Below are 72,089 nucleotides of genomic sequence, written 5' to 3'. Positions count from 1 at the left end.
AAAAATTTTTCGGCGCCTAACATAATCGTCTCAAAAGCGCATATGTTCCCGTTTACAGTTTAGAAGTTTTACAGGTTAATCGTAACATTGATTCGGGGCAGCTCCGTTGCTGTCACTGCCAGTGCAAAGCGTGCAGCGCGCGTGACGGCAGTGCGCCGTCGACGTCACAGATGTCAGCGGCCCCGAAGGCCACGCCCCCGTTGAAAAGTTGACGAAACGTAATAGCGCGTCCCAGCCATACAGGGCACATTAATGGTGATTGTGGCAGGATCCCCCTAGGGATTGGCCAACCAAAGATTGGCCGAAGAGAATTTTTAGGGGCGAAGCTCCTCTTGCTCGGGCTCTGTCCCGGCCATACACGGCACAATAATAATCATTGCGGCAGGATCCCCCTTGGGATTGACCAACCAAAGATTGGCCGAAGAGAATTTTTAGGGGCGAAGCTCCTCTTGCTAGGGCTCTGTCCCGGCCGGACACGGCACATTAATGATGATTGTGGCAGGATCCCCCTTGGGATTGGCCAACCAAAGATTGGCCGAAGAGAATTTTTAGGGGCGAAGCTCCTCTTGCTCGGGCTCTGTCCCGGCCATACACGGCAAAATAATAATCATTGCGGCAGGATCCCCCTTGGGATTGACCAACCAAAGATTGGCCGAAGAGAATTTTTAGGGGCGAAGCTCCTCTTGCTCGGGCTCTGTCCCGGCAATACACGGCACATTAATAATAATTGTGGCAGGATCCCCCTTGGGATTGGCCAACCAGAGATTGGCCGAAGAGAATTTTTAGGGGCGAAGCTCCTCTTGCTCAGGCTCTGTCCCGGCCGGACACGGCACATTAATGATGATTGTTGCAGGATCCCCCTAGTGATTGGACAACCAAAGATTGGTCGAAGGGAATTTTAGGGTCGAAGCCCCTCTTGGTCGGGCCCTGTCCCGGCCGTACACGGCACATTAATGATGATTGTGGCAGGATCCCCATAGGAATTGGCCAATCAAAAAATGGCCGAAGGGAATTTTTAGGGGCGAAGCTCCTCTTGCTCGGACCCTGTCCCGGCCGTACACGGCACAATAAGGATGATTGTGGCAGGAACCCCCTAGGGATTGGACAACCAAAGATTGGCCGAAGGGAATTTTTAAGAGCGAAGCTCCTCTTGGTCAGGCGCTGTCCCGGCCGTACACGGCACATTAATTATCATTGTGGCAGGATCCCCCTTGGGATTGACCAACCAAATATTGGCCGAAGAGAATTTTTAGGGGCGAGGCTCCTCTTGCTCGGGCTCTGTCCCGTCCATACACGGCACATAATAATGATTGTGGCAGGATCCCCCGAGGGATTGGCCAACCAAAGATTGGCCGAAGGGAATTTTAGGGACGAAGCGCCTCTTGCTCGGGCCCTGTCCCGGCTGTAAACGGTATATAAATGATGATTGTGGCAGGATCCCCCAGGGATTGGCCAACCAAAGATTGTTCGAAGGGAATTTTTAGGGTCGAGGCTCCTCTTCCTCGGGCTCTGTCCCGGCCGTACACGGCACATTAATAATGATTGTGGCAGGATCCCCCTTGGGATTGACCAACCAGAGATTGCCCGAAGAGAATTTTTAGGGGCGAGGCTCCTCTTGCTCGGGCTCTGTCCCGGCAATACACGGCACATTAATGATGATTGTGGCACGATCCCCCTTGGGATTGGTCAACGAAAGATTGGCCGAAGAGAATTTTTAGGGGCGAGGCTCCTCTTGCTGGGGCTCTGTCCCGGCTATACACGGCACATTAATAATGATTGTGGCAGGATCCCCCTTGGGATTGACGAACCAAAGATTGGCCGAAGAGAATTTTAGGGTCGAAGCCCCTCTTGGTCGGGCCCTGTCCCGGCCGTACAGGGCACATTATGATAATTGTGGCAGGATCCCCATAGGGGTTGGCCAATCAAAGATTGGCCAAAGGGAATTTTTAGGGTCGAAGCTCCTCTAGCTCGGGCCCTGTCCCGGCCATACACGGCACATTAATAATGATTGTGGCAGGATCCCCCTTGGGATTGACCAACCAACGATTGGCCGAAGAGAATTTTTAGCGGCGAAGCTCCTCTTCCTCGGGCCCTGTCCCGGTCGTACACGGCACATTACTGATGGTTGTGGCAGGATCCCCCTAGGGATTGGACAACCAAAGATTGGCCGAAGGGAATGTAGGGTCTTTAGGCTTCTAGACCTGTGTTTAACAAATTGTGAGAAAGAGGATACCATGGCTGGAGTGGTTACTAGTGACATAAGTGACCATTTACCTTTGTTTTGCTTTATTCCAAGAGTGATCGAGCACAAAACTCGTGCTTTATGTGCACCTAGAATCTACAGGGAGATGAATAAGGGTAATGTGAAATATTTCCGCCAGCTTGTGTCGTCCATAGATTGGAGCAGCCTTTCCACAACATCAAATCCCAATGCTTTTTACGACTTGTTTATTAATAAGATCATTGAGGCCTATAATAGTGCATTTCCTTTTATTACTCTGACTAAAGCCAGAAAAGCTAGAAAATCGTGGATTACACTTGAATTCTTAAAAAGAATAAAAGAACGCAATAAGTTGTTTGATAAATTTGTAAAATCCCGGGATTTATTGGTCCTGATGGATTACAAGAAAGTTAGAAATAAATTAACAACGGACATAAAGAGAGCGCGCCTTCAGTACTACTCAAACAAATTTGCGAGCATTCAGTTTGATCCCTCAAAAACTTGGACGGTTATAAAAAATTTGCTTCGGAAATCAAAGGTTTCAGTGCCATCTGAACTAAAAATAGGAGAAGATACCTTCAGTGGTAAAGCCCTAGCTAATCTGTTTAACCAACGCTTCCTGTCTTTTGGGGTGTCCAATTCACGTAGCTCGGATCCAAGGTCTTATCTAACTCAAAACGTGTGCAGCTCAATGTTCCTCTATCCTGCTACTATAACTGAAATTACCAATGTGGTAAATAGTCTAAAAATAATTGTTCTTCTGGCTTTGATGGAATTAAGGCCGCACCAATCAAAGCTGTGATAGACCTGATTGGTGAAGTCTTGTGTCACCTAGCAAATTTAATTATGTCTACAGGAATCTTCCCCGATAACATGAAAATAGCAAAAGTTATTCTTTTACATAAAGGTGGTGCGATTGATGAAATTAATAATTACCGGCCAATTTCAGTGCTACCCATTTTCTCCAAGGTCATGGAGAAAGTTATAAATTCTAGACTATCAAGTTACCTCCAAAAGCTGAAATTAATTTCCGGCAATCAGTATGGATTTCAAAAAGGGAAATCTACTGAACTTGATTTAATTAACATCAAGGATAGCCTTATTCGCAGCATAGAAAACCGTCTTTATTCTGTAGGAATTTTCTTAGACTTTAATAAGGCTTTTGATTCAGTTAAACATGATATTCTTTTTCTTAAACTGTCACATTATGGTATAAGGGGAACTTCACTTCAGCTTTGTCGCAGCTACTTATCAGACCGTGAGCAATTCGTTTCAGTTCATGATGTTCAATCCGACAGGCAAAAAATATCGTATGGTGTACCACAGGGGTCTATATTGGGGCCAAGTTTATTTCTTTTATACATTAATGATATTGATTTGATTCCGTTCACCCAGGATATTGTTCTTTATGCTGACGATACGAATGTTTTTTTTTCATCCACTGATTTGGCATCCGTCATCGCTACTGCAAACTCCTGGTTACAACAGCTTTCCCTCTGGCTGGATGCGAATGAATTACAGCTTAACGTTAAGAAAACAAAATATATCTTTTCACGTCTAAGAATAGGCCTATGAGAATTCCTTGCCCTCTAACATTTCAATCCCTTCCAATCGAAAGAGTCCAAGTACACAAATTTTTAGGTGTTTTCTTTCACGAAAATCTGCTTTGGAATCACCATGTTGATTTTGTTAAACACAAGACCGCAGAATCTATTGGAGTGTTAAATTAACTGCGTCCTTATTTCCAACACCTGTAAAGCGTCAACTGTATTTCTCGCTTGTTCATTCTCGTTTGCGATATTGTCTGTTGGTTTGTGGTGTTACTTCTAAGTCCAACCTTAACTTTCTCGTTTCGATTCAGAAAAGGGGTATTCGTTTTATCAATAACTTGCCTATGGCTGTTGATACCTTACCTTATTTCGCACAAAATTTAATTATTAGTATTCAATATATGTACGAACTTAAGTTAGCTGAGACCATATACCTTACCTATATAAGTGACCGCGAATCCTTTCTCTTACAGTACACAGACACTCATCCACACTACAGCTTTCGGCATACTGTTTTCAAGAAAAACAGGATCAGGACGAATTATGGTACCCAGCTGTTAGAATGGCAGATACCGAATCTTTTAAACTATCATCCCGACATAATAGGCCTTATTGATTGTTGTAGGTGTTTATATTCATTTAAAAAGCAAATTAAACTTTACTATATGAATTTATTATGACTTACATTGACTTGATTTGCTACCTTCATGCTCTTTGCATCTGTTTATGTAGTGTTCATCTGGATTGTAAACTATGCAACCCCATTTGTTTGCTGGCTTTTGTTTGCTGGCTACAATCTATGTATTAGTGTAATCCTGCTAATTCTCGTGGGAAATGCTGGTTATTGTATAACTCTGTGTTGCTATCTGATTGTCCCCCTTCTTTTTCCTTTTTTTCCTTTTTCTTTCTTTCTTTTTCTTTTTTTATGTGAAACGTTTCCAAGCTTGAAACGCTGTCTGTGCTGCCAGTGTCACTGGGAGCCAGAGGTCAAGTCAGGCGACATTCACGTCGCCTTTAGCCTCGGCACCATGTACGCCATTCTGCCAAATAAACTTCAAATTTCAATCAATTCAATCAATCAAGAAGCCCCTCTTGGTTGGGCCCTGTCCCGGCCGTACACGACACATTAATGATGATTATGGCAGGATCCCCCTAGGGATTGGACAACCAAAGATTGGCCGAAGGGAATTTTAGGGTCGAAGCCTCTCTTGGTCGGGCCCTCTCCCGGCCGTACACGGCACATTAATGATGATTGGGGCAGGATCCCCCAAGGAATTGGACAATCAAAGATTGGCCGAAGGGAATTTTAGGGTCGAAGCCCCTCTTTGTTAGGCCCTGTCCCGGCCGGAGACGGCACATTAAGGATGATTGTGGCAGGATCCCCCAAGGGATTGGACAACCAAAGATTGGCCGAAGGGAATTTTAAGGGCAAAGCCGCTCTTGGTCGAGCCCTGTCCCGGCCGTACACGGCACAATAATGATGATTGTGGCAGGATCCCGCTAGGGATTGGACAACCAAAGATTGGCCGAAGGGAATTTTAAGGTCGAAGCCCCTCTTGGTCGGGCCACAATTATGATGATTGTGGCAGGATCCCCATAGGAATTGGCCTATCAAAGATTGGCCGAAGGAAATTTTTAGGGGCGAAGCTCCTCTTGCTCGGGCCCTGTCCCGGCCAGACACGGCACATTAATGATGATTGTGGCAGGATCCCCCTAGGGATTGGACAACCAAAGATTGCCCGAAAGGAGTTTTTAGGGGCGAAGCTCCTCTTGCTCGGGCCCTGTCCCGGCCATACACGGCACATTAATAATGATTGTGGCAGGATCCCCCTAGGGATTGGACAACCAAAGATTGGCCGAAGGGAATTTTAAGGGCAAAGCCGCTCTTGGTCGAGCCCTGTCCCGGCCGTACACGGCACAATAATGATGATTGTGGCAGGATCCCGCTAGGGATTGGACAACCAAAGATTGGCCGAAGGGAATTTTAGGGTCGAAGCCCCTCTTGGTCGGGCCCTGTCCCGGCCGTACATGGCACATTATGATAATTGTGGCAGGATCCCCATAGGGATTGACCAACCAGAGATTGCCCGAAGAGAATTTTTAGGGGCGAGGCTCCTCTTGCTCGGGCTCTGTCGCGGCCATACACGGCACATTAATGATGATTGTGGCAGGACCCCCCTTGGGATTGGCCAACCAAATATTGGCCGAAGAGAATTTTTAGGGGCGAGGCTCCTCTTGCTGGGGCTCTGTCCCGGCCATACACTGCACATTAATAATGATTGTGGCAGGATCCCCCTTGGGATTGACGAACCAAAGATTGGCCGAAGGGAATTTCAGGGTCGAAGCCTCTCTTGGTCGGGCCCTGTACCGGCCGTACACGGCACATAATGATGATTGTGGCAGGATCACCCAGGGATTGGACAACCAGAGATTGGCCGAAGGGAATTTTAGGGTCGAAGCGCCTCTTGATCGGGCCCTGTCCCGGCTCTACACGGCATAATAATGATGATTGTGGCAGGATCCCCCTAGGGATTGGACAACCAAAGAATGGCCGAGGGGAATTTTAGGGTCGAAGCCCCTCTTGGTCGGGCGCTGTCCCGGCCGTACACGGCACATTAATGATGATTGTGGTAGGATCCCCCTAGGGATTGACCAACCAAAGATTGGCCGAAGAGAATTTTTAAGGGCGAAGCTCCTCTTGCTCGGGCCCTGTCCCGGCCGTACACGGCACATTTATGATGACTGTGGCAGGATCCCCCTAGGGACTGGACAACCAAAGATTGGTCGAAGGGAATTTTAGGGTCGAAGCCCTTCTTGTTCAGGCCCTGTCCCGGCCGTACACGGCACATTAATGATGATTGTGGCAGGATCCTCATAGGGATTGGCCAATCAAAGATTGGCCGAAGGGAATTTTTAGGGGCGAAGCTCCTCTTGCTCGGGCCCTGTCCCGGCCGTACACGGCACATTAATGATGATTGTGGCAGGATCCCCCTAGGGATTGGACAACCAAAGATTGGCCGAAGGGAATTTTTAGGAGCGAAGCTCCTCTTGGTCGGGCCCTGTCCCGGCCGTACACGGCACATTAATTATGATTGTGGCAGAATCCCCCTTGGGATTGACCAACCAAAGATTGGCCGAAGAGAATTTTTAGGGGCGAGGCTCCTCTTGCTCGGGCTCTGTCCCGTCCATACACGGCACATTAATAATAATTGTGGCAGGATCCCCCTAGGGATTGGCCAACCAAAGATTGGCCGAAGGGAAGTTTTAGGGACGAAGCTCCTCTTGCTCGGGCCCTGTCCCGGCCGTAAACGGTATAATAATGATGATTGTGGCAGGATCCCCCAGGGATTGGCCAACCAAAGATTGCCCGAAGGGAATTTTTAGGGGCGAAGCTCTTCTTACTCGGGCCCTGTCCCGGGGGTACACGGCACAATAATGATGACTGTGGCAGGATGCTCCTAGGGATTGGCCAACCAAAGATCGGCCGAAGAGGTCAAAACGTTCAACGCGTTCGTTGCTACCCACCAAGGAGGAGAGGAAGAATAAGAGGTTGCCGTTCATGCCGGCGAGCTGAAGACACGTACCGGGGGTACGCGACACAAGATGCTCTGCAGAAGGCGACGGCCACGGTGGCTAAAATGTCACACACCGAATTCGCCAACTTACCCATGGAGATTCTCATTGCCCCAAACAAGCCCTACATAATCACCACAAACATCGACGTCTTCGACGGGCTTGCCAACGGAGCGGTGGAAAGCTTGACGTGTCGAGTCTTTATATGATGTGTGGGCGAATGTTTCACGGTTTTGCCGATAAGCATTTTAGCTTCGCCCCTCTCATCATCATTCACTTCGTGGAGATGGCGTTTTTTTTAGTTATGCACACGCCATAAATCCGCTGCAGCCATTGGGAATTGAGTGCGACTCAAGTGTTTATCAGCTTTTTTTTTTCTGGTTGACGCTTTGGAACAGTGCGCTGCTAATGCTTCCGCTCCGTGTTTTCGGCATGCGGCCGGGGCGTCAGAACGGGATGAAAAGCGCAACCGAAAAATGAAAATAAAGATCATGTTTTGGACTGTAGCGAGGGGAAAAACGGAACGTTATTTGTGATTTCGTTTGTGAATGAAACCGAAAAACGTTCGTTTCAGTTTTTGTTTTGAGTGTTATGTTATAATACTTGAGGGTTCATTTCAATTTCAATGCGGGCCGGTGGGGAATAGCCGTCGGTTAACTGGAATAAAATCTTCTTTCGTCTCGTTGGTGCCCTCTACCTTCGGGCAGGCTTGCTGCCGCCTTCCATACTGTCTCCGTCTGTACTGATGGTCAGTGGTAAGCTCCTCGCATGATCGCCTTGCGAATTTGGCAGCTATGCTGATGTCGCTGCCTTATTTATTAATTTGTTTAATTTTATTTATTTATTTATTTGCTTGTTAAAACAGCTGGCTTACCCTATGAAATTTTTGTTGAGTGTTTTATACGTGAATAAAATCCATTGTTCTAAAACATGACATAACAAGAAACAAGAAAATACAACGTTGGGCGTACACAGCACCACACTCAATATGTAGCGAAAACAGCAGCGCACAGTCGCACACTCAAAGGAAACAGCGACAAGTTATTTTGTGCTTGTACGTTTGTGGTGCCAGTGTGCAGCGGGAAACATTTCACAAGGGGCGGATAGGACAGTGTCGGCCAGGGCATTCCTAACTTTCATAGTTTTGAGAAAAACACGCTTTAGTGCGAATATGTGCGTGAAACTTCACCATTTTTTTTCTGTTACAAGTTTGGAGGCCTGAAGGTACCTATGTTGATCGTGTTCTATCTACAACCTCTTTCAAGAATAAATACAAAGCGGAGCTGCGCCGGAGTTTTAGAGTATTGCATAAGACAGACCGGTTGAAACTCCTCACGCTAATTTCAACGATACGAATCAGTAACGAAACGCACAGCCGGATTTTGAATTGCCTCAAATTTATTCATAAGAGTTGTGGCGCTCCTTATCTGATACCAAGGCGGTATACTCAAGGATTGAGCGTACACGCGCAGCACGGTGGCTTTCTGAAGGCTTGAAGGGTTCGCACCTAATAATTGTATACCGCCGACATCGAGACGCCCCAAAAGAAATAGCACTGGATGATTTTTCTTCTGTGAAAGTGTATCAATCAAACCTGGGTGCTAGATTCAGGACTACCGGCATGTAGTTTATGGGGACATGGGTGCAGACTTGGAGCGTCAGTGTAGGCGCGTCATCAAGAGGTATACGACAAGGAGTGAGTGCTTAGGTGTTCTGCGATATTTTTTGTGCAGATGGGCATGGTACGAAAGGACATTTTTACAAAATAATAATAAGGATCCGAAATGTTTTATTTAAAACTTGTTGATAAGTATCAATGTTTCCTTATATTGTGTGTAGTATTTTTCATATTTGTGTTATTAATAACAAACTGATATAATTAAAGCGTTTCAAACTCAAAGAATGCGTTTCTCGATAACGTGTTCACGATGAACACCAGAAATGGCGCCAAAAGAGGCAGTGATATGCTACCAGGAGACAACAGTGATGGCAGGAACGAGCTCTTGAATGCATCATTAGCATTGACAACAAAATGTGGGCACAGTATGCAGATTTGAAGTATGCATTAAATGTTTTGAGCAATCCGTTCAACAGTAAGACAGCGAAAAACGATAACTGTGTACATGCGTGCGTAGTCGTTTTATTCTGTGTTTCTACAAACATATGAGCCTCGCCTTATTCTTGTCATGCTAGGTTACAGCAGCTTACCAGGAAGCTCGATTTGTTCTGTAATTTTTTTTCCTGTGCAGTGTCTAGAGTTACCTCTGAGGGAACCCGAAATTAAAAAGAGAGGTTTTTTCATGCCGAACTTTTAGCCAGTGTCTACAGTTACGTTCAGCGGAACCCAAAATTGCAAATTAAAGTCACATTCGACTTAACGTCAAGCGAATGATTTGAGTTACTTCCGGTCCGTCATTTCACAGTAAAATTTAGAGTGTGAAATACCAATTAAAATGGGCACATCGGCCATACGGAACACTACGTAGGCGATCCGGAATATCACAAAGCAACAGAGGACGCCGCATCCGGCAGTCGGCACCTTATAAAAAGGGAGGGGCGGCAGTGTCGTACGTACCATTTCCTCTTAGACAGCAATGGTCGTACACCTTCCTCTCAAACAGGAACGAAAGCTTTTTCCTCACTCTTTCCAAAGTTTGAAACGAGTTCCCGTTGCAAGTTCATTGCGAAAGAAACGCGTTCCAGTTGCATTTCCAACATTACAACTTGTCGCTACATTAACGTTACATTTGGTTTTTCTTAATTAAAATAAACTGTCGGATAATCCTGAAACGAAATAAAGTGAAAAAAGGTAAAACTCACATCGAGCTACGCATCTTATGCAAATACAAATACCGCCGGAAGCAGATAGTCTGGCGGTAAAACAAAATGAACGCTCTTACACAAATTTTTCGAGGTAGCACCCGACATACTTCAGACATGTCTAACTGAACTTCATATGCTGTAGGCTAGCATGCCGGCATGGGGGATGTAAACTACAGGAATGACCATCATGGGACAACCTTGAAGGCTACCCAGCTCCCTCTTTGTGGCCTAGTCATAAAAAAAAACATCAAGAAACAAACTCAAGAAAACTAAAAAACTAAAGAAAAAAAGCACCAAAGTTAAGTGACAGGCAAGCAGTAGTAGTTTCGGTCGACATTCCTAACTGTATATGACGCACCGCGTACGTGCGTGCCAATTCAACGGCGTGTGCGATGCGCGCTGCACGGCTTGCAAATCCCAGACGCGCAGATGAACATGCTGACGAAGTGGTCGTACGCACCTGTCCAATACTTTCGCACCGCGCCTTGGCCAGAAAGGGTTGCGTGCCGACGCGTTCTAAAGTCAACAGTGACAGACGAGGACGTCCGCGCCTTTCATATTGATTTGATTTGATTTCATAAAACACACCATACTTGTAACGATTGCTCAATATGCACTGGATGCAATACCGACCTTTTCTGACTGTTTCTGCCCAGGTCATCTTCTAGGTAACTAACCTTCGATTGCCAAGACCGCAGGCAGTCCTGGACTCACCGCAGTCTGTCCCAGCCGGCATTCTTTTTTCACATTATGTCCTGTGGCGCTATTTAAAGGGGCACCAATGCACGTGTCTCTTTGGGGTTTGCACCCGCCGTTGCGAAAAGGCCCAGAGGGCCGTGTGCAGCCTGCCGAGAGATGCGGCCCTATGCGGGGTTATTCTTCTGCCTTTGACCTTCGAGGAAGCGCGTTCCGCAGAAGGGCGACAAAATTTGGCAGCCTGTGGGAAGACAAACACAGCAGCGGTCTGTGCCTTGTTGTACTAGTGCGTCAACAGCAGCCAAATCCTATAGATATATGGCACGTTTACAGAAGGGACGCCGTTGTTCCCGCGTTGTTGCTTCGTAAGCCTAACGAGTTGCCATCATTATACCACAAACCCCTAACGGAACGGTAGCGTTCCTCTGTCCTTCCCAAGAGGAACAGTTCCAGGAACGCCGTACCGTACAACAGTGAGGGGAGGCAGCGCTGCCGACTTTTCTTCATCACCCATCGCAGCGTCTTAGCATCAGCCGGGGCAGACAACCTTGTTGCAGCTTCCTCAAAAAATGCGCATCAGGTTTGCCGACAAATAGAGGCATAAATGAAAAAAAATCACTTCATATCTCTGCACTTTAATATCCTGTTTATTTCATGCTTTTTCATTCACCGCGTGTCCACCTATGTATTTTCTTTAGAGTGTATACGCAAACATATAGTTTGGTACTACTATACGTATTTCAGTATGTACCTCTATGAACGCAGAGATTAAAGCTTGGAATGTTCTTAATTCCCGTACAAGAAATGCGTGCGAACCACTTCCTCCAAGACAACATTTCATCTTTTTTTCTTCACTGGCTATCATTTTACTGACATCTGCGTATAAAGTGACGGTATGCGCCACAATTAATAATCGCGTAATAACCACCCCGTCTACCGATAATAGTTGTTGCTCTCATAAGACATATTTTTCTTTAGTCAGCAAGCTATAAAAACTAATGTCCTTGAGAGTTCTTGTTTCCTGGGAAAAATAAGAGAGTACTCAGGCATTCCCTTCTCTAACCCTCATTTGGCCCATGGCAGAATAAACGTTGTTCTCAGCAATAGCTGCAGACGCTATGAACTGAAATTCTACCACCCTGGACAGGAGGTCCTATTTTGTAAATCCCAACCTCTCCTTTCCATTCGTATGTTGAATATCAAAATAGGTGTAGTTTTATTCGTATAAAAATATTTTAAGAGAGAACTGGAATGATTCAGTTTTAATTCTAACTCACATCGCCTCATTTACGGGTGGAAGTAACACGCTACAAACCATTCCACCAAAGGGGAATTTTTTTCTCATTACTGCATGAAATACTAGTCCTAACATTTCACCGAATCTACGAAGACAGGACGAACCGACGTAGGCGTTTCAACTATTTTTTATCACTTCCGTACCGGTTCGGCCGTATATGAGCAACATTTATTTATTTATTTATTCAGATACCTACAGCGCCCAACTGGGCATTATTGTACCGGGGAAACAAACAATAAAAGATGCAGGTCGTATAATACAACATAAAAAGCAACAAACAATGTAAGATCAATAGATAACATCAACACTCTAAACATAAATAAGACTAAACAACACATCGCTAAGGGGCTGATACAGGTTGTACAACATGAAAAAGCAATAGAACGTAATATAAAATAAGGGCGAACACATTAAACACAAATAACATTCAAGAAAGACAGTAAAAGGCACAACTATGACAGGTTGACACAAGTTGCAAATGGTTAGCTAAAGCTGAAATTTTACACATATGTCGCATTAAACCTAGTTAAACAAGAATTCTCCAAGGGCTGTATCAAAGGAAGTGGGACACGACAATACAAATTCCTCTGGAGAGTATTCCAATCATGGGGTGTCCTTGGGAGAAAAGAAATTTTATAGAGGTTGATCCAACACCTATAACCTATACATTCTCTAACCTTCAGGGAATGATCTACGCGGGCAGATCTATCGGTAGGATCAACATATAGGTTTCTTTCCTTAAGCCTGTGGCACCTATAAAATTTTGTGCAAAAGTTTCAGGCGCATGTATTTGCGCCTTCCCTGTAAAAGCGGCCATCCCAGATTGTGCCGTATTGTTTGTGTTGTTTGCGAATTTGACGTCACGTATCGAACAACGGACCCTTGCAATGATGTTGCGTAGACTTTATTGAACCTGGCGGTAATTAGTAGCGACAGCTGTAAACGTTTTTCAGTGCTTACCTTACGTCTTACGTCGGTTTAATTTCCATTTCGGACTTAAATTTTTACTGTGGCACACGTAGGACGAAACTTCAATTTCATTTACAGGCTGTTACGCCGGAAGTAACTGAAAACACTGGCATGAATGTCTGTTGCACATAATTGTAATTTTAAAATTTGTGTTGAGTAGGACATAATACATTGGGTGAAAGTTTTGTCAGTTAAGAGTTTATTTTAAAATTTTTGGTCCGTCGGATTAAACTTAAAATAATATATAGTAAAGTTCCATGGTACATATTTTTAGCTTTCGATTTTAGCTTCCGTCGGACGTAACTCTAGACACTGCGGTTTTTGTAACCTTGCGGACATCTGGTGTATGATTGGATGCAGGGATGCAACCTATTGAACAATCAATCAAGTGAACAATCAATCATAGGGGTGATTTCCCGTGCAAGCCGGGTGTATTTCCAAGCGTTGCAGCCCACCACAAGGGCCGAGCGCCAGGCCGAAGAGTCGCTTTTACCTATTTTACTGGTAGGTGCCCGGCGCCTCCAAGGCACACGAATGCACATGGTGCCTTCCACAGCCACGGTGGGCGCTCAACTCTCAACCGCCTGTGGCAGGACATACCGCCAGACCCTTTCACACCGGCAATGCGGCAACGCGGATTGATGGCCGAAGGCCCCGCCCGCTGATATCCACTTTGTTGCTGAATGCGAGTTCGCTGCTGTCGCGGCCGGGCGCGCACAAGGCCGCCGGAAGTTCAACGGCTCGTCCGGGAAGTCGGGTGTCTCCTACGCTTCTCAACCGCTGTTAAGCGTCCCCATTGGCGCATTTTGGCATTTTGTTCTCACTGTATTGCATTATGGCTATACACATCTCGTTCAGATTGCAACTTATGGTATACCGAAACATGCGACGTTAATATGAAGCAGAATTTTATTGAGAAGGAGAACGAAAATGTCTCTTGGGTCTTGGTTTGAGAGAAGAGGACGCAGTTCGAACGGGATTTATGCTAGCGAGTGGGCTTTATGATTCGTGTTAAGATGTACGTCTTACAATAAATTAACAGTCGGGAAGGGACTTGTATTAGTCGTAAACAATAAATTAACAGCCGTGAAAGGAATTGGATTATCCGAAAATTCACTAGCTAAGCGAGTTCGATATCAACACGGAGGAAGCTGCCTGAAACAGAAGAACCGATCTGAGGTTTGCTACGTGCCCACAAAAAAACCTGAAATTGACTGGGCGCAGCTTGCTCCTGTTTTACCTTTGAAGGTCAGCACATCGGAACTCTTTACAGTACGAATTCAAGTATATGTGTGTTTGGGAATTATACCACGAGCATCTCAGACAGCTGTCAGAGCACCACTGAGATACATGACGTAGATAGCAGCATTTTACAAATTCGAAGAAAAAAATTGGGTACTTAAACTTTAAGCCCTCGCGCTTTGTAACGTAGTGGAAACGTTTTTCCAGTTACGTGTCATAGCTTACAGTACATGGTTTTCAGAGTAAGTTTGCAAAACAATTTTTTCTCAACCACAGCTTTTCACAGCTGCATGTACATTTTATTTTGCTCCGTGCTAATTTGCGGGGCATCTTTTTAAAGCGACTCTGCAAATATACTACGAAAGAAGGTAGCACCCATGCAGTTAATATCAGTGTCTAATAAACGTAGCATCAACTGCACGGGAAGTTATACGAACGCTAAACGAGTGAACTGCGATGGCCGAACAGCATTTTTTTTTTCAGGGCTGCTATACCAAAATGCCGAGCCATGTCGTACTATACCTTTTCCAGATGCTTCGGGAAAGAAAACAACGTAAAAACGCCCTTGTGTACGAGCTTTCGGCGCACGTGAAAGATCCCCAGGTGGTCAAAATTAATCCGGAGCCGTCCACTACGGCGCGCCTCATCGCCTGCGTTGCGTCGGCTCGTTAAACCATACAATCAATCAAGAAAACAACGTCGGCATGGCGTCAGGCTGTTGCCGAGTTCGTGCGCCCGTTCTGTCAAAACAGTTCACTGCAGAGCCTGCTGCCTGGGGATGGAGCCCATTGGTCCCTTCTCAAGTTTGCCACCCAACGCCAGTAGTATAAATCCGGCTTAGAGCGAGGGACTCTGCGTAGCAACAGCCACAGCTTAAAAACGACACTGATATGACGTACATTTGCGTTTCGCTGCGTATCACGCACGTCGTACAGAATATTGTAATACTTCCAAGTGGAACGTATTCCCAGACGACTTCTGCAGTCTGCTTGTGCAGTTGACGGCACAACAAGCATGCATTTTTGGCAGAATGCGCGCGAAACCAGCCTATAGGTATCATGCGCTATGCTGGAACGGCGGCCGTTTGCCCGACTACCGGGACTAGCGCTAGAACTTCCGGCGACCACGCGCCGGAGAGCTCGAAGCGCCATCCAGCAACTCTAGTGAAGATCAGTGGCCCCGCCAGATCGACAAAGGTCAGGAGCCCCTCGCAAGGGTAAAGGCAGCTTTCCAGACGCGAATTCGTTTTTCAAAGGTCCGCACTCGACCAGGGACTCCTGCCTCCCTATAAAGAAGCCAGTGGGTGCCCGGCTGTACGTGGATTCGAACCTGCTACCTCCCGCTTACGAGGCGAGTGCTGTACCTCTGAGCCATCGCTGTGGTGAAAAGGTCCTGCGTTTTTTGCAGCCGCACCTTTTCATAGGGGAGATTTACCGTGCAAGCCGGGTAAACTTCCCAAGCATTGTAGGAGGCAGACGACTCAGCACTCCTTCAGCGTAAAGTCACTTGACCCTAACCGAGGCGCCCCCAGGTCGTGCCAAATAAATAAATTAATGAATACATCAATGAATAAATGAATGAATGATTTTTTGACGTTAATTTAGGCAGGTGTTATCAGTCGGTCTTAATTAAACAGATTTAGGGGAAATCCCCAAGGTGGAGTAACCTGCATTTCGGCTGCATTTGGGCTGCTGCAAGTTGGCTGCATTTAGGTGGATGTCAAACTTTCCTTTACAAAAACATACTCCACCTTGTGGATTTCCCCTAAATCTGTCTGATTAACACCTGTCCTTCACTTCGAGTTGTTGATCAATTCACTCTCACGCTACAAACGACTAGCCTCTTGGTAGCTCTGTTGGTTGAGCGACTGCTCCTGCTATGCAGTGGTCCTGGGTTCGAATCCTGGACCAGGACGGATTTTTCTTCAACTGCGAAGTTTCTGAGAAAGCTGTATAGCTTTCCTTTGTAGCCGTATGGCTGCATTTAGGTGGATGTCAAACTTTGCTTTATAGTCTTCGTCTTGCTTAAGAGGAAAACCGGTACAGGACGACATTTTTAAATGACTGTTAAAAAAGACAAGAATTGTTTAGAGTTTCTGCTCGTGCTTCTTGCAAGCATGGCTTGAGTTCTTACACATGCACTTAGATCTCCTGAGAGCTCGTGGTAGTATGTTCGGTAGGTAGAACGTCTGGAGTTGCGGCTGGGGAAAGGGCTCTGTGTGAACCGCTCTCGTGGTGGCAGCGTTTTTCTCACCAAAACGGAATGCGAGAAAGCAAGCTTGTAATCCCACTCCGTTAAGGCTGTTGTGTTGTTTCGTTTAGTTTACTCTCAACGTGCCGCAGCGCAGACACTGATTGGCCTGGCTGGTAGAAGAGCAGACGAAAATAAGGAAAGATCTGTAACCCCGAATTGGCGAGGGAAGTGCAAGAACAATTGAAGAATTACCACCTCACCAACAAGGAATGCGCTTAAAGGAGGCAGTGAGATTTGGAAGAGTATCGTGGGTATTTAAAACTGATTTGGGCATTAGTCGCTTGGTTCATTTCGGATTGCTCGGTTCATTTCGGTTCATTACGCCTTCCATGGCAGGGGCAGCGGTTTGCTGGAATCAGCTGGCGGCTGTGAGGATTCTGGAAGTTGTGTCTCTGGAGGGCACTGAGGGTGCTGAGGCGGGAACTGTTGGTCAGGCGGGGCTGCACCGGGACCGCCCGCGTACACCACGGTTTGGTGCACCACCTGCGTGGGGTTTAAAACATCTGTTTCAGAGGAAGCCGTCAGGTGCTGTACAACGCGCGCTAAACGCAACTTTAACGGGTATTTTGAAGTATGGCTATCGAAGCAAATTAACTAGCACAATCAGGAAATTATCCACAGAATATCGTTGATATCTCCGACTTTGCGTTCATCATGCCACGGTTCTTTCGTGTTTTGATTTAAACACACAGTAAAGTATAGAAGCAACTTGGCCTCTGTAGCTGTAGACTGCAATGCCGTCAATAGAAGCAGGCAGCCAAAGTTACTATTAACGCAGGAAACTCCACGAGCTCCATCGTCGGTCGCAAACGTCACAAAGTAGACGTCACAAACACGACAAACACGCATTGCCACCCCTTACACGTTCCTAAACGATATGTGATATCACTGGTGGAAAATCTCTGAGTTTTTTTTTTCTTTAAACATGAGGTAAGGTGAATAAACATACGTAACTATTCATGTGAGTGGCAACTTCTGCTGAGACCTTGCGTTTTAAAGGGCACGAACTTCAGCTCTTGAACATTAGGCGCCAATAAAATTGGCGGCAAGGTTTCGTTGCGTTTCCACTTCGCTCGAACGTTTTGCAATGGCGTATAGGTATAGCTAAATGATTTCTGCTGTAAGCTTCCAGTGGTGAAAGCCTGGCGTTCCTAGTGGAGTAAGCTACACAACTTTCTAGTTGTCAGTCGCCTTACTGGGCGATCGCATGCCATTTTCGACTCGTTCCCCTAGGCGGCAGCAGCTTCCTTTCTTGAATGGCGGTGTCTAGAGTGCCGTGCGACGGTAATATAAGCACTCCAGTAAATCGACGTCCACCGGCGTTTTATAACAAGATTGCCGCGTCTGGAAGTACATCGCTATCGATAACGTAAAGTAGGCAACCTAGCCTAAATGTAAACCTGACGAACACAATGAAATCATTTAAATCAGCAAAACTAACCTAAGGCGTAAAAATTACACTTCAATAAAATAATGAAAAACAAAACAACCGTGGCAAGAGCCGGTCTTGAACCACCGACTTTGGGATCAAGATGCTAAGACGGGTGCTCTACACTTTTAATCTTTGCCTGGTGCTAGCCTAGTGTGAAATATTCGAATGTCGTCGGACGGCACTCTTGCCATGCCTGCAACGGTCAGCTAGAGTTCCGTCGTACGGCACTCTAGACACTGTGTTCTTGAGTATCTTCGTGAGCGCGCTTTCACCACACTGTGCGACGTTCTCTTTTGTGTCACGATAAAAAACGAAAAGTAGCAAAAGCGAGAAGTGATACCTTGCTCGATTTCTTTTTATACAAACAGGACGCAGTTTGCCTTCCAGCAGAAGGCGAAGTTGCTGTGAGAGGTGGGATCCCTGTCCCACCCCAATCTTTCCCTAATTCAACGACCCCTATTTTTAGGTGATCTGGGTAATCCGGTACACGTCCACGCGATGTTATGGCTCCAACTCTTGGAGCGCATGACTTCACATGACGTGTGTGTTGGACATGCAGCCGCCTTCATCCCCGCAGGCGAGTGCGGCACTGTCTTGCCTCAGCTATAGCCCACCGTGACATGTAATGCACGGAACTTCCACAGTTAGGACTTGATTCGGGTGCAATAAAGATTTCTTTATTTTTCCCTCCCTCCCTCCCTCCCTCCCTCCCTCCCTCCCTCCCTCCCTCTCTGTCTCTCTCCTTGTTAAAACATCATTCAGAGGTAAGGGTATTTTCAGGCGCGGCAAATCTCCATACTACGTGTGTATCCGAATTGACTGGGTTTTCAAAAATCATCGGCTCCTGTCATATGCAATATAAAGATTCCCAAACATGTTTATATGGCAAAACAAGTGCGCCTTGTTCCCCGTCAAAGATAGGTCAGTACTATTGGTCACCATTTGTTTTGAGATATTTTAGGCTTTTAAAGGAACAGAAAGGGACAGACAACCGATTTTTGTCGAGTATATATTCTCTATCCCAACTGAAAGGGCATCACTTAAAGCACCTGGACGAGAAACGGTTTTGCTGATAACGCCCCAGAACTTTTTAAATCGGAATTTGTATATCTATGAGCCGTATGTGTCCTCCCAAAAATAATGCCGACAACCATTACATAGAGTAGCTCGGCAAAATACTTTTGTCTGTATGCGAAATGAAAAACGATATTTAAAAAGTTGTCTCCAGCTAAAAAAGTTTGAATCACAGGCTTTCCTGTTCCTTTGTGTTTTTTTACTGTAACGGTCTCTTTGCACGAATGCGCCATCTGTTGGGATAGACGATAGGTAGGATCTAGCTTCACGTTGTGGTGGTGGGAAATTCGATTCTCCCGGGCGCGACGTTTTTTTTGTTTTTTAAAGCTGCCGATGGCGTATTAAGAAGCTGGAATAAAACATTTCGGCAGAACAAACGCCCCTGACTCAGGCAGAATCGTCAAAGCTCCTTCACTGGGTCTGTTTACTGAACGCTCCCTTTGATTCTTGGCATCGAGGCTCAGTTAGCCACACTGAGAGCAACCCAGCGACGGTGGGCGGCGTGTCTAAAATTTTCAAAATAATGTATAGAAATGCAAATACAATTTAACCTTGCACAAATACTTGTGTTAAAAGGTTTTCAATACTTAAATGAACGTTTGAGCAGTTGCAGTAGCTGCTAGGTTTGCAGGTCACGTGACAGGGACACATATTGTAGTGTCAAGTTTACAGACTACGAATCGCCGCCCTTCCGGTTTCAGGAAGTTGGCTGCCAAATTAAAATTATTTCCGCCTATTTGTTGAGAAATTGCTTGTGGTTACCGGGCTATATAAAACGCTGGCCTTCTTATGAGCTAGAGAATATATACGCGACAAAAATCGGTTGGCTGTCCCTTTAAGGTTGAATCGGTATTACACGAGTCGTTTGCTCTTTTTCTACCCCATATTTTATCTAGAACCTTTACGTGCCTGTTATTCGGATTTTTTCTAGGCTTACGGTGAAGCTGTGTCTGCATATGGCGGTTTCCTTAAAATCTTACAGCTACCTTACCGTAGCGATGAGATTAAGTCTTACGAGAAACAGAAGTAGGTTTTCACGCCAACGAACCTGTCTGAACAACCATGAACTGTCCCATTACCTGCACATTCCCAAAACTCAGCCCTAAGTTCAATCCAGTGACGCCTTAGGAAGTGCCAGAATTTGTTTATTTTCTCTTACCCTCCCTCACCAACCTTTTGTTCCATCGTCCGCTTTGTTCCATCGTGACCAGCGGTCCTCCTTTTCCAACAAATATTCTCCCCTACTACTAACAACATGGTGCAAAAATGGCTGATTAACGAAGGTGGGGTCGACGATGGCGACGGTGATGATGATAGTGAATATAGGGATGTTGTCGGGGTCTCCAAGCGTACGCATAGAAACAGAATTTGCTTCGATTAAAGCGTTAATCGCATTACACAATGACCCTCCTGCGTGAGGGCCGTTAGGGGTATTTTAAATAAATAAATAAATAAATAAATAAATAAATAAATAAATAAATAAATAAATAAATAAATAAATAAATAAATAAATAAATAAATAAATAAATAAATAAATAAATAAATAAATAAATAAATAAACGAGTGGGTGACTGTTTAACGCTTACACTTACCCTCGAGAAACATGCACGGTTGGAGCAGACGCCACACGTGACGATGCCAATCAGCAGTCCGAATGAAGACATGACAAGAGCTGCATATATTCCTGCCTTGGTTGCAGAATCTGGGTCGTATACGTGTATTTCCGTCTCTGCGAAATAAAAAGACGGCATGTTTTGGACGGTATTAAAAAAATTAGCAGTGGCTTAGCTCGGCTATGCCAGAATATACGTAGCGTGAGCTACAGTTCAGCTGGTTATTCTTAGGTTTCTTGGTTGTCAAGGATTACCTTGATTATCATGCTTACTGCTGCTAAAACAATTTCCAATGCAATCCAATCCAGTCCAGTCCAGTCCAGTCACTGCTCCTCGCGCATGCGCAGCACGGCTCTCCAGGAGCCACGCGAAACGGCTATCAAGCGGCTCCGGCGCACCGTCATACTTGGCTACTGTGCAACGGAAGCGCACAGCTGGGCACGCACCGGCGCCAGTGTGTCTGCCGCGGCTATGACGTCACTCCTCTGGAATGCGCAGACCGACGAATGTGCAGACCCAATGCTTTACACGCCCGTACTCCAATTAGATTGGTCACAATCCAATCCAATTTAATTCAATTCAATCAAATCCGACCAACCCAATCCAATCTAATGCTCCTCGCTCGTGCGCAGCACGGCTCTTCAAGGTCCACGCGAAACGGCTCTACCTCGGCCAGTTTAGCTTACGCTACAAAAAGCATGTTTTGTAAAAAGCCATGGAGAACTAAGCTGCTATGCACCGACAGCGGGCCTCCTTATAAAAGCTAATAATCATCGCAACGAAAGGGGTAGCTTATGCGCGTAGGAAGTTTTGTATCGAAAAGGTATTGAAGAGGCAATGAGGTGAACTGGGTATTTGGTGTTATACAACTTGATTTTGCTTTGCATTCAACTTCTGGGCCAGTCCCTCAGACGTACATGGCGTCGCACATACTACTGTTCCCGAACGAAAAGAGGGGTAATTATAATGCGAAAAGAAATGGCTGGCGATTACGGTACTCCGTAATGCGACATTCGGGCGCAGCTGTTTAGTGGTTTTGACCGCAAAATATGCTGTGGCAAAAAATTTCAAACAGCCATATTTGTATGGTTACAGAAAACTTGTATTTGCAGTGGCTGACGAAGTACATGCACCGTTTGCATCGCTCATTGCTCAGCACTCACTAGGGGTTCTGGCGTCGGCGTTGCTAGGCCTCCGCTCTGCCTGCTAGTTTAGCTGCAGCGGCTGACGAAGGCTACTTGGCCGGGTTTGATGTCGGCGTGACCGAAAACACCCAAACGAGCTTACATTCGCACGCACATGTAATGCGGTGAAGACCACCACAAAGTTCCTGGAGCGAAGCTATATACTGCAGAAGGATACTCTACAGAAGGATACGAAGCTATATACTGCGAAGCTATAGGTCTGTTAAGCCCGTTCTACATGGTGCGATTTCCCTTGCGATTTCGCATATGCGGTGCCACTCTTGCGGCAAAACGACCTTTTGTCGTTGCTACAACAAAGTGCCAAATGTTTGGAACGGTCGAGCATCTCCCGCGAACGCCGCTCATGCGGTTCGTGGGGCGTAGAGGGGACGAACCTGCGGAGAATAGGAACTCAGCTAGGTGAACGCCACGGCATCACCATATGCACGCTTAGCAACCAGATGGCGTTGGTTGTATACCCGCGGCGTAACGCGGGTGCACCGGAACAAACGCACGCGCGTTCACTACCCATCGTTTTCATCGACTGCTTAATTGGTGCGCGCGCAGCAGGGAACAAGTACAGAAGAACCCAAGAAGAACCGGCCGAAGTAAACCCAAGAAGGTTGGTAAACCGATGTGCGCTAGGCGCGCACAACAAGGGAACCCAGGGTTGCTTGCTGTGTTTATCTCCTCTGCTAGGTGTGCGTATACTGATAAACAATTGGCGATTGTTGTATGAAACCGCCGATAAACTCATATTTATTGCAAAACAGCCCGAAACAACTTACCCACAAAATAAAATAAAATCTTTTTTTTTTTTCAATCGCAAGCTTTGCTAGCGGCAGACTTAATTCAGTCTGCAAATAATGTGCCTCTGAAATGCGAAGATCGTCATATTCGCGGGCCATGTAGACGACATTTCCTGGCATCGCGAGCGAAAAATGCATCATGTAGAACGGGCTCTAGACAGGATTAAAAAAAAAAAACGTTGGCTGGCGATCACGGCCATGGAATGCACATAGACAGCATCGGCTCCTGGATACTTCCTTGGTATTTTGGCGTGACATTATATCATATCATGGCGTATTGAGTTTATGTTACTCATACATTTCGTCTTAGTGCCAAGCGCTTTGGCAGCCGCTACTGTGGTCTGGCAGCGGCAATGGCGACGGCGGGGGCGTTGCAAACGAGCGAGCGAAGGAAGAAAGAAAACGGCCGTGGAAAGTGAGGCGAAAGTGTGAGCGGGAGGACCCTATGCGGAGCCGATCGTCGGAGCGACTGGAAGGAGTGTGAGGGGAGCTCAGAACGCGCTGCCATGGCGTCATCTCTCTTACTGCCTCCACCTCACACTTCAGCCATGTCTCACCGCCAAGGAACATTCTCCCCCTCACCCTTTCGCCAGCCGCCCTTCCTTTGTTGTTCACGGCTCATGCGAACCACGTGACGTTTGCGGGGGAGGTTCAAACACGATTTGCAACAACATGGTCTCTGGCGGCGGCGGTGGGCTCCGATAAAACAGCAGGGTGGCGCAGGACGTCATGCGTTCGCCGATCATGTGATACCTTCCTGACACGCAGCAGATATGCGCCGTGACCGAGAACATGAATTTGGCATTAGGGAGTAAAGTTAGTGTTTTCGACGCTCCCTGAACAAAAGCAGGTTGATATTCCTGGAAACACAGCTTTTGATGCTTCCTAAGTCAGGTGCTCTTTTAAGAAGAGCCCATATTCCCTAGAGTAGTAGGATGCTCTGATAAGACTAGCAACGGTTACTATCAGAGTGTTCTCGCTTTGTGCGAATTTCCGTAAAAGAGTTCGAAAACAGCGGTAATAAATTAGACAAGGAGGAGAGAAGAAATAATCCCCGCATACACTAAAATTTTTATTAGTCAGCCTTGCAATGAGCAAGGACCGTTGTCACAGCTGGAGTGTCGGTTGATGCAAATATCATTTTCGGCTAGTAGTAACCAATGAGTCCGTCATACGGATTTATTTACAACGTTATGAACCTCGGTGGAGAGCCACGGCCGCGCCAGAATGTCAAAACAAACCAGAATGTCATACAAACCAAGGTCGTCATCAGGATAGCCGTGGACATGTAACTGCCTTGAAGCAAACAAAACTAGCCCTAGGGCCAAGCGATGAGGCGTCATTTCCACGTGGTAAATACTGGCTCCTGGGCCTGCGGAAACAAAACATTTTAGTAACCAAATTAAAACTGCAGGGACAATATTGATGGTTCACACAGTAAACGTAGAAGACACGCACACAAGTCAAACAACTTTTTGTTGATATTCTGAGGCGAAACGAGGACATTCAGATAGAAAATGCCTATGATTCTCAGATTCATTTGATAAAAAGTGGCGTTGGCGTTTGTAGCTGGTTTTGTTAAAAGCCGAACCCCTTAGCCCAATAGAAGTGCTGCGCAATATACTCGCTCATGTAGCGTAAGACGGATTCAAATTAGCTGCTTATTTAGCTGCGACTGGTTTGTTGTGAAAGAATTGTCATTCCAAATACGTGTACACTACCAATCATGCCTACAAAAAGTCTAACGAAAAACGTTCCGCGAAAACTCAGTTAAACAAACTTGAAATCGAACAAACATAGATATGCCAACTATATTGCATTTCCCGCTGCGGGTGGGATAGTTCCCGATAAATCTGCCTGTGTTCAATTTATCACGCCACTTGTAAACACGTATCCCGTAAACACGTATACCGTGTTCACGTATACCGTAAACACGTAATAGAGGTGGGACGACAAATAAAGAGAACTTGCGCTTCTCTAGCTCGCAGTTTTTTTGTGTGTGTGGCAAGGTACGTAACAAAGCGGATTCCACCGTGTGATGGGGATGGCGGATACCTGACCTAAGCATCTCGCATAATATTAAACCTAATGGTGAGGAGAAAAATCCTCGAGGCACGTAAATATTCTTACGTGCATTGCAGGCGAAGCCAGTTCACGCTTATAAAAAAGTTTTACTCCTACATTGTATTTGCGTTTTAGAGCCGAAGCTCCTCTTGCTCGGGCCCTGTCCCGGCCGTACAAGGCACATTATTGATGATTGTGGCAGGATCCTCTTAGGGATTGGCCATCCAAAGATCGGCCGAAGAGGTCAAAACGTTCAACGCGTTCGTTGCTACCCAACAAGGAGGAGAGGAAGAAGAAGAGGTTGACGGTCGTCGCATGTGAGCTGAAGACACGTACCGGGGGTACGGGACACAACACGCTCTGCAGAAGGCGACGGCCAAGGTGGCTAAAATGTCACACACCGAATTCGCCAACTTACCCATGGAGATTCTCATCGCCCCAAACAAGCCCTACATAATCACCACAAACATCGACGTCATTGACGGGCTTGTCAACGGAGCGGTGGAAAGTGTGGGCGAATGTTTCGCGGTTTTACCGATGAGCATTTCAGCTTCGCCCCACTCATCATAATTCACTTCATGGAGTTGGCGGGATTTCTTTACTTCGCTTTCGCTTTTTTTTCTTTCGCGCGAGTCGCTTTGACGGGCTCCTTTGCTGCTACATCGTGTTTGTTCATTCATTCATTCATTTTTATTTCTTCAAACAAGGGTTTACAGAAGACTGAAGAGATTATCTGGGTCCTTAGCAGTAATGATAGTGCCGGGCCTATGCAGTTGATACATTTATAACATTTCAAGCACTCAGTTGCACTACATGTATAAACAAAAGAATACAAAAAAAGCAAACTACAGCATATGCAAAATATACGGTTTATAGCATGACACAAAGAAAATATCTCGTAAACACAATGAAACAATACTCGCGTAAAGAGTTCATGAGATAATAAACACAGGAATTATACCAGAAAACATGTAATTCAAAAAACGTTACGAAAAATAAATGATTTCTTGCGTACACAGCTGATTTTAAAGTAAAGTTTCGGTGATTAAATAAGCGATGTAAGCTCCTTACATTGCACGTACTTTTTGAGTGTACTGGAAAAATTTTGACTTTGTTTGACATGAACTGGTATGGTATTCCATATTTTAGTTCCGACATATTGCAGTGTACGTTTCCCATAACAGTTATGTACCGGGGGAATGTCGAAATTGTGATCCGATTGAGTTCTAGTATTTCTGACTGGTGTTATAAATATTGATGATGGTAGGGGGTTATTGTTTGATATGATGTTCCGGGTAACACAACCTATTTTGAAATCGCGTGCAAGTAAAAAAGGCATTATTTCAAGCTGTTTGAAGAGTGGTGCCGAATGAGCCGCGCATGTGAAAAACGTCATAATTCGTAGCGCGCGTTTTTGCAATACGATAACCGGTTCAAGATACGAGTGATAAGTATTGCCCCATGTTTCCACGCAGTAGGTCAAGTGGCAGTGAAAAGTACCGAAATAAATGGCTTTTAACGTCGATAGAGGAAAAGGATAGCGTTGCATATAGAGGGTGAAACAAGCCCGGCTCAATTTGCTGCAAACTATTTTTATGTGTTTCTTATAGTGCAAAGACGCATCTAGGGTGACGCCAAGATGTTTACAAGTTTGTACTTTCGTAATTTCTTCTCCGCCTATCTTAAGTGTTATGATTTTGTTGATTCATTTAGCTGAGGACGAAAACACGATGTAGTTAGTTTTGTTTACATTAAGCGTTAATCTGTTGTTGGAAAATATTGTTCAATGCTTACAAGTTGTCTATTGGCGGTTTGTTCTAATTTCTGAATATCCGACCCAGGTAGTAGGACCGCAGTGTCGTCAGCGTAAATTATGGTTTGCCCTTCATCTATGGAGTTGACGTATAATGCGAATAAAATTGGCCCCAAAACGGATCCCTGCGGTATTCCGTGCGTAACCGGTAGAAATTCACTCATTATATTTTCTATATGCACTCCCTGCGTACGCTCGTGCAGATAGCTTTGGAAAAAGGTAATTGAAGGACCTCGAAAACCATAACAATTTAGCTTTTGAAGATATACTGTGGTCAACCGTGTCGAAGGCTTTTTTTACGTCCAGAAATAACCCGATGACATGGTTGCCGTTATTCAAAGAGCTGTTTATTATATTTGTAACCGTTGCTACAGCCGTGGTAGTGGATTTACTGGGACGGAAGGAATGCTGGTGAGGCGCTATGATGTCGTATTTTATTAGGAATGCTAAGACTCGTTTAGCTACAAGTTTTTCGTACAACGTGTTGATAACACTGAGTACGGAAATAGGCCTATAGTTTTCTAAAACGTTGTAGTCGCCACTTTTATGTACAGGGGTCACTTTAGCTTTTTTTAACAGATGAGGGTATACCCCAGCATAAAAGGCTGCGAAGCTCCTCTTGCTCGGGCCCTGTCCCGGCCGTACACGGCACATTAAGGATGATTGTGGCAGGATCCCCCTAGGGATTGTCCAACCAAAGATTGGCCGAAGGGAATTTTTAGGGGCGAAGCTCCTCATGCTCGGGCCCTGTCCCGGCCGTACACGGCACATTAAGGATGATTGTGGCAGGATCCCCCTAGGGATTGTCCAACCAAAGATTGGCCGAAGGGAATTTTTCGGGGCGAAGCTCCTCTTGCTCGGGCCCTGTACCGGCCGTACACGGCACATTAATGATGATTGTGACAGGATCCTCCTAGGGATCGGCCAACCAAAGATTGGCCGAAGAGGTCAAAACGTTCAACGCGTTCGTTGCTAGCCAGCAAGGAGGAGAGGAAGAGGACGAGGTTGTCGTCCGTCACCTGCGAGCTCAAGACTCTTGCTCGGGCCCTGTACCGTCCCTCGTTGCTGCCATACACGGAAGAATGATGATGATTGTGGCAGGATCCCCTAGGGATTGGCCAACCAAAGATTGGCCGAGGAGGTCAAAACGTTCAACGCGTTCGTTGCTACCCAACAAGGAGGAGAGGAAGAAGTTGTCGTTCGTCGCCTGCAAGCTGAAGACAGGTACCGGGGGTACGCGACACAAGACGCTCTGCAGAAGGTGACTGCCAAGGTGGCTAAAATGTCACACACCAAATTCGCCAGCTAACCCATGGACATTCTCATCGTCCCAAACAAGCCCTACATAATCACAAACATCGACGTCGTCGACGGGCTTGTCAACGGAGCGGTGGAAAGTGTGGGCGAATGTTTCACGGTTTTACAGATAAGCATTTTAGCTTCGCCCCACTCATTATTATTCACTTCGTGGAGATGGCGGGATTTTTTTCTTCGCTTTCGCTTTTTTTCTTTTGGCGCTCGCTTTGACGGGCTCCTTTGCCGCTACATCGTGTTTGTTGTTTGGTCTCCCCGTCGCTTTTTCTTCGTTCGGCGGGAATTGATTCAATTAGACGATTGGAAACAGACGTCACTGTTTTTCAAAAATTACTGTTCCTCATGGCTGAGGTGACCCTGTTCTATTTAAGTGCTGTCGTGTTCACGTTCCCCGTGGTACGCACTGTTGTTAAAACTTTTGATCCTCAGCTGCCAACGTGCGGAGATGGCTTTGTGTCACATGAGATCATGTTCCTACCCAGTGAGAGTGACAACGCGGTACCATACGACCTCCTCAATGTCCTGGCCCTGCACGACAATTAGAAGTCACGTACGGCGACACGTCCCCGTGACGTTGTTGCTAAACGCTCGAAAGAATATTTTGCTGATTCTATGCGAGTGATGAATGAAGTGCGGAGGACTCAACTTGATCCTCCTCCAGAGTGGCTGTCCGTGATAGAGACGCCAACATGCCTCAAGCAATTTTAGCCGCTTTCTGCTAGCAAGGTCTCGACTGGCAGTTTTAATCATTCTTGTATTTTTTCTTTCGTTCAAGTGCTTGGGTAAAAGTATGGCAACGATAAAGGCGGAGATGGCTTTATGGTGACGCACCCGGCTACTATACACGGAGACCCGGTTTGAAAGAATTGAAATTGTTTTACTGATTACAGAGGCGGTCATTTTGTGTACCTGACACTAATGACCGTTTATAACAACCCAGGGCACTTAAAAGAACTAAACAACAGTCCAGATAAATGATTTCACTCTTTCCTTCGCGTCTAGAAAAATTGTCAAATATTCAGTTATCAACACCACGGAGCGGAACTGCTTGATTTGCTCGTCGCAGCAAAACTATCCGCATTGTTTTTGCTTTGCTGTGCTTCTTTTATCTAAAGTGGCTATCGAATGTGTTTATTGCTGAAACAGAAAGGAAGCGGCCAATAGCGGCTGAATTTCTCTAATGACGTAGTCCGAGCGCTCAAAGAAGAATGAGAAGTATGGGAAAATAGAGAGAAATCACCTTTCGAGCAGGTTTCCAACATATGTGAAGGGCTGTGAGGTAAACCGCTCAGTCGGAGGGGATGACGACGATGACGTCGCGGACGCATGTCCGTGAAGTGAAGGGATTGTCCTCATTCCGGCAGGGCCGAAAAAGAAGAAGTGGCTGGCCACACAAGCCGATGACGAGGAACGCGAGTGGCCTATGAGAGCCGGCCACAACGGAGAAGTACGAGGCCAAACGGGAACGAGAAAGGACGGCCATTGCTGTGGAGGGGTTCCGAGAGGTCGGTTCGAGGAGAGCGGCGTTCAGGCGCAGATCGAGAGCTCATCGGGTCTCGGGAACCCAAGCTCAGAGGGATCTACCTGACGCCAAGGCCTCCCCGGACCTGCATCCTATTCCGCAGTCTCCTGGCCCGTGGCAGGCACACGCGCTGCGGCGTGCCCCGGTCGTGAACGACCACGGCCTGGAGATCACCGTCTACCGGCGGCTACCGGGTGCCGACTGCCCGCGGGCTTCCATGACGCGGCGCCTGGTGGGGACCAAGTTCCCGCCCCGACCGTCCCTGCAAGTACCGTTTCTGGAGAGCAGCGACGGAGCTGCATCGTCAACGGCCCAGCACGCAAGACTTCCCGAAGCGGCCCTGAGCGCAACGCAACGCGACACCCCGACGCCCCGAGTACTACGCCACGTCATGGTGAACTGTTTCTGAACTTTTCTGTGGCACTTTTCTGGCGTTTAGACGTATAGGCTTTCCTGCACATTAGTTAGACGTGTTGGGTTTCTTGATGTCGCATTTGTAGAATGGCTATTCCTTTCGGATTTTTGTCAGCTGTCTGGTAGGGTCTCGTCTAAGTATTGTTGTCTGCGTCGTGCTTTGTTCTAGAATACATGTTTTCTTTGTAACCTCTCAAAGCGCCCTCGTCTGATTAACTGGTGACTGTGGCTAGCCCCTGTCGCCACCGAATACACCCTCAAGAACCTGCAGAGGTTGTTTTCTTTCCTCCTCACATTTTTGGCTCAGATACTTTGTGATCGCCTATTATATTTACTGGATGTTCATGTTGAGTACGTTCTGAAAGCATTTAGGATTTAGAAATTTTTAAGAAAGTGAGGCAGGTTCTTTTTTGGGCTTTCACCTCAAAAGAAAATAATCATATAATGCTCTATATGGCTATTCACTCTCGTAATATAAAATTAACTGGGTAGTGATCGTGTGTTAAGTATCATAATTGAAGATATGCAACCTTTCAGGTAATACCCCCTCAATTTAACCAGACTGACTAATCTTGTGTCATATCACGGCCTTATCGTACCCAGCGGGTCGGCTGTGCCTCAGGAGTTGTGTTGCTGGCACCAACGACTCAGGATTCATGCCTGCCGGAGTGGCCGCTTTTCAGATGCAGGGGAAAGGCAAAAGCGCCAGTGTGTTAAGATTTATCTGCATTGATGGTGGTCATAATTAATCTTGAGCCCTCAACGACGGCGTGCCTCGTTACCAAGGGGCAGCTTCAGCGCATTAAACCCTACAATTATAAAATGGCCTTATCTTAAAAGGTGATGATGATGATGATTGTAGTCCTGTGTTAATGGCGCACGGCAACTGGGGCAAAGAGCGCCAAAACACTTGTTCTGTGTAAGAGATGAAGATGTAAACACCAAAGTGGGTTAGCAAAAATAAAAGTAAAATCGGAGACAATGAGGATGGCAGGTACAGAAGGCCCGAATGCGATTATGCATTATTTCAAATTAGGCCTAAAACTTTTACTTCCGCTAAGTAGTTAAGACTGCCCTTGACAGTAAACACGGGATCGTTACCCAGGCAAAATGCTGGGGATGGTGGGATGCGTTGTCTGTAGAGTATGGTGAAGTGCTTGTGTCGTGTTGTGTAGAGTGCTTTGCATTGAAGTAGTGCTTGGGTCACGGATAGGCCGTCTCCACACAGCGGTCTTGGAGATCCTCTGAACAGTTAGGAGTGTGTTACATGGGTGTGGCCTATCCGTAACCTAGCTAAGCTAAGTTCAATGTGTCTGTTGTGTGTGTATGTGGAGTATGCTCCCACGAGTGGCTTTACTACGTTTAGTTTGTTGTCTGTCTGTTCAGTCTAGTGTGCTCGCGATGTTTTGAGAAGGTGTTGTCTGATGTTTGACTTAAGCTCAGTGTGACGTATTTTCTCCGCGTTCACTGCAAGGGCTGCACCAGCAGCGGCCATTTGAACTGCTGTTGCGTTTCCGGCGATCTCCGAGTGACCATTCACCCAGCACATGGTCACTTCCAGATTTAACGCATATGCTTAGAGAATGGCTTTAAAAACTAAATGAAATAATGCCGGTTTTTACAAGACTGCTTAGATGCTAATGAACTTACAATGTTCATGGAATCTGTGAAGATGATGGTCTTGGGGTTATTTCGACTATATGGTTAAGAACCAGAAAAATGACATAAGGCTCTGCCATTAAAACGCTGCTTTCCATATTCAGAGCGTTACAGACCCCGGAGTGTGGTGTGTGCGCGGCACACAACACGCTAAGGGTGGTTCGGAAAGGCGTTACAGAAAAATTCTGCGCAATTCTATTTCTCTCGGAGAAACACGAAGAGCTGCAGAATGGCAGTTCTCGGCACTCGTTTTTTGTCAATATCTACGAACGACAAGTCGCGCGAAACGGGCGAAGCTGTCATGGCGGTAAAATGTCGGAGTTGATTTCAAGGTGTGCGAAAAGGTGTCAGCTAATTCTGACGCTTTCTCTCTCCCTCCGGGTGAGAGGGGAGCAAGAGGTGAAAACCGGTAGGGCGAACATTTCATCAGCGATGCAACCAATGTGCGACTTTTGGCGTTTTGTTTAGAATGCTCGTAAATCAAAATTTGTCTTAAGGCTTCTGCAAGTTCAACTAAAGTTCTACGCTCTACAATCCTCTCTTCTGGAAACGGTTTGTGCCATGAAAACTGCTGATGGAAACAGGGTTTTTTTAGCGAACGGAATAATTATCTTCCGGCCGCAGTATCACTAGCCGCTTTTATCAATGTTGATTTGCACGGAGGCATTAATATGCTTGCCTGACTTGTTATCAACTGTTATGAGGAATTCCAGGCTTAGCCGGCCCTTCAGGCAGCAATTAACGAAACGTGTTTTTTCAAGCAACCTTTTCATTACCAGCGTCAAACAATCCTATCGTGCACCTTTTGACACGAAAGCTACGTTGCGTTATAACGGTGATGCTTCTAGGTTGATTGATTGATTGATTGATTGATTGATTGATTGATTGATTGATTGATTGATTGATTGATTGATTGATTGATTGATTGCAAGGTTTAACGCGCCGACGCAACGCAGTTAATGAGGCGTGCCGTAGTGGAGGGCTCCAGATTAATTTTGACCGCCTGGGGATCTTTAACGTGCGCCGAAATCTCGTACACACGGGCGTCTTTGCTTTTCGCCGCCACCAGAAAAGCGGCCACCACGGCCGGGAATCGAACCCGCGACCTCGTGTTCAGCAGCACAACGCCTTAGCAACTGAGCCGCCGCGGCGGGTGATGCTTGTAGGAAACGATAATGAGTGTTGCAGGGAAAACATAGGAATAAAAAAAAAAACTGGCGGGTTGAATGCGGCCGCCATAGCACGCGCCTTTCGTACATACGTACGCAAGAACTCACGCACGCGCACACAGATATGTGCTCACATGCACGCATACGTATTCATGTGCACGCAAACGCACGCACGTTGTATATATCAGCGGATGTATAAAAATGTATATAAAGTGTGACTCTGAAAATTGTGACCTCTTATATAAATGGTCGAACTGTATAACTTCAGTTTTTCACGGCAGCCTCCCCTAGCAGGTGGCCACAAAATTACATCCCCTAAAAATGAAAATAGAGATGAAGCCAGATATGTCCCTCGCCGTACCATCGCTACGGAGCCACTGTGACGAATCGCTCAAAACGTATTCTGCGTTACACTATTTTCGCAGTCATTTCTGTGACCGGTGCATCAAAGAATTGAATAAACAAGAATAAGCTAGTGAACCGAACGATATTAAGTGCGAATGCACTTCTTAAGCGACCCTGAACCTGCGTCCACCGGCGATGTCCTCATAGCATACCCACGTGGGGGATTGGCCAGGAATCTCCTCGTCTTCCTTGGCAACGGGGGGAGATGGGCGCGCGCTGCCTGGCCGCTGACATGGCACATACCCACGTGGGGGATTGGCCAGGAATCGGGCGTGAGAAGGGCTAATGCACCCGCTTAAAGGAGTACTGACACGAAATTTCAAAGCTGAGATCCGCTCTAGCAATCAAGTACAACGACAACACAAATAGGTGTCTGTGAATAAATGCATCTTTCTTTCTTTGTAGTTGTGTGTGTGTGTGTGATCTCTCTTTCGCGAACATTACCGAACCGCGCAAATTCAACTCGTGCATTCGCACTTTCACATTCTTCCCCTCGGGGAAATGCGGGGAATTTTTTTGCTTCATCATGTCCCTGTTTATTGCAGTGTGCTGCGCAAGCCCTTCCTAACTTTCAGAACGACTTTAATGTGTTCTAAGTAGTTACCTAGAGTTAACAGCAGTGAAATTTCGGGTTGATTGATTGTAGGGTTTGATTCGAGATGATTGTCTCACTACGGCCCCAGCCCAGCGGCGAGAGCGGCGCATCGAGTCTACGAGCTGCTGCATCACCGACACTCGACCCGGCCGAACCCGGAGTGAGCACAGGTTGGCGCTGATTTGTTTTTCCGGGTTCACCATGGCCACTATGCTAACGGGATGTCGTGACACCGGCCGGAAGGTTAGTGCCATTGTGTTCAAAATTGAAGAGTTGACAGCTGACCTAGCTCTCAAAAATGCTCGGCACGCTTCAAGAAAAGGAAGGGTAGCGGGTACCCGGGGCGCGAGTAGCCCGTCCGAAAGGACGGCTGAGGAGCACAGCACTGAATTAGCCCAAGGAAGAGCTGAGAAGGCTTACGAGTAAGCGAAGCTCCACAGGATTGCTGAAATTGAGGATGCAAATGTTTTCAGTGTTTGTTGCCTCATGGGCGCTTGAAACGCCACAGGATAAGGAGAATGGGAATGCAGTTGAGGTGGCTGAAGCCACTCCAGTTTTTGAGCAACCCCTTAGCGTTCCTGCTTCTACACGTGATATCTAGGGATCTCGCGAGACGGATGACTTAGCTGCTGAAATTCTTTCTGTGGAGGCGACCAATGTTCAGCTGGGTGTTGCCGAGGCAGCACAACGAAGTGTTGAGAGTAGCACCGCCCCATGCGCCTACATGGAGTCCGCGGCCGACCGCGAGGAGCCCCCCGTAGATGAGTTGGTGCAGAGATAGAGCGAAGCTGTAGAAAGCATGGTCATTTCAGAAGGGGCAGATGTAGCGCAGGGGTCATGTAAGGGCAGCGGAACGGCGCGCCTAATTGTTGAGCTTACGTGCGCGAAGCATGAATGCGCAGGCGGCCCGCGGCTTCTTGCGCGTTGGTCAATTCCGACGGGCCCGAGAACGCGGAAGGCGACGGCAGGTGTGGCGGCGCGGATGCGACATGGTCGTACGCGTTACCGCTGGGTAGGGTGTTCCTTTTCTCCCGGGAACACAGGACACGGCGAGCCACACCAGGGTTTGTTTAGAATCAACTGGTGGTGCATGAAACGGAATCAGCTTCCGGGCGACGGTCGGTGTGTGCCGCCGTGGAAAGGGGTGTTTGCCCTGAATAGTGTGCAATGCTAGACAGGAAGGGTGAGTGTTGTTTGGCGCACACTTAGTGTTTAACGTGTTTTCCTCTGGGTGTGTAGGGATCGCTCTGATGGGGATTATCGTTTGTTTTACCTGCACTGTCGTTCTCCCTATAGTTAATTTTTGCGCATGTGTTCGTTGTGTTCGGCTGTCGTAAGGCGTGTGATTTGAGAATAGCGCACTTTGGCGGTTTTTACGCTGTCTTCCTAAGAAGTACAGCTGCTGGTACAGCACGGTAGGGAGTTTACCTCTGACTACAAAGGCGAGTGTCTTCCATTACTTGTGTTCTTTGGCACGTCGTCATGGTGGGTCATGGAATGTACAGGCGGGGCCGCCTTGTGGCGCTTGTGTGTGAACTGAAGTACTGAAAAAAACTTTCAGTGCATCGCAAGGGGACAGCAAGTGAGCCGCAACCGGAATGAGCAATCTGTGGCGCATTCTGAAAAGAACAGGCGTCCGTGAGTGCGGGAAGAGACGCTGAGCTTTCTTAACCGTTTCGTCATTAGCACAGGAGAAGCCTCATTTCGCAAGTTTAGGTAATTGTTTGCGTATCTGTTACTTTTCTTAGAGTGAAATAATGTTTATTCATGCGGTTAACGTTTAACAGTGGATGGTGTTATTCATTCAGTTATCAAGTTTGAAAATTTGCACCTTTCGTGGCGTAGGTTGCCTTTTAAGGGACCCTGCAACACATTTTTAGACTTTGAAATCTAAAATGCTTGCAGAACATTGTCAACCAATACACCCAGTACTTAGATTAGGAGTCCGCACAGTACCTCAGCAAAAAAATTGCTACTGTATCCCCATCCGATAACTTCTAAACTGGGTCAAAAGATTCTTCTCTCTTTCCTGGTCTTGACGTTCTTCAACGGCTCGAATTACGTCACTACACTGTAAACGCAAACTAGCCGGAAATGGAGTTTTAATCAAGTAATGTGCCCTGAAAAGTACCTATAGCAAAAAATGTACTCCCTAGGAATGATCTAAAGAAGTGGACGAACCTCCATGGTAGTACCGTTGCCCATCCGGGTAGCAAAAGGGAGGATTTAGAACTACTTAACACCATTTGTGAGATGGCGTTCCGTTCCTTGTATACTACCACGTCCACAATAAACGCCCTATCTGAGGTAATCATCTCAAGCGGGCGGTCGCCATGTTAGTCTTCTGTTGTCTCCGTGCACCAGCGCTTCAACCGTGGCCTAATGGTAATTAGAACGAGTGAGCAGGACGCGACGGTTGCACGCAGCTACAAAACCAATACCGTACGTATATGTACCCGTATAGATGCTTCAACCAGCGCGATCACAGGCAGAGAGCGCGGCCGTGTTGTCTCAATCTGTTTCTTTTGGCGATAGGTGTTGTCAAACTCTGCTGCTAACGAAGAGGCAGTTCTCGCCATTGCAAACAATTGCAATGTTCATCTGCTTCGCTTGCTTGCGCATACATATACGATTTAAATTCTCGTGCCAGCGCGCCAACGCACCCGACTGCAGCGACTCAACTTGCCCTGGCGGCACGACTGGCTGCCCGGATGTAAACAACCTCTGTGCTATCAACGCAGCGCGGCCGGTGACTCGGCGCGGCCGGAGCTTCAAGCCTCGCCTTGGGCCGTCGTTTTTTCTTATTTGTGAAGGACTAGTAGTGCCATTTGGTGGAAAGATTTTCATGGGCCCCTGTCACACGAGGAACGGCCGCAAACAGCATTTGGATACGGCGACAGGTGTGGACAGCTCGCTGGTAAGTGGTCTTTCATCAGTCGATGCGTTTGTCAAACGTTTGGATAGGGTTAACAGCGAAGTACCCGGGTACCCGTGCCGCTCACAGCTCGTACACGCACGGGCAAAAAAAAAAAAGCGCACACTCGTATTATTTTACTTGTTTGTGGGTTTTGGGATATGCGTTCGCATTCTTTTGTAGGCCGGTTTGTAACAGGGCATTCGAGATAAAATCGTTTGTCGCGCGCGGCGTCGTTTCAAAGCAACGTGACGGTTACTTCGTGCTGGCGAAAATCAGCGCAGTCAGACGGAAGCGGGAAGGAAGGTAGAGATATTGGGAAAGAGGGCGCTAATATATAAAAGAAAGCGTAATGCAAGACGAGAAATATAACACAACCCGCCTGCATTTCTCCGAACTTCAGGACAGAGCCGCACACGGGTATACGTTGTCACAAACTCGAGCGTACAACGTCTAAAAGTACCGTATATTTTTTTTTCATTTTTCAACGCGACCTGAGCCACTTATCTTCTCATTACCGCGCATGCAGACCTGATTGTGTCCCTGTGTTTGAGCGCACAGCCATCCTTTTGCGACATAAGAACCAGCAAACGCGAGAAATTGTAGAAGCCAGCCACATCAGAAAAGCTGGTTCCGAATGTATCAGTCATCCCTCTATCGCCATGCTTAATCGAGAAGTCGCATATTTAGACGCACATTGAGCGCTATTTCGGTGCTTCTTCTGGGAATGCGTGTTGGGGGTGGGAGGGGGGTCTTAATCCATGTATGATGCGGTTATCTTTGCTGATTTTTCGCCTTTCGTGCGCCTCAAAGTTCGTTTTCTGGTTTTGTTGTTACGGTTTTTTAGTATTTTCGGCTGAGTGCGCCGAGAACTGTGACGCATTGGGGGCGCGGCAATTGGGCGCTTGGGCATATAAAGCTTTGAATTGTGCAATAATAAACTAGTTGCGAGTGTGCGCTTGTGCCGTCTTCATGTGTTCTTGTCCTCGTTAATTTGCGCGCAGTTTATTTTTCGCAATGCATAATTACCAACTCGCCCAACTCGCAACCCTTTTACAGATCCTATACTCCGTAAAAATGAGTTGCCTGTCCTTTTAGGTACGGCAAAATCTCGCGCAGCGCATCATTCTGCCAGGGGGCCATATCCTAATCTCAATGCACACACTATGAAAGCAGCTTGCACTTAATGCGTCACATTGTCTGCTGATAAGCATTTTAGATTCGCCCCTCTCATCATCATTCACTTCGTGGAGATGGCGGGATTTTCTTTCATAGCTTGTTGTCACTGCAGTAATTAATAGCAGAATCAGTCATACAAATCACAGAAACGGTTCGTTTCACGTTGAAAATAATCACAGTAACACAGTTTGCACCACACGGAGGAACAATCGGTTGCAGTGATGAGGCATAAGGGTAACTTGTTGTTAAAGGGTCATTGAAGACAACCAGCAAGTTGATTTCAAACGGAAGTCGGGCCACCGCATAGCCATTTCAGCATTGATTTAGTGCCAAGATGCCTTAAGTGCTGAGAAATCGCTGTTCAACTGCTCATCAAACGTGACGCAAACACGACTGCAGTCGCTGTTTGCATCAGGATAAACCGGAAGCAAGTGAAGCAGCGGTGATTAATAGCAGTATACAAGCAACTGAATACAACATTACCACGTACCAAGCAGTTTGGTCAGCTCCGGTCAAATCGCTCATGCTTCCTTAAACTCCCCTGTCATTTGCCGTTCGAGACCACTAAGAAAAATGTTTCTCCATTGGACCTGTGATCAGTATTTACGCTTCACTGAAGAAAAACATTGGCCTTTTGAGGCCCCGGAAGTTTTGGCGTTGAACGATTTTCTCATGCGTAGCTCGCATGCTCCCTTGGAAAGCGGTACTGCCACCCCAAGTATGGACGAGTAGCACCACCCAGCGGCAGCCAAGAAAGAAGTTGTGCGCGTCAGGCCACTTAAAGGAGCCATGAAGAGAAAACACAAGTTTGGTTCATTCAAAAGATTGTCTCGTTAGAATCATACTGACACCACTTTTAACGTAACCTTCGCTCAAATAAGCTACATAATTAGGAAAAACGGGAATGGTCATGCGACCCACCAGCTCATTTCCCGCAACAGAACCTGTGATGTCACATGGGCTAAGCTCTGCGATTGGCGGAGGCTGGCAGAAGCAGACGCAAATTAGGTAGAGCTTACTAACTAGACGAACGAGCGATTTGCGCTTAAATTTAGGGCACATTCTTTACAAAGCAATAGGAATGATGGGACAAACAGGGGAAGTTACGAAAGCACATGTAAACATAGAAGTACTGATGCGTTCTGCTGTTCGTACTGCGCACAGCATGCTTTGGTTTAGCTGCACATCACTACGGGGCCTGGGGTTGTCTCAGACGACACTGGCCGATTGACGCAAGCAACGGTGTCTTACGTGACCCCATTTGTCGAGCGAGCACTGTTTCAGGGAACGAATATTTTCTCCCAGAACAAAAACAAGCCAGGTTTAAATGCGGGCAAAAACAAACCAAACGCTTGCCACGGTATGGTGGCGCCATCTAGGTTACGGAACGTAAAGAAACGCGGGAACAAACCAACACCGCTACAGGGTGGAGACAACCTTTGAACGGTCCCGTGCCGCCGCAATTGGGCCAACGGGCTCAACGCGTTATTCTTTTCGTTTCCCACGAGACCTAGCAACGCGAAACAGACAATATGATTCAAACTTCTTCAGTAAACCGCGTTGCGGCGATAATTTTAGCGCGGTTTTGACACAATGACTTGCTTCGGCGGCGAGCGAGCAACCGAACATGGCGACGCCAGCGTTACGTGTCTCTACCCTGTACGGCGGATGCGTGAATGAAGGTACCCTAGGCTGCAGAGCGGTCGGTTCCCGTGATGTCACTTGGGACCACGAAAACGCACGATTGAGCGGGAAAATCAAAATTTTAACCTAAATTGTTTAATTTCTCAGTGAATAAAGCACCGTTTGTATCCGGACAAGCGCTGGGGGCACTATAAAACACGAAATCTTTCGAATAAAACCAACTTGCATCTTCTCTTCATGGCTCCTTTAAGCCCTTCCGGTGAAAACGTGTTTTTGCTAGTTTCAACCTTATTTAAAAAAAAAATACCAGGTGTAAGAGGGGTATAATAGTGTTCTCCGTGAGCTAATCTATCAACCTAGAGAGACTTGCATTTTAACTTCACTGTCATTTAAAGTTGTGCTCGAGTATATTGTGCGGAAGTAATATCTTTTTTATTGCTGCAAAAGCCACGATGGTTAATGTACTGGCACTTGGTTTTATGAAGCCTTTGCATTCCTAATTTAAGTACTGAATCTTCGCAGGGAACCTGGCATAACAATTTTATTACTGTACAGAATTATTAAGTTCACTTAACCATAGTGTCTGTTTTTAATTTTACATGTGGGGCATTTTTTTTTCTTTGTTGCTTTTTCAGGTAGATGTTCCTTTGACTCCCTGCCTGCATTCCGCGAACGGGGAAATTAGCCTCCGCATCGATGGCCAGAGTGTCTTGACTGCATCATCTTTACTGGGAGGACTGTGTAATCTGTTTGCATCGTTCTGGGTTTTCAACATTCAATATCCCAAGAAGGCACACAGAGCTCTAACGTTTGTGGAACATGCCTTTTTGGACCTTGCCAGCACCAAACCACGTGTGAAGGATTTAGAACTAATTAACTTTTGTCGCATCAATATCCCTCACCAATATTTTATTTGTTTTCAATCCTGTAATCATTGGATAGTAGTTTGAAGAATTTCGTATTATGTTTCTGACGTTTTCTTTTTTTTTACTGAACAGGGGATATTTGATGGGCCCTTCTGTATGCTGATAATACAGCTATCTTTTAGTGAAGCAATAATATTAACCAACTAATATAACTTGAAACAATTATCTAAATAATGTTGGCAACTGGTGCCAAATGAATCAACTAAATATTATCCGAAAAACACGAATTACGTGGCTTTTTCTTCTCACTCTGAAGAAGCTGTCGCGATACCACCCATTCTGTTCTATATCCTTGCAATTAACCCCTCAGACTGGGTCACTTTTCTTGGCGCATTTGTGTCTTTATCAAAACGCATTTGTATTTTCCGCAGCATATTTCTCGTTCTTTATATTACTTATTTATCCATAGCCATCTCATTGCTGTCTGTCTCCTACATCATTTATCTCTTGTGTCTTTACCATCTACAAAATGCTCGTTACCTTTCAATATCAAATCGTTACACAGCTCTCGCTCATTTCACCACCAATTGAAAAAAAAATTTGTTGTTTTAAACCACTGCAACCATTTTTTTTTCACTTTGTGTACTGAGTACTAATGCGTACTGATAAGTACTCACGCGTTCTCAATCCTCTAGTATTATATAATGATGTCACTTACCATGCCGCTGTGTTTGTGCCTATATGTTTTTCGCGTATTTCCAGTTCTTGTAGTAATATTGTTTCTACAGTTTGTTCAACTAGCACACAGATCGCTCATTTCACCACCAACTGAAAATTTTTTGTTGTTGTAAACCACTGCAACCATTTTTTTCACTTTGTGTACTGAGTGCTGATGCGTTCTGATAAGTTCTGATAAGTACTGACGCGTTCTCAATCCGCTATTATTATATAATGATTTCACTTACCATGTGGTTGTGTTTGCGCCTATCTTTGTTTTTCGCGTATTTCCAGTTCTTGTAGTAATATTAATTCTACGGCTTGTTCAACTAGCATTCTATTGCTGTCTTCCATTCCTAACTGGCGTGTTTTTAGCAATTTACCATTTTTACTTTCTTATAGGAGGTCGCCCTAAGTTTTTATTTCGGAGCCTCCTTGTGTACACTATGTACCATGTAAACTTGTATGCGAAAGTTCGTTTGAAATAAACCTGAAACCGAGAAAAACCGTGTGAAATCAGTACTCCCGCAGGGAACTAGAAACTCTCCCTTGTGGCCTTGAAAAAACTCCTTTCGAAAGGCCTACAAAACCACCCCAACTTTGCAAAACTCCATTCAAAAGAAATATATGCTTCCCTTGAACCTCCTAAAAACTCCCCGCGCGAGGCCTACAAAACGTAAAACTCCATGCAAAAGAAGTAAATGCTTCCCTTGAACCTCCTCAAAACGCCCCTAAAATAACATAAGTACTTCCCAAGGGAGCCATAATAGGCTCCTATTTAACCGCCTAAAAATTCCATAAATATCACTTAAAAACGCCTTGAGGAAGTAAAGAATACTCCATTTTGATCTCCTTAAATTCTCCCTAACATTTCTTAACACTCCCTAACTACCTTCTTTCTATCACCTAAAAACACCCTGTTTTGAGGAGGTAAACAAAACCTCCCTGTTCCATGTAGTAAAAAAACTCCTACAAGGAGGATCACTAGAGGACAGGCGAAAAAGAACCTCTAGGGAGTATATGGGTGGAAAAAAAGTTTAGACTGTAATGCAATGTAGCGGCTGTTGAGCGGTTTTCCTTCATTTGCAGGAATGAACGCTTCTAGATATCTTAAAAAACACCACAAAACATCACAAATGAAATACGTATCTGCTGTGACGAGCAAATCACGCTGTGTCGCTTCGTGCTGGCGATAACTGTTTATGCAGTGGTTCCAGACGCGAAGGAAAGAGAGGAAGCGCTGATCGAAATTGTTGCAGGGACCCTTTAATGGTAGAGGGTGGCACGAATGTGTTCTCACGGGCCCTGTACATGTGGTTGAGTGCTTTCGTTTATTGTTTGATGCTGCGGAAGGCACGGCTTGGCCGATGCACTAACTGTGCCGTGTGGTATCCTCTGTTGGTGCAGTTGGCCGGACGTGAGGGTATGTAGCGTTGGTGCGTGCCTTAGGATTTTGGTAATGTCTTAGGCGACGGGGCCCGTGCCTTGTACCTGGGATGTTGCGCGCACAACTCGCGTAACTGCTTGAGTGTGCTTTGTTTAGTTCTTACGCTGTAGGTAGACATAACCTGCAGTGAGAATTAATGTTGTATGTACAGCTGGTGTACGAACAACATTCTTGGTGCGGAGGTGTTAATTTCGGGCGCCTCATTTAAATAATGAGAGCCGCCGGTGGCTTATATATCAGCGTCGCCTCCCCTTGTAGCTGTCATGGTGTGTTCCTTTCATGCAACTGCAGGGACGCGAAGCTGGGGGCTGCTGAGTGCATGCTTTGTGTTCCTTCCTTTTGTGTGGCAAAAGACGGGGGTGCGTAGCGCAAGTACCTCTGTTGCTTTGGTATGCGGTCATTCGCGGAAGAGCTGACGGGAAACGAAAGGATGATGATGATGATGATGGTTGGTGTTTAATGGCGCAAGGCCGACGAGGGCAAAGAGCGCCAGAGAAGTTATTTAATGAAAACAAGTGATTACCACAAAAGGTAGGTATAAAATGTGTAAACTGTACATAGTAAGATCAATAAAGATAATGGTGATGGCTGGTGTATAGGGCCAGATGTGATTACGCATGATAGGAAAAGAGGTTTAAAAACTTAACATCTGACAAATATTTAAAAACGCGTTTCACAGAAACCATGGCGTCGTCACCTAGAAACAGCGATGGGTGTCGGGGAATATGTTGTCTGCAGAGTTCTCTGAAGTGTTTGTGTCGTGTTGTGTCAAGTGCCTTGCATTGTATGAGTATGTGGACTACGGATAGGCCCTTCCCACACCTGCTACACAGGGGTCTTGGAGATCCCGTGAGCAGGTGCGAGTGCGTTACATGCGTATGGCCTATCCGTAACCTAGCTAAGGTAACTTCAATGTGCCTGTTGTGTGAGTCAGTAGTGTATTGTCCCAAGTGTGGTTTTATTACGTGTACTTTGTTGTCTGTCTGTTCGCTCCAGTCTGCTTGCCAAGTTTTACGGAGTTGTTGTCTAATGTGTGGCTTGAGGTCTGTGTAAGGTAGTGTTGCCATGTTGACTGTGTTTCGGAGTGCAGCATTGGTGGCCATTTCATCCGCCACTTCATTACCGCCAATGCCAGAGTGGCCTGGCACCCAACACACAGTCACCCCAAGGTTTGAAGAATAAGCTACCATAATCGTTTTGAAGACAAGATTAATGACATGGTTTTTTGATGACTTTCCGGATGATAATGCACGGACGACGCTCAACGAATCTGTATAAATGACGGATGTAGGAATATGATGTTCAACTATGTGACTTACAACCAGAAATATGCCATATGCCTCGGCCGTAAAAATATTTGTATTAACATTCATTGTTCTACATGCTTCAAAATTGGGCCCATGCGCAGCACAAGACACCGCAGTGGACGTTTTAGATGCATCGCTGAAAAACTCTGCAGCCCTGTATTTATTCTGCAGATGCATGAAATGCTGCAAAATCCCACTTCTTGGTGTCTTGTTCTTATTGTATTGTACGAAAGACAAGTCACATGCCACAGGACGAAGATGCCATGGTGCTACAAGATCAGTGTGAGATGATTTGAATGTGTCTAAGAGGGAGACGTCATGAATAGTCACCTCGTCCCTCACTCTCTGCGAGAAAGGAACAGCAATGAATGGGCGGTTTAAAAAGAGTTTAGCTGTGGACGTATCATTAAAAACCGGTTTAAAGGGATGGTTATTCATTGATGAGGTTTTGGAGGCATATAGGAGGTCAACATAAGTTCGCTGGTGCGCTAAGCACCATTTGTCACACTCTGCATAAAGACTGTGGACAGGACTGGTACGGAACGCCCCACAAGACAGGCGAAGCCCTAAGTGAAGCACTGGGTCGAGCATTTTAAGTGCTGTTTTTGTGGCTGAACCATACACAACGCTTCCGTAGTCCAACCGTGACCCTACCAACGCGGCATAAAGTCGAAGCAGGAGTTGTTTGTCTGCACCGTACGATTGGTGAGACAAGACTTTTAGAATATTCATTGTTTTTAGGCATTTTTGTTTAAGTCGTTTTATGTGGGGTATGAATGAGAGTTTCTCGTCAAACACCACACCCAAAAACTTGTGTTCCCTTTTTACTGGAATCGAGTCACCAAAGAGTTTTACGTCGGGATCGGGCAGGATGCCCCGCCTTTTTGAGAATACAACGCAGGTACTTTTAGAAGGATTAAGTTTAAATCCATTTTCATCTGCCCAGCGAGAAAGCTTATTTACCCCAAGCTGGACCTGACGTTCACAAATGGATATGTTACATGATTTGAAAGATATTTGAACGTCATCTACATACATCAAGCAGGATATGGTTGGCGGCAGTGCCTTTCGGAGAGAGTTCATCTTAGCAATAAACAAGGTGCAGCTCAATACGCCACCTTGAGGCACGCCATTCTCCTGCACGTGAACATTTGAAAGTGCCGAACCAACCCTCATACGAAATGTTCGTGAAGACATGTAACTACAAAGAGTGTTCAGCATGTTACCCGAGATACCAAAAGCTTTTAGGTCTCTAAGAATGCCGTAGCGCCATGCTGTATCATATGCCTTTTCAATGTCAAAAAATACTGTCATACAGTATTGCTTATGAATGAATGCATCCTTTATGTAGGCCTCTAGAGAAACCAGTTGATCATTTGTGCATCGCCCCGCCCGGAAGCCTGCCTGGCAGCTCTCGAGAAGACCATTGTACTCAAGAAAGTACACGAGCCTACGGTTTATCATCTTCTCGAGGAGCTTGCACAGGCAGCTTGTCAAAGCAATGGGCCGGTAACTGGAAGGAGAGGAAGAGTCCTTCCCTTCTTTTAGGAAAGCCACTACTATGGCCTCCCTCCAAGAGCGAGGAATGTGCCCCGAAAGCCAAATCTTGTTATATAGGTGGAGGAGTGTTAGAAGAGTGTCTGAGTGTAGGTGCTGTATTATTGTATATGTGATGTTGTCTGGGCCTGGAACTGAGGGTTTACAAGTGCTCAAAGCGGTCCTCAGCTCGTGAAGTGAAAACTCCGAGTTATAAGAGGAGGTTGACTTATCATTATCAAGTAAAGACTTCTTTTCAGCCAATTGTTTGTGTTTAATCAAATTGCTAGTGTAGTGTGCTGAACTGGACACGTGTTGGAAGTGTTGTGCGAGTGTGTTAGCCTGGTCTTCCAGTTTGTCCCCTGTTGTACTAACCAGGGGCAGGCTGTGTGTCTGTTGTCCTTTTAGTTTGCGTATTCGTGTCCAGACTTTGCGAGAGTCAGTGTAAGAGTTTATGGATGTTACGAATGAGCGCCAACTCTCTCGTTTTGCCTCACGGCGCACACGTTTTCCCATCGCCTTAGCCCTTTTGAACAATAAAAGGTTTCCCGACGTAGGGTACCGGCGCAGGTTACCACACGCCTTGTTCTGGGCCTCTCGCGCCCGCCTACAGTCCTCATTCCACCACGGCCTCCTCTGGTTGCGCGGGGCACCAGAGGCGTGGGGAATAGACTTTTCGGCGGCGTCGAGGATGTGCGCCGTGAGGAGTTGGGTCGCTTCTTCGACGTGTAGGTGTCCTATGGATGTGTGGTGTAGTTTGGATGTCTCTGTAAATGTATTCCAGTTAGCTCGTGCTTCATTGAACCTATTATGGGAAGATGGACTGCATGGGCCTTTACCTATGTATGTGAGTGAGGTGGGGAAGTGGTCACTACCGTATGGGTCAGTGCCCACAGCCCACTCGAGGAGAGGAAAGAGAACTGCGGAGCCAATCGCCAAGTCAAGACATGAGTATGTGTTGTGTCCTATGCTATGGTATTTAGGCTGTTTATTGTTGAAAAGGCATGCTCCTGAAGATGTAAGGAATTTCTCTATAAGGCGACCTCGGGCATCCGTGCGAGAAGAGCCCCAAAGAGTGTTGTGAGCATTAAGGTCGCCTGTCAGGATGTACGGTTCGGGCAGCTGGTCAACCAGCGCCTCGAAGTCAGAGCTTAAAAGTGAAACATCAGGAGGAATGTATATGAAGCATACCGTTATCAACCTATTAAATATTATCAAGCGTATTGCTACAGCCTCAAGGATAGTGTTCAGAGTGACAGGGTGGCAGGCTAAGGATTTCCGGGCAATTATGGCCACACCGCCAGAAGAGTGTGTGCAGCCATCCCTGTCCTTTCTGAAGACCATGTAAATATTCAAGAAATTTGTGTGCTTCGAATTCAAGTGTGTTTCCTGAACACACATTACACTTTGTTGATTAGCATGCAGTAGTTCGTATACATCGTTAAGATTTTTAAGAAGGCCTCTACAGTTCCATTGAATTATGTTTTCTCTTCCCATTATTTAGTGTGAGAGCTACTGGAGTGTGTGTGTTTGTTTATGTGTCGTCTTTCGGGGCTGTGACTCTCGCCTTTTTTGATTTGTCGGGAGGCTTTGGCGTCGGGACGCGTTCCTTGCGCTGCGTTGCAAGCAGGAACGGCCCGACATCCATGTCGTCGTCGGATGTCCGAGGGGTGCCCGACAGACCGGGCCCCCCGGACTTGGCCCCCACTCGGGAGCCCTTCGTTTGAGCCGCCACCGCCGAGGGCGTCCGGGGCGCCAGAGTTGGCACGGGCGGTGCGGTGGCGGTGGGAACCGGTGCGGGGCCCGTGGTGTCCATCACCTCGGTACCCTCCAACGCACTGGAGGATGGGGAGACAGAGGCGGGAGCGGCACCGGTCCCGACGGAAGAGGTTGCCACCACAACCGCTGCTGCCTCAGCAAGCGGCGTGATGGTGGGTTGGGCTGCCAGAGGCAACCCAGGGGGGGCGGAGGAGGGACCAGGTCAGACTCGCTGAACTGGGTCCCTGTGGAAACGAGACGCCGCTCCGCCCCCCGGCGAGCTGCGTCGGCGTACCTCCCCAGGGGGAAAGAGGCGAACCTCTTTCGTGCCTCTGGGAAGGTAAGGTTCTCAGTGACTTTCACCTTGATGATCTCCTTCTCCTGTTTGAATTTCTCGCATGTTCTAGAGTAGGCCCCGTGGGGCCCCTGGCAGTTAGCACACATGAGGGTTTGCGATGGGCAGTTGTCTGATGGATGATCGTGTTGTGCGCACTTGGCGCATGTTAGTCGACCACGGCAGGCGGTAGTGCCATGCCCAAACCGCTGGCATTTAAAACACCGGCGGGGGTTGGGGATGTATGGCCTGACGGGGCAATGAATGAAACCTGCATTTACTGATTCAGGAACTGTGGAATGGTCAAAAGTCAATATTACATGTTTTGTTAGGATTTCCTTGTTATCTCTACGAATCATGATACGCCTCACTGCTGTCACACCTTGGTCCTTAAGGCCTTCCAACAGATCGGTGTCAGTTTCATTCATTAGATCTGACTCAGAGATCACACCCTGGGAGCTATTAAGGCTGCGGTGGGGTGTGACCCTGATGTCGAGATCTGCGATGCGAGTTTGAGTCAAGAGATTTGTAGCTTGTTGCTTGTTATTCACTTCTACAAGAACTTCCCCTGTTCTGAGTTTTTTGGCTTTGTAGGACTGACCAACAATGCCCTCAAGAAATTTGGAGATCAGGAAGACAGACTTTGTGGCAAGGGGGTTCGACGCATCAACAGATTCGATTACCAAAAACCTAGCATAGTTGTCCGGCTTTGGGAAACTCGTCGTTGGCAACGGAGGAAAGGATACTTCGGTGCGGCCCTTTTTAGGGGGCCGATCTTTGGATTTGGAAAATTTGGAAGCCATATATCAGTATAAAAGCAGGGAGACGGGGGTACTTTCTCCTTTGACCTTACCCTGGTAGTCAAGGAGGTCCCGGAGCTCCCTGCCTGTCTACCCCATCGGCCGGAGCTTGACCAAGGCTCCGACGGCCACCGTTAGAGGTTTCTACCCTTCACCTTAAAAACACATCACCATGGTAGGGCACAGCTTATGTTGGGGGGCTCGGGGTCCGCGGTATCGCCAGTACCGTCACCAAGATTACTCAAGGTGCCCCGTGCGGGGGAAACGAAAGGATGCCGTCTCTTAGTGTCCAAAAGGCGCGTGGCGTAGACTTGGAGGATTTGCAAAGCGGGCGTAGGTGTTGTTTGTTTATAGGTCATTCGCCTCGAAAATGGTCGCCTGGGCTTAGAGCGGCTCTTCCCGTAGGTCGGGCGGCGGGTAACGGCGTCCCTTCGTCTGGGAGGGGATTTGCCACGACTCTCTAATTGTGCCGGCGAGCGCGCGCGGACAAGTGCAAGGCGGCAAGGGGAGGACACTGTAAGATGTTAACCGCACGAAGACCGCTGTAAGCGGTTGGCTTTGGCTTTTGAGCAGATTCCACACGCTCAACGTAATGATGTGGCCACTCCGCGCGGTAAGTGGCTTTAGGTGGCAGATGTTTTGTATGTGCGTGTAGTTTGCAATAACATGCGCTGCAAACCTACCATAAGTGCATGCGAGAGAGAGCGTTGAGTCGCGTGACCACAGGTGGGGACATGTGTAGGATTGCTTGGTTCTTGAGGCCAATCAATGGTTTATATTAATCATTTTGAAAGGGATTTTTGTTCTTTCTTGAATGCCACCTTTGTAGGCGTTATTTTTTAAGGATCAAAAGCCGAGTATTGGGTTTTGTCCGGGCCGCTCGAGAGGCTTCTAGTGCAGTATAGATCTTGGCCAAACCGGATGCTGCGGGCAGAGTGAAATGTAACAGCCATTCTGTCCTGACGTAAATACTTGGACTAATGTAAATAGTGTAAATAAACCTAATAACCAGCATGAAGGGCAGTCCTGATCCCTCACCTGATTCAAGCATCGGACGTCGGTAATCGGAGCAAGTCTAGATTGTCCTCTCGGCTCGAGCATCAAAAGAACTGTATTATTTTGTCTTCATCATCTTCCAAGAAAATGGAAAGACGTTCTCCGGGAGCAGATACACGTGAGCGTCTAACTCCGTGAGCAGATACAAGTGCGATATGCATGGGCGTGCCCTATCCGTAGCCTAGCCGAGGTTACTTCTGTGCATCTATCGAGTTTTTCGGTGGTGTATGGTCCCAAGAGTGGTTTTATTATATGTAAACCACACCTAGGACCCTACACTATTGACTCACACAACAGATTCATCGAAGTTGCCCTAGCTAGATTACGAATAGGTCGAAAACACGCGACAGACTACCATCTGCTTACAGTTTCTCCAACACCCTTCTGTACCAGGTGTGGCGTGGGCCTATCCGTAATTGACATTCTAATTACATGCAAAGCACAAACACTTGTCTCAACTATACAGACAACACATTCCATTACACCCAGCACTGATTTTAGCGAATGATCCCATGATTCCTCTACAACGCACTTATACATTTCTTAGTGAAATAAAACTTTTACACCTCATTTCCTATCGCGCATATTTTTTCGACCTGATTCATACCACGCACAATCACCAACTGGCCTTCTACACCAGCCGTAGTCATTTTCTCTTACTGATTTTATGCTGTTTTTTGTTGAGTGATTTTAGTTTGGCTTCACCCCTCATTCATAACCGTTGTTTGGCGCTCTTTGCCCTAGTTGGCCTTGCGCCATAAACATCCAACCATCATCATCATCATGTGTAATTGGTTGTCTGTCTGTTCACTCGACTCCTTTTGTCATGTCTTCCGAAGGTGTTGTTTTATGTGTGGCTTGAGGTCAGTGTAGGGCACTGTTGTTAAGTACTGAGTAGTGTCGCAGCAGCGGCAACTTGATCGGTGGTTTCATTTCCGGCAATCCCAAGATGGCCTCAAACCCAGCAGAAAGTTATTTCCATGTTTGATGCATATGCAGACATAGTAGCCTTAAAAATAAGATTGATGGCAAAGTTTTTAGAATGCTTTCCAGATGCAAGCGCGCGTACAACGCTAAGGGAGTTTGTGTACACGGTGGACTTCAAAATTCGAAGCTGAAGCATGTGGTTTAGGGCAATTAAAATATCGTATGCTTCTGCTATGAATATACAGTTAGAAAGTTTTATTCTTTTGCTGACATCCAAGATCGGCCCGTGCGCAGCGCAAGCCACAGCAGTTGCGGTCGTGTACGCATCACTGCTAAACTGAGCACAGTTGCACTTGTTCTGGAGTAAAAAGAAATGCTGCAGAATCTCAATTCTTGGTGTCCTGTTTTTGTCAAGTTGGGTGAAAGACAGGCCACACGACATAGGGTGGAGATGCCATGGTGGAATAAAATCCATGATTAGTGTCTTGTGGATGACTGAATCCTTTAATACCTTCTTTCCGACCACATTCACGGCGTGGATCGGCGCGCATTTGTTTCGTTGAGCATTTGGTTTTCTGCCATAAAGTCATCGTTCTCTTTGGACAGGCGCTGGAATTCCTTTGGAAGTTGCTTGGTTTCGTTTTTTATCTCATTGACACCATCGCAAGTGTCGTTGCAGAATTTCCCGCTCTCTTTGAGCGTGCGCAAGTCAGCTCTTAGTTACCGTTTTAGATCGTCAATTGCCTCGTTAAGATTGCTTTCATCTATCATTGTCTTTCATCTCCTTCTCACTCATGCCACTGATAACGTCAAGAAGAGCAGAATACAAGAAATCTGACCCACAAAAGTACCACTCTGAAATACAACTGAACATAAATGTTACAGTGTTCGGCAGCAGTGCATATAACACTTTATAACTAATACTGTCCGGATTGTCTCTCACCTGGGAAGAGCGCACGGTTGAATACTGTTCGCTTTGCACTGCCGCCGAGCTCAAGTCAGGTCCCGTTGGTGTTGCCTCTTACAGCCGATGTAGGTGGCGCTCCGTGCTCGTCCTGATGTCGCGTGCCGGTGCTTTCCGCTGCTTGATACAGGCGATGGTGATGCAGTACGGGTCCGCTTGTGCCTGGTGCAGTTGGAGTGGCAGTTCTTTGCGCGAAGGGACTTCGCGCGTGGCAGGATCTGCGAAGAGCGCACGATTATATACTGTTCGCTGCGCACTGCCGCCGAACTGAAGTGATGTCCGTTGGGCGGTGCCGCCTTACAGCGGATGTGGGCGCAAGTGGCGCTCCGCGCTCGTCCTGTTGTCACGTGCCGGGGCTTCCCGCTGCTTGATACGGGCGATGGGGAAACGGAACGGTTCCGCTTGCGCCTGCTAGCATTGGAGTTGCAGTTCGTTCCGCGTAAAAAAACGTTGGGCGTGACAGGATCTGAGAAGAGCGCACGGCTAAATACTGTTCGCTGCGCAATGCCGCCGAGCAGTATGGTCAAATATATTCAACAATATACTCCTAAACTCCATAAATATACCCCCTGGTTCTCGTCTGATCTCATAGGTGCTCTAAAATGTAAAGAACGCACCCACAGAAAGTTTAAAAGCACTCCATTTCTTGAGCGCAAAGAAGATTTCCCATGTTTTCGAACTGTCTGTAAAAGCATATATAAATGGGATCACAGTTCATATATTGTCCCCTTAGAAAAAAGCGGCACTGACAGGCCGTCTGAGTTTTGGAAGTTCGTACGCAGATGGTCTAACAAAAGTCGACAGTCTTTATTAATACTACTGGACTCCAATGTGACAGAGCTACAGCCGCCGCTGACTGTTTTGCCACGCAGTTCTCATCCGCTTAGAAAGCCTCGGACTCTAGCACTACCTCACCACACCTAATCCGAAAAGATCATCAGCCAATGCATTAAGCGCTTGAAACTATCCTTATCATGCGGCCCAGATGATATCGTGACAGCCATCCAGTCCCGTCGCTGATCTCTTATTTTTTTCCAGCTCGTTCACGGTACTATATCCTGTCCTATACTGCTCAGTAGAATGAATTTTCCCATTCCGCGCAAGGTAACAAGACAGAGCAGGCCGTTTCTTGTAAGTGCCTGCCTCTGCCAACATTCAACACTACACAGGATGGCAAGTCATTATATTTCGTATTTTCCTGACCTCGATGTTTTTTATGGGTCACAGTTATCGCTTTCCTCTGAGCTTTGTACCGTTATAACATAAAATCACAGATTATACAATTTGTTTCATTCTATTCTCTCAGTTTGTGTTGCGCAGTGTTATATATATATATATATATATATATATATATATATATATATATATATATATATATATATATATATATATATATATATATTGGTTAGTAGAGACAGAGACACTCGAGACGAAAGACGCAGTAAGTAGAAATAAGGTTACTGACGCTTCAGGAAGAGGTCTTCTTTTCTTCCTGAAACGTCAGTAAACTTATTTCTACTTTCTACGTCTTTCTCGTGTCTCTCTGTCTCTACTAACCTTATTTTTTCGCGCTCTGTGGGAAATTTTATCCTTCCAGACTATATATATATATATATATATATATATATATATATATATATATATATATATATATATATATATATATTGTTGAAGAACCGAGGCGAGGACCACGGAACGTGGGTGAATCTTTAATGGCGGATGGAATTCTACAATGATGGGGATAGCATTATTTGGAGGCGGCGGCTAATGGCCACTTCTTCCTTTCTACTATTTTCTACATCCTCCCGGCCACGCGGTAAATGGAGGAGGATACTGAGCATGACGTGAACTACTGCAGTTTTCAGCGGTCATCAACCACTCGTATTTCAGCACTTTCATCCGAGGTCACGTGATCAGTTCAATGTGGTTACAGTCAATGTCCTGTCCGTGTTGGCCACATCAGGGTAGTCTAGGAAGTGTTCTGCTTCCATCTATGCTTGAAGCGTCTGTGCCGAATTCGCTCTGAGGAGTCAGACCAGTTTACGCGGGGAATCGTGACCATCATGTGTCCCGGCAGTGGTCGCGCAAGCTTTATGTGGCATGTGCGGCGGATCGAATGTATCGTAAAGGAAGTCACGTACCGGCTGCACCTTTCCACGTCAGTAGCGATCTTGCGTTTCGGTGGAGACTTGTTTAGGGTGCTTCTACCTACTGATCGTAGGGCTGGCTGTATTCGCCGCTCTCTCAGTCTTCGTTTCGACTTCGGGATCTTCAAATCGTCAGATTTTGCATCGACCAACACAATCACCTCCACACCCGATGTTCCGCGAAAGCAACATGTATCTAGAGGCTCCGGGCATGAGGTACGGCCGATCTGTCGATTGTTCGGAACGGGTGCTTCGTTCGCCTTCGGTGATGCTTGTTGGCCTTCATGAGGTTGATCGTTGGGCACTGAACGTGTTTTCGTGCCATGAAAACCGTGCAAATTCGTTGACTCTTCAAGTGACTCCACCACGTTGTCGTAGCTCTGACTCATCGTTATGCTTATTGGAGTTACTAGAGCCAGTTCATCGTTCAGAGCGTGTGCTGTGGGGAAAGCTGTTTCCAATCCGTCGTCTGGGCACAGAACAGTAGCAGTTGTTTGCTCTTTTTCTTTCATTGCATTCAGTCCTCGTTAAGAGAAAGCGGCTCGATGAGTGGCCTGTGGCTCTTCAAGATCATAAAAAGTGTCACGAAATCACTTTGCCTGCGGGGAGAGTCATTGCTCTCCGCTGCCACGTCATTGTTGTTGGAGATACCTGGCTGTTTTTCTGGTGCTATTGTTACAATGTCATTTTTGGAATGGTTTTCCAGCTCTGGAAACAGTCTGTTCATTCTAAATTTGGTTAACAGGATAGAATCTTCGAATTCATAGGCGGCTTCATATTTTTTTTCTAAATCACCCAGTTCGACAACCTCTTCAATTTCACTGTCCAGTTTCTTTAGTATTTCATATTTTTCCATCAGGCTCTTCTTCAGGAAAAATAGCTTACCGATTGATAGGGCTTCGGCATTCATCTGTTTTGATGTCATCAATCAGTGTGGTTACGTTATTGCGGATGAGGCTTCGTCTGTAAAAAACGGCTTCCAGGTCCATTCTCGACGTCGTTAATGACTACGTGGTCGTTGAGAAGGATCGTGGTCGGTAGAAGATCGAAGACGTTGTCGTTGACTCACTGATTTCCGATAGGAGTCCGCCAAGAATCGGTAAAAGTCGTTGAGGGCGTGGTTTCTGGTACACGTTTGGTGTATCTTGAATTCCTTGGGTTTTGTTCGCGGACGCTTGCGGTCGATGTTAATGATCAGGAGTCTAGTGCCGTCGCAGCCGTGTCACTCACGTCATCGTTGTGGGGCTGTGCGCACTCAGGTCTTCAACTGCGTTTTCCTTTGATCCTTGTCACGGCACCATTTTGTTGAAGAACCGAGGCGTGGACCGCGGGACGTGGGTGAATCTTTAATGGCCGATGGAATTTTACAATGATGGGGATAGCGTTATTTGTAGGCGGCTGCTAATGGCCACTTCTTCCTTTCTAATATTTTCAACATATATATATATATATATATATATATATATATATATATTTATATATATATATATATATATATATATATATATATATATATATATATATATATATATATATATATATATATATATGATAGAGAAGTCACATTCAAAAACATAACAATACGCCATAACAATACGCCGATTGATTACGCCTCTTCTGTTTGGGAACCAGATTTCGTCGCCCTAATCAATACTTTAGAAAGTGTTCAAAGCCGCTCAGTCCGGTTCATTCTTTCCGACTACCACCGCACAGCAAGCGTTACTAACATGGAGGCCACACTTAAGGTGGCGGTCCCACTCGATCGGCCCGCGCTGCCGGTTTTGGACGATGTTTGCGTAGGCGCTGTTGCGCCCCAGTTGGCACCACATTCATGGCTAATGTATCATTAGAAAGCAGAAGACTTCTAGATTCCGAACTCGCTTACCGGTCTATTCCAGCTAATTTGGCTTTAGAAGGAGAAGCCAATTTGCAAGAGAGAAAAATTGTATTTTTGCTTTTTTTGCTTCGGGTGGTGCAAGAATTTGAGAAAACTATGCGACGTAATTACATGTAGTTTGGTATGTGCATAGAATAGATGTCTATACAGATATTTACGTTGGGAATTTCCGTTTCAGCGAATAGATTTTGTTATACGGCCGTTTGAAAATAGCTAAAATAGCGCAACTTCACTCGCGCTAAACTTTTACATGGAATAATGCAGAGCAATGTGTTTTCGTGTGCGCGTTGCCAGCATATGTATTTGTATACTGCCGAAATTTCGCTGAATTTCGTTCAGCGGTTTTAAAGTTATTTTGGTCTACATATGGCAGTTTACACGTACACATGGGATTTCTGGTGCAACTTTTCTGCGTTGCTGCTGAAGACGAAGTTTCAATATTATCCCACATCAAACTTGAAGACCTCCTTTAGATATTTACGTTCAATTTTTGCGCTGTGATAAATAGAACACGTATAAACTGTTACTGAAATTGGCTGATTTTTATCACGCCAGCCGAAGCGCTCAAACGCGCCTATTTACGTACGCACACGGAACTCCTAAAAGTGCGTTACATGGAATATACGTCGATGTCATATCTTTATAACATTACCAAGTAAATGTACAATTAACCCTTTTTTATTCCTGTAGCGACGATTTTACAGCCATAACAGCGTTGAAGTTTTATGTGGCGCCATCCAGTGTCGAAACTGTAAAGCTACTTTGTTACGTTTCAGCTTTCTGCTACCGATGGCGCGGCCAAACGCACTATTCGAGGGAGCCTCAAGGCGGTACATTCAGGCTCCCCAGACTTTTCGCCTCTTCTTTGTCGTGGTGCCGATACTGCCGATACTCGTTCAGTTTTTGTCGCCACGCCGTGCGGTCTGTGCGAACTTCGGTGGTAGCAAATTTGCTCGGTATCTCTGGGCATTCTGCACCGCCGTTGTCCGGTGGAGTACAGCGGTGCGACGTTTTGTGATCTGCGATGGGTAACACCCGTAAAACGCCAAAACGTTTGATAAGGCGTAAAAATGCATGATAAAATAAATGATAAAATAAATGATAAATGATAAATGATAAATGATAAATGATAAAATAAATGATAAAAATAAATGATAAGGCGTAAAAATGCGGGCTCCTCGGCGGCACGCCGAGGAGCCCGCAGGTAAGCCAGTCCTTACCCCGGCAGCCTCGCAGCCTAAGAGTAACTCGCGTTTCGCGAGGCAGGTGACCGCTAGAATTAGCAAGGCAGCTCGCATGCCCGTGTCACTACCGAAAGAAGAGATCAAGATCATTGTCCGGCCACGTGGCGGGCTACACGTAGCCCGAACGGAGGCCACTCGCCTCATGACGGCCATCATTACGGCCGCGGGAATCACTATGCAGGAGTCTAAGATAGACACCATATGCACAAACCCTACCCAGAACATTATCATTGTTAGCACGCCCAGTGAAGATCGCGCTCGGAAATACGTGCAAGTTAAGCGGCTGCAGATAGGGAACGTGGAGTATGGAACTTTCGCGTACGTCTCAGCTCCCAACGGAACCGCGAAAGGTGTGATCAGAGGCATCGACCTCTCGGAAACACACCAAGATCTACAGGATAATATTGTAAATGAAGCGAACCCGCTAGCTCTTGAAGCTCATAGGATCGGAAACACTACAACCATTATTGTAGCGTTCGAAGGAACTAAAGTCCCTAACACCGTAAAGTACGGCGCCATGATTGTGCGCTGCAGCCTTTATAGACAACACCACGAAGTTTGCCGCTGTTGCGGTAAATTAGGACACCGGGCAGATGTTTGCCCATACCCAGAGACTAAAGTGTGCTTTGCGTGTGGGAAGCCTAATCCAGATCAAGCGCACGAAGCCACGTGCAAACCCCGCTGTAAGTTATGCAACGGGGCTCACACAACTGGCGCCACGGGTTGCCGCAACAGATATAAGATGCCCCACGTCGTAACTCAACGACGCTGGGAGAAGGAACAGCAAAGGTCGGTTACTAAGAAACAGATGCCACAGCCGACAGTGGAAAATTTTCCACATCTGCAGCCGAAAGCCCGCGAAAACACACAAAGGGCGAACGTCAGCGCTGACGTGAGAGCAGCTGCAGGCAACGGCGTGGAGAGCAATAAGAACAGCCAAGCAACGCCGTGCACACGCAATACATGGGCCACGGTGGCTAATGGAACTACGGCTCCTCGCTCTAACAACAACGCCTCGGATCCTCGAGTCAGACAGCTCGAGGCGGAATTACAGCAAATGCGCGGAGAGAATTCTCGCCTGCGGGAAAGAATGGCGGAACAAGACAGCCTCATCCAGGAGTTGAACCGCAAGGTCGAGATGCTCCTGATCGGCGAACACAGGCAAATGCCCCAGCCTCAGGCTTTCCAAACACTACCACCCCCGAGAACGGCCTTGCCGGAACCCATCGTGGAGGCTTTGCCCAAACACAGTCCTACCCCCACCTATACTACGACAGAAGATAGCTCCCCGGAAGAGATTATAGAAGATATGTCAGAGCCTAGGGCGAAACGAAGGGCCTTAAAGGCCAAGAAACGCGCACTACGACGCATTAACGAACGATCCACTTGGCAGGATGAAGACTCTGACAAGCAGGCTGAGTCAATCAACAAGCGGCTCTCAACCATAGAAGCCACAATGGCAGACATGGTCGTCAAATTCACCAACCTGGAGGCCCGGGCGCCGTCCTCAAACATGGAGGCCCGGTTTGCAAGCATGGAAAAGGTCCTCAATTTAATAGAGAAGAACTTAATGGCACCACAGCAACGAACAACCAGTCAACCGTAATGACCAGGACCCCGCCAACGGAATTGATAATATGGCAATGGAACATGAACGGTATTCACGGAAAGAAGGCAGTGCTCATTCAAGCCATCAAACACGCTACAAGACAACCGGACGTAATCCTCCTGCAAGAGACACACTGTGAAGTCTCCCCGAAGATACCAGGGTACCGCTCCTACGCTACCTCAGTTCCCAAGTCCACAGAGAAGTGGGCCCGGTCAAGAGGGGGAGTCTGTACCCTGGTAAAGATGGGAATAGTATACTTGGAGCACGACCTCAAGCATACGACGAACACCGAACATCTTACGATTGAAGTGGTCATCGGCAAGAGGAACAGGAAGCACAAGGAGCACATCTACATCACTAATATCTACACCAAGCCTAAGTACTCATCACAGCGCTACGGCACCCTTATTCGCAAGATCAAGCAGCTTGCGGGGGACAACACTACATTGATCTGTGGTGACTTCAATGCTCAACAGACCACATGGGGCTACCAGCGCACGACGGCGAAGGGCCGGAACCTCCTAGAGGAGACCCGGGACGCCGACTACCACCTCATCAATGACATATCCACTCCTACCAGGCACGGCACGTCCGTACAACGGGACACCAACCCCGACCTGGCTTTCAGCAACAACACGAAAGTGCGGTGGCGAAACACCCTGGAGACACTCGGCAGTGACCATTGTGTAATCGAGATCATTATCCCTCTCAACAGTCACGTTGCCCCTCCCCGAACACAGAAACTCACGGACTGGAACAGGTTCCGTACCAACCTGGAGACCGTTCCAGACCACATCAACGACATAGAAGAGTGGACGAAGGCACTACTCACCGAGGTCCAGCGAGCTACCACGGAGCTAGAGACGACGGACGACATGCCCAACATGGACAGCCGGCTAGCGCACTTACTTGAGGCACGGAACTCACTAAAGCGAAGATGGAAGAGTCAGCGGTATAACCGCAAGCTCCGCAAGCGCATAGCCCTACTCAACCGAGAAATTGAAAAGCACTGTGCCGTGCTGTGTCGCCAACAATGGCATGCGATCTGTCAGGAGGCAGACGGTCAAATACATAAGAGTCGCACATGGCACTTACTCCGTCACCTGCTGGACGACAGTCAAACCAAGGGCACGCAACAACACACCCTGGCACGTACCTACTTAAAGCTCGAAAAGAGCTAGGTGACGACGAGGTGTGCAAGCGCCTCAACGACAAGTATCTACCGGCAACGCCACCCTCTTCTCTGCTGAGTTACACGGGCGACTCCAACCCTAAGCTCGACACAGACATTGAAGAATGGGAGGTACGAGCGGTCTTACAGAAGATCAACAGCAAGTCCGCGGCGGGACCCGACTGTGTCTCTAACAAGGCGCTACGCAACCTCAGCGACGGGGCGATCACAGCACTCACAAAGTTCTTCAATCACTGCTGGCGAAACGGAGCCTTACCCCGCAAGTGGAAAGAGGCACGGACAGTACTCATCCCCAAGCCCGGCAAACCACCAAGCATCGAGAACCTTCGCCCGATTTCACTAACATCGTGTATCGGCAAGGCCCTCGAGCACGTGCTGCTCAACCGGTGGCAAGACTACCTGGAAGAGAACAACCTCTACCCGGATACCATGCTGGGATTCCGGGCAGGGCTAAGCACACAGGACGCCATGCTCCTCATCAAGCACGAGATCATTGACAAACCGTCGACGACCACAAGCCCCATGGACAACCGGGCCATACTCGGTCTCGATTTGAAGAGTGCCTTCGACACCATCCACCACTCGGCGATTCTACAGCAAGTCTCCCACCTCAACATGGGAGAACGCACATTCAACTACATCAAGGACTTCCTCACAGCCCGTACCACCACCATCGTGGCAGGGGATCTGGAGCTACCGACCAAGACGTTGGGGAGCATAGGCACACCGCAGGGAGCCGTGATCTCGCCGACGCTGTTCAACCTAGTAATGATTGGAGTGGCCGAACGCCTCCGCGCCCTCCCGAAAGTCAAACACGCGATCTATGCCGATGATATCACCCTCTGGGTGACGGGTGGCAGTGACGGCGAGATCGAGGCGTCCTTGCAGCAAGCCATCGACGTCGTTGAAGACCAACTGCAAGGCACGGGCCTCCAGTGCTCCCCAGCCAAGTCAGAACTGCTCCTACTACTGCCACGCCGCAAGTTCAGATCCGACAGCGCACCTTACATACAGCTCCATGCGGGTGACGGTACTACCATCCCAAGAGTCAGCACCTTGCGTGTCCTGGGCCTCCACATCGAAGAGCTACGCTACAACGGCCACACCGTTAAGCTACTGGATTCCAAGGTCTCCAGAGCCATAAGCTTAATTAAGAAGATTTCAACCAAATACGCTGGCATGAGAGAGCACAACCTGCTCAAACTCGTACAGTCTTTCGCCATCAGCCACCTGGCCTATGTCGCGGCCTTTCATGACTGGACCGACCTCGAGCGTAGAAAACTGGAGGCGCTCATACGCAAGGCACACAAAGCTGCACTTGGTCTTTACAACCACACTAATAATGAACGGCTCCTTGAGCTAGGTGTGCATAATACACTAGGCGAGATAGTCGAGGCGCAGCAAACCGCGCAGCTTACACGTCTCGCGCAGACCCGAACGGGCAGGGCAATACTACAAAGGATAGGATATCAACCGAGGCTGCAGGAAGGTAGGGACTGGCTGCCGCTTCCGCGGGACCTACTGCGCAAGCTGCAGGTCGCCCCACTTCCCCGCCACATGAGTCCAGGGGAGAACAACGAAAGACGGCTCGCTCGAGCGCGGGCACTTACAACCACTCACTCCAACGACACCGGGGCCTTCTACGTGGACGTGGCCAGGTACCCGGACCGCAAGAACACGTACGCCGCCGCCGTCGTCGCAGCCACCACCGGTGAGCTCTACACGGCCGGCAGCATCGTGGCATCATCCACTGAACAAGCGGAAGAGCTGGCCATCGCGCTGGCTCTCTCCAACCCTAACTGCACCACCGTCCTCAGCGACTCCCGGACGGCCGTCCTGCGTTTCGCCGAGAACAAGGTGCACCCGAGTGTTGTGAGGGTGTGCGGGGCCCTACGGTCATCACAGACAACGGTGTGCATCAAGTGGTTCCCAGCCCACATGGGCACAGTGGGACCCGAAACGAACCGCAACGAGGACGCGGACCGGATGGCGAGTGCGCTCACTAGACGCAACGCCGGCTCGGTCTCCCCTGCTCCAGTGGACGATCACGACAACGAAGGTGAAGACTTCAACCCGATTACTACGTACGGGGAGGTACTGAAGTGCTTCCGGGACTCCCGGAGACGATACCCTGGGCCTCACTCGAACCTCTCTAGGCAAGAGGCAGTACTGTTCAGACAATTACAAGTGCGTGCGACGTGGACCCCTGTATGGGCGAAACACGTCCACCCCGAACTACAGCCGAGTGACGTGTGTGTGCTGTGCAGTGCTAGTCGCGCTACTATGGCGCACATGCTATGGACATGTGCTGTGACTCCGGACCCAACAGACGCGCTTCCACCCCATCTTGCTCGTGCGGTGGGCAAGGAAGACTTAGACTCTCAACGGGGAGCCGTCCAGTTCGCGATGGAGGCCCTTCAACGCCAGCAGTCATAGATGCTGCCTCCCCTACAGGAGGCTGGTATCTGCGACTAATTTAGCCGGCCAATAAAGATGTTCTCTCTCTCTCTTTTTGTGTTCATTGCACGCAATCTCGCGCTAACGCGCTGCGAGTGTTATTTCTGTTCAGCCTTTGTTGTGTTCTGGCGGAATATGAGGGTCCACATGAGGGTTCGCATGTGTTGGGGATGTGAAACAGCGCTCTTAGTTCTTACCACGATTTTGACCGGCGTGGGGCTGCTAGTTTTACCTTTCAATGCTAAAAGCTCTGGGTGGTTTGTTATTCGGAGCCTAGCCACCGCTTGCTGCCACCGCTTGCACTTTTATTCGCGGCCCCTTCCCATTGCATGCGGCCCGGCCACCAATGCCTGGCCGTAAAAATGCAGAAGGTAGCCATATATGGCTGGCGTCTCGCTGGCGTCGTGATATCCCCCCCTACCCGTCGTGAACTAACCGGGCTCGCTCGCCGGCGCGCGCCCCGGCGTGCCCTGAAAACTCTCCGTCGTCGCTGCCGTAGCCGTAACATCTAGGCGTCGTGAAATAGCCGTACTCGCTCCTGCCGTACCCGTAAAAGCTACGCGTTGTGAAATAGTCGTACTTACGCCTCTGCTTACGGACGTTGTAGTTGGGTGTTGAAATCTTGCCGAGCTCTGTTTTTTTTTGCCGCATTTAGAACTTTTGTAATAACTATACTTCACGCCCGCCTTACAACTCAGTTGGCTAGAGCAGTCGATTTTGGTTTTACCCAACCGGCTGAACCGCTACGGCTCACTGAAGCCAAGGCCGACGCAGCCAACGCTAGGGTTACGTCCGATAATCTGTAATTATTATAAGTGACTATGGCTGCACAAAGCCAGTCTGTAAATTTTTTTGTAACCGTTTACTTTTGATGAATCAACTTTGACTTTCAAGCGGTTTTGCCTTTGATGAATCAACTTTAAAACAAGCGGTTTTGCCTTTGCATAAATATCAAGAAAGACTGTTTTCTGTTCATGTTGCCAAGCAGGCTTGGGGTAGCAGCTTGGAGTTCCTTCCGTACTTAGCTAGAGGTAGTCCGACCATTTATAATTACTAAATAGTGATTACTAATTAACAACGACCCTGGCGGTGTGAGGAAGCGGTGTGTTCGGTTGGATAAAAATCAACAGATTGCTCTCACGGAGAGTTGCGTTCCTCCTGAACAGAACTTTAGTGACAGCTGCCGTTCCGCAACATTAGCATTCCTTATCGTTCCGTCTGGACGGAACGCTAGACAATGCCTTTTTTCTAATGCTCTTTTGTTCACCTTATCCATAAGCTCCTCCTTTCTTTATCTGGGAACTAGGCGATACAGGTTTTCTGCCCAATTATGGGGTTGCGTCTGGGGTTTTATGTCAATTTGAGGCCCTTCTTTGTGGGTTATGTTGGGATACATGAGCAAAAAAAAAAACCGATACACCAGCATGTAGGTGGTAGAATTATTACAGCTTGCCGCATATTTACCCAATAAAAAATGCGCTCAAACCAACTGTGGGCAGTACGAACTCCTGCTAGTTCTCGTTATGTAATTTGTTCAATTGCCTTGGTGTCATTCTGTAGCTGGCTGGAAGAGTCAATAGCTGCATATGCTTCTACCATCCTGAGGCAGACGCTATCAGTATACAAGAGCAGTTATAGGTGTTTTCACACTATGTCTTTTGTAATTGCTCATCTCCAGAGGCAAGCACCCCACGAATAGTTAGAAAGTGCAGGAGTGTCACATGGTTTATGACTCCCACTTTTTAGGAACTATGCGCACATCACTAGCGCGTATTTGCACATTTATATGTTTCCTGACATTTCGTTTTTTCTTGCTATGCATTTTGCTGGTGCACATGTAGTAAAGAGACATTGTGTTTTACAGAAAACGTGCTGAAAATATGCACAAAGCAGTGCCTCTGATGAACACCAACACTGCAACCATCACGGGTGATTGCAGATCACCTCAGTCTGCGTCAAGTCATGAAGCTATGGCTGACTACTGGGACGGCCTTGGAATTCAGGAGCTTTTGCCAGAGCTTTCCTTTGAGAGGGACGTCAATGTCCCGACAGCACAGAATGGAGGCGTGTGTGGAAGAAGAGTTGTGTCTGTGGGCCACTTCATGAAGGCTGCTCAAGAGCTTGGCGAACACCGGTGCCCTTTTCCTGGTGGAGGACACTTTGAGTTTGAAGAGGAACGAAGGATTGGCCTTTGGTCGGAGTTTAAATTCCAGTGTAGCGGTTGCCATGAGGTTACAAAAGTCACTACCGACCCTGTTGCAGAGCCCACCCCTCTCGCAGAGAAGGCAGCTCTTGGCGTAAACGATGCTACTGTCTGGGCGTTCACGAGTATCGGGTCTGGGCATTCACATTTGGAGGAGGCACTGTCTGTCATGGATGTGGCAATGTCAACAAGCTGTTTGGGAGATACTATCAGTTGTCTTGTTCAATGAAACGATTCATTCAAAACAAAATGGAAATTGGAAATTAGCTTCTCCGCAAGTGTATATATGCTCGGTAAAATAAACTCTGAACAACGGTATCAACATAAAATACAACAATACTTTCCTAAATTTAGGCTTTGATTTCTACCTGGAGAGTGAAGCTACGACGTAGCAGTCTTCCTATACAGTGTTTTTTTTTTCTTTTTGAATAAAAGGCAACCCTGTAGAAAGTGGAAGGAAGAACGCCGAGCGGCCCAAACAATTCGCTATATGCCATAGCTATTCTCATAGCTATGGTACCACAGACATATTGTGCTGAAGTGAACAATCGAAGTGCCATAACAACGCTTTATTCGAACCATCTTCCCCTGCCCATATTCCCAGATCCCACAACAGGGCCGCTTCGCCTCCTTTCTCAAATAAAGTCATCCTTCTCCTCTCAAACACTTTCAAAACGCCATCAGCAAACAACTACAAAGAGCCGCGACCAGGCTCCCATTCAGAGGGACTTCCTCAGATAGGGAGGGGGGTGTCGTGGGTTGCGGAGGTGAATTCGCTACGGTATTGTGGAAGGGAGGGTGGGGGGTGCTTGTAGGCTCGGCAGGTTCAGCTTTTCTCTAATTTATGTGCAGCGAGAATTCTTTTTTTCTTGAAGTAAAAAAAAAAACACTGTTTACCGTGTTGACTCGCGGTGTCCTGCCTAGAGTTCATACAAGAAGCTGCGTGCGCCTAACTCACCGTGAAGGAAAGCCGCAGGGGCCTGGCGGTTCCACCTGGCCCTAAGCCCCCTTCACGGTGCATTAGGCGGACTGTTCACAACGATGTAGCCTCCACAATGCTGTACGCAGCTTCTGGTATGAGCTACCACGCACGAGCTAAGGAAGAACGCAACAAGGGTGAGCACTGACTCGAAACGGGAGCTTATAAGTAGTTATAATCGCATTTGAAAATGGAAAAAAAAAAATCTGTTCGGTGTTCCCGCTAATGGGTTAGTATTCTGCCTTCCGACCAAGAGAGAAACTAGCAAAGCAAGCAGGCCAAACAAACGCAGAAAGGCTTTAGTTGATGGTGTCGCGTGTTTCGATCTTTTTTTTATATGTATAATAATTCTGAGCAGCATGTTCTGGCGTCGACAGAGAAGCCAACATTGCCGCCGTGCATACGTCGAGGGTGTTGTTCATGAATGAGCAAGTGGAAAACCGCCGTGGAAAACAACCCCCATACAACCTAACAGCAGCGTATATTTACCTTCCCCCCCGCCAAATAAAAATAAAACAAGAAAACATCGTCGCGTGTCGCCAAGAGTCCGACCCTCAATCTTGGCCGATTCGTTTCACCCGGCGTTACCAAAGCTAGCGTTTTGGCAGAACTCTTTACTCAGACGGCGCTATTGTTCTCTACATCTGGAAGCAAGTTAGTTCGCTCCTCCAGCACCAACGTCCTGTTGAAAGGTTAGGATAAGTGGAACCAGAAGCAAGGGAGAGGAACACGAGAACAAGAGGGATAGCCAGCTGCCTTTGGAAGTTCAGCCTGACACAGGTGTAGGGCAGCGACAGCACCGTGAATAGAGATTTCACTGGTAAAAAAAGAAAAGACAGGTGGCCTCACAAAAATAATAATCATAATAAATCTATAACATGGAAGCGTGTGGACCGAAAACCCGTGACATGCTGAGGTGCAAAGTGATGAACAGAGGTAAAAACGAAGCAACCTGCCGTATAGTGACTTACTGTGAACAGAACAAAAAACGCAATGAACGAGAACGAAATCAACGGAAACGCGAAGAACAGAATCAAAGGATTTGTGGAGACAAATTTATACCCATCACAAAAATATAAATGGCACCGAATACTCCGTACACGAAAGTGTCCGTGTCCCGCGTAATTAGTTGCCTGAGAAACCTCCGCCACATGGAGCCCAGGGTCGTCCTGATGATCGGCACCAACGACCTGCGTCTGGTATGCACAACAGATGCAATTCTGCCTCTGAGCTAAGGGTATGCTCAGAATTTCTGCATCAACACTGCCATTTTCATTCTTCTTTTTTTCACAGGCCAGAACCATGGACGACGCGTACCAATTGATTGCGGATTTGGAGGTCGTATTGGCGCTGTTACTCGGACGCGGATGTGGTGTTGTCGTGATGACGCTGCCGCCGGTGGCCCGCGCTGCGCGGTCCAGCTCCCACTGGCGAATTCTGAATGGCGTGAACGCGTGGATCCTCGGGCTGACTATGGGTACTATGTCTCTCTTTACGACAGTTTGCGGCAGAGAATAACCTGTTCGTTGCGCTACTTTCACGCAGACGGAGTTGTTGCTCTTGAAATCCATCGCCTCTTTGTGCTAGGCAGACGTCGTGTCCGCTATTGCCTGTACGAGCGGTAAGTTGTCCCGGCTACATTGGTTGTAGTGTAATCAACACTGACACATTTACAGGCGGATGGGGTCGGACCGGCGGCTGGACATGGTGCACTGGAACGAAGAGGCGATGGGTCGTGTGACGATGGTGCTGAGGGACGTGATCGGCGTCTGAACACACCCTCCTCCTCTTCTCAGCAAAAAAAAACAAAAAAAAAAAAACGGATAAGTATCAGTTGCACTGCTTTCAAAAGAACTCGATTATTTCGCAATCTGTTCATACGTAATTTTACACCGACCATACATTTAGGACTCAATTTCCGTTGCAAAAGCACGTAGACTCGAAATTTGTTTGTTTATTTTATCCTTTACCTAGTGATTTTTTTTTCAATTTCACTTCTATGTCCTTTTTCCCCTTCAGGTATGCATAAACTTCCTTAGTACGTAGAAAACATATTTTTATAGCTGAACTAAGTGTCCTGACCGCCATTTTACCATTTCGTTTTGCTGGCCGCATCCGGCATGGTTATTTCAAGCGTAGTTATAAATAATCAAAATTAGTCCCGAGAACACCCCATTGTATTGACGAAACATTCCCGTGATATTTTATAACGCGCGTTTTGCTATTGCACTAGCATCACTGCCCCATTGCAGGTTAGCTTGGCTCTTCTTATAGATCATTTGTTTTTGCTCATAGCGTGCACATATCTCACCCATTCTTTTTTTTTTCCTTTTTTACAGCGGAGTTCGGCAACGGCCAACTCCCACCGGGAAGCAAGGGTGGGTTGAAAAGCAATTTCCTGCGATCTCCTGCGCTTGCCTGTGGGAGCTGAAGCCGCTGAGCGACGTATATGCTGAAGCTGATATGGTCTTCGCACTTCGCCCCCCCCCTCCCCCTCTCATACCACCAGCTGCAATATTTATGTTGGAAGCTAAATAAATATTTCCTCTGACTCGGCGTGCTATGCTCAGTTTCATCCGGTGTAAAGCCGTGATTGCAGTGCAAAGCATGTGGGCTGAAAGGTTCTACGAAATGTTGACTGCCGCAGTGAGATGTTGGTTATATTTTCGAGGCGATCACGTGGGATGCCACAAAGACATGTGATGTCGGAAAAAAAATTTCGAACAGTAGCACCAGGATAAATTCAACAGCGCACCTGTCGCTTCCTTTGACCGGACAAAATGCTTTCGGCATCTTTTGACCTCTATCTTGAACATGCATGATGAATTACATTTGGTGCCGGAAGGCAAGAATAGAAGACAGGCCATCTGATACTTGCGCATATGGCGCAGTCTATTATATTTGCAGTATTATGTATGTAATACGATAAAAAAAATTTTGTGCCAGACTTAGCTTGCAACCCATACTAGGGTCCAAAGGTGTTCTGATTCCGGCTAAAGTTGCCATGACATCAACACAGAGGACATTATTGCACAGCGGGAAAGACGAGGATAGAAGGAAATACGCATGGCCCATGCCGACGATTTAGCGGCGGTTCATTGAGAAAAACCGCCTGAAATATATCAAGAGACGCCGATAATTTTCACAGTATCTCTTTCTTCATTCCTTTACACCGAGCTTTCTTTCTGCTCTTTTAGTAATGTGCGCTGGCAATCTTGGCGACATACGTATTGCTCATTCGTCCAACGTTTCACCCCAACAACAGTGAAACGTTTAGTTGATTATTCTGTTTTATTTGTGCTACGCGCGTGTACAGAGCAAAAGCTCTTCAGCGCGATTTCGGAAGCCGAGCGCCGAGCAACTCGCGGCGAGAAAGAAGGCAGGGCCAATCCAGCAACCCCCCCCCCCCGTGCAGCGGCGAACAGAATCGGTTGGTCATGGTTCAGGTTCGGACAAAAGGAGCGTCTCTCCTCGCGAATCGCAGGCGGAGGGGAGGGGACGCCGGTACGGGGAACATCGCGCCCGGAAAGCCTGTGCCGGTATTTTCGTCCGCCACGGGTGGGTGGCGTAGTCTGGTGGCAAACTCTGAACTAATTCCAACATGGCGGGTGTGGGAGGTCCACTTAGTATATTGCCGCGGTTGAATCTGACGCGCCACGCAATGGTAAAGCTTTCTGGGGTCATGACCATGCAGAAACTTCCAAAAACAACCAGGGAGATATTAACCTCATTGACAAGAGGGGTGACAGCGGTCTTTGCTCAATAATTAGGTTCAGTATTCGGTAAGAAAAGTGCATCCCGCCCCCATCAAGTGTTTCAGGGGTTTGATAAAAGCTCACATTGTTTTATTTCGGAAAGTCAAAAGCGAGTTAAGCCGTATTTTTTGGGCCGCCCTGATGGCATCCCCTCGGCAGTACTAAAGGCGTTTGGGGATATTCTTGTTCCGGCCTTGGCGCGTATATTTCCAACGTCACTCAATACCGGTAAGTTCCCCACTCGTTGGAAGATTGCGCGGGTTGTTCCTATATTTTAGTCAGGGTCAAAGTTAGACCCCACAAAGTACCGCCCGATTTCTATTCCCTGCGCTGGTTCAAAACTCTTTGAGACTGTACTACATACACTACTCACTTTCATCATGAAAACTACATTATTACCTCAGCAACACGGATTTCTCGCTTGGAGATCGACCACCACTAATCTTGTAAATTTTATGCTGCATGCTTCGGAAGCTCTGCAGGGAAGAGGACAACTCGATGTCGTCTACTTCGATTTGAGCAAGGCTTTTGATGTCGTCTGCCATGATACATTATTTAGAGAGCTGTGTCAACTCTATTCAGAACCATCCATCACATCCCTTTTATGTAACGATTTCTCGGATGGTCATGCTTCGTGCATGCAAACGGGCAGTCTTCCCTCTCCTATGTGGCCACAAGTGGGGTTCCTCAGGGATCTGTTCTGGGGCCACATTTTTTCCAATTTTTATATATGATGTTTCCTCAGTAATTCATGATTGTCACTTTCTCTTATATGCTGATGATGTCAAAATATTTAGGGCTGTTTTAAACACCGGAAGCTGTTCGGCTCTCCAGCGAGCGATCAAGACTTTTTCAGATTGGTGCTGACGCTACAAACTCCTTATTAGTACATCAAAAACTAAGGTAATGACCTACACTGAAAAAACTGACAGCATATTGTTCTAATATAGCATTAACGGTGAAGCACTACCACTTGTTGGGGAGGTTAAGGATCTTGGTGTTAATTTCGGCAGTAAATTTAGCTTCTCCTCGCACATCCAGGAGGCCACTGGGCGGGCCCTCCGATCTCTTGGCGTTATATGTCACCTATAAAAAGAGTTCGAAGAGCCGGGTTCTTTTCTAAAGCTGTACACGACTATTTGTCGTCCGCAGCTCGAGTATGCCTCTGTGGTATGAAATAGCGCATGCAAAACAGTCTGTATGCATGTTGAAAGTGTCCAGAAAAAGTTTATCTCTAACTTCACTCATCGCTTTGCTAGCCGGAACAATTTTGGGTTATTCTTTGTAGCGATGCTAGAGTGCCTAAACACCAGACGTATTAAGGCTGATCTTCTTTTCCTGTTCAAAATCATTCACGGCACAGTGTCTTGTGGTGAAATGCTGCAACATGTTTTACTCCATGTGCCACAAAAATCCACCAGAAGACACTAAACATTTTTTTAATTCGAGCTGTCTGCGTGGCTTGTGCCCCATCTTTCGCCTCCAGTGTACGTACTATCACTACAACGAATATTTAGACATATTTAATAATTCCTCGAGATAGTTCCGCAAACATGCCTGTCAGCTTGTCATGTAAGTGACCTTTTTTATCCTCGGTTCACACGCGGTAACTTGAGCATAAAGTGATGACAGCACGATACTTTCTTTTTTATATATTCCCCTAATTCCATTTCTGGTTTTCTTTACATCTACATTCCTTCCACGCTCCTTTTCTTACATATAAGCTTTCTTGATTCACTCCGTTTACGTGCAACTAAACTTTGTTAACATTTATTTATATTTTTGAAATTATCTGTGTATGACGACCTCTGGCGTGACGTCACATGCCTTACTGCAAGGCACTGTACTTGTTTTTGTGCGTATGTGTACGTTTGTGTTTTCTGTGGGTGCATGTATATTCTGGTGTACGACAGTGTGTAATTTTTGTGTGCGTGTGTCAGTATCGCTTATCTTTAATCGTATTACCTGTGAGGTGTGGGCATCTTACATTGCCTGTTTTTTTTTTCTTCGTGTGCCAGCACAAAGGCCCTCCGGCTGTTCATGAACACGTTAATAAACGATTTATTGATTAATATTATGAATATTGATTATTTATTTGCGAAAGCGGCCATTTGGATGTCTTGGGCAAGCGAAGGCGTTATTACTTGACTAATTGTTCATTACAGGGCATTCCAGCATCGTACCATACACCAGATGTCCGCAAGGTTAGAAAAACCGCAGTGTTTAGAGTTACTTCCGACGGAAGCTAAAATTGAAAACTAAAGTTATGTTCTACAGAACTTTAGGATGTTATCTAGAGTTACGTCCGATAGACCCAAAATTTTAAAATTAAATTTACAACCGACAGAACATTCAGAGAATGTGTTAAGTTATGTCCTACGGAACGCAAAATTGAAAATTAAAATTATGTTCCACCGAACTTAATGCCAGTCTTTTGAGTTACCTCCGGCATAACAGCCTGTAAATGAAATTGAAGTTACGCCCGGCGTATGCCACTGTAAATATTTAGGTCCGAAATGGAAATAAACCAACGTTAGACCAATATAAACCAACGTTACAACGTTAGACCAACGTGAGCACTGAAGAACGTCTACAGCTGTGGGTACTAAATACCGTCAGGTTCAATGAAATCTACGCAAAATTATTGCAAGTGTCCGTTGCACCAAACGTGACGTCAAATTGGCAAACAACGCAAATTTTGCTGATATACGGCGGCACGGGTGCGGAATTGGTGAATAATAGTTAAAGCGCTTACGTGGGTTCATCGTGTCGTGAGATTTTGGGACTTTTTTTCATGCAATAAAGAGAAAAAGTTACCCTGTGGTCGAGCCGTTTGGAGCATTTTACTGATTCAGGCAATCTGGGTTATCATTCCACGTGAGTCCCAGCAGTTCTCTTTCAAATTTTTTTATATGAATTCATGTGCACATGTTTTCATATAAAATATACGTAAAGGAAAGGAGAAGTCTGGAATTACAAAATAAAGCATCTTGTAAAGGGCGGCGGTGTTCTACTTCATAGCATCTGCAGTTCCTGCCGAGAACAATGTTTACATGGGCCAAGAGTTTTCAACAAATACAATTAATAATTGATGAGCGTTATAGAAGGAAATACCTCGGTACTCTGTTATTCGTCATCGGAAAGAACAAATCTCAAAAAATGTAATTATTATAGCTCTCTGATAAAGAAAAATGGATCTTGGTAAAGCGTTGCAACTATTATTTGCAGACGGGGTGGTTGTTACGCCATATTTAATTGCGGCGCATACAGTCACTTCATATGCAGATGTTAGTAAAATGATACCCATTGAAGTATAAAGCTAAACTGTTGTGTTAAAGGAAATACCTCGCACGCATTTTTTGCCCGGTAATTAAAAAGCCCAAGCTTGATTATTTGCGTTCATGAAAGCATATTAGTACGAAACAATATGTTTGCGTATACACGCTCTACGGAAAATAGATAAATT

The 72,089-nt window shown here is 46.8% G+C and overlaps 1 protein-coding gene across 1 annotated transcript; it reads right to left on the bottom strand.

Moving 5' to 3' along the window:
- Window positions 1–11,511: 11,511 nt before the first annotated feature.
- LOC144162792 (uncharacterized) lies at window positions 11,512–51,385 on the bottom strand. The gene is made up of 4 exons (XM_077693454.1): window positions 51,120–51,385; window positions 23,995–24,108; window positions 20,723–20,859; window positions 11,512–17,107 (listed from the first exon to the last, which is right to left on the bottom strand). The coding sequence occupies exons 2-4, from the start codon at window positions 24,077–24,079 to the stop codon at window positions 16,943–16,945; spliced, it is 387 nt and encodes a 128-aa protein (XP_077549580.1). The 5' UTR covers window positions 24,080–24,108; window positions 51,120–51,385; the 3' UTR covers window positions 11,512–16,942.
- Window positions 51,386–72,089: the final 20,704 nt, after the last annotated feature.

The sequence above is a fragment of the Haemaphysalis longicornis genome, unplaced genomic scaffold (genome assembly GCF_048455015.1).
Source record: "Haemaphysalis longicornis isolate Haplotype H1 unplaced genomic scaffold, Haemaphysalis longicornis Haplotype H1 scaffold_12, whole genome shotgun sequence".
Classification (NCBI taxonomy): domain Eukaryota; kingdom Metazoa; phylum Arthropoda; class Arachnida; order Ixodida; family Ixodidae; genus Haemaphysalis; species Haemaphysalis longicornis.
This window is presented reverse-complemented; position numbering and strand designations above follow the sequence as displayed.

What these genes read in the sequence shown, in the direction of transcription:
- LOC144162792 (XM_077693454.1), bottom strand. Translation starts at nt 24,079, where the DNA reads ATGACGCCTCATCGCTTGGCCCTAGGGCTAGTTTTGTTTGCTTCAAGG. An exon ending in CTATCCTGATGACGACCTTG is followed by an intron (nt 20,860 to 23,994) that starts GTTTGTATGACA and finishes TTTATTTCGCAG; the next exon opens with AGACGGAAATACACGTATAC. An exon ending in ACCGTGCATGTTTCTCGAGG is followed by an intron (nt 17,108 to 20,722) that starts GTAAGTGTAAGC and finishes AACCCCACGCAG; the next exon opens with GTGGTGCACCAAACCGTGGT.